Consider the following 59,728-nt stretch of genomic DNA (forward strand, 5'->3'; position numbering starts at 1 on the left):
ATCTGCAGAGCAATAAAAAAGGGTGATACCAGGAGAAAGAGCATCCTATTTGCAGGTCTTGATTCAAATGATGGCGATATGGTTACTTCGGGGGTACATATGCAGAGCAAGTGAACCTGCAAAAAACAACTGCACAGAGGAATGGGACTTTTTGCCTCCGCCAGTTGGATGAAGCTCTTTCCTTCGCAGCAGCTGATCGGCCACTGCTTGGATTTTTGTGGCCAAAGGGCTGGGGCCAAGAGCTAGGGGCCTTTGGGCGAGGGAGTGAAGGCAGCGGCTGATCAGCTGCTGCGGAGGAAAGAGCTTCATCCAACTGGCAGAGGCTAAATGTCCTAAACCCACTGCACAGATAATAGTGCATGTCATTTCCACCACCACCACCTACTGCCCTGTGATGGTTACCATCAGGATGGTAGATGGGAATGGAAGTCCAACACATCTGGAAGATACCAGAGTGGTAAGGCTGATATAATGAAATGTACTTATGATCTAAAAGCACAAACTGCTAAAAACGTGCATTTTACACATGTTCCTTACTAGATTAGGAGAAAATCCTAAAATCTGTAAGCAAATCCAAAAATAAAAGCAGAAGCCTTTTATTTAAACTGCTTGAAGCAAAGAGGCAGGGTATAAATTGTCCCCGAAAACCAGATATTTTGCAATTGCCCCACAGAACCTGTTCAGCCTTCATGCACATTTTCTCCATATTCCTTTCATGTCATTTCTGGCTAATACAAGTAAGGAGACTGATCAAACACATTCTGCTCATTCCATCCAGCCCACAGACTCGGCATCCCAGCTGTATTGCTAACCTCACAAATTCACAGTGAAACCATCTCCACTCGTTCAAAAGCATTGCTACTTTTATGGGGAAGACAAAGGAGGGCTCCTCAATTAACTTATTTCTACATTTAAACAAAAAATTACTGGACACGTCTCGCTCCTTTGTTAACCGTCTGGAGTCAACAGTTGAGTCGCAATCCCTTTCCCATGCAGCAGATTATTCTGAATTGCTTATTTTTCCTGTCAACTGCTGAAACCAAGAGGAGGGAACTTGATTTATGAAAAGTTCATCAGAGGTGCATTTAGAATCTCTCTCTTTCTAGGAGACCAAGGTAGCACACGTAGGAGTCACCTCTTCTGTCATGCAAGGTAGGTTAGCCTGGGAGAATTGCTGGCTTAAAATTCAAACCAGCAGTGTCTGTGAGAATGTGTCAAAAAGTCAAGAGGACAGTCACAACAGGGTTGAATCCACGTCCACTTACAAAGGGCAGTATGATCAAATTCACACTTACAAAAAAAGCAGAATTTTGATCACATTGCAGCATACATTCAAATGTATTTTCTTATTAGAGGCTTTCCATCTGTTGGTTGCTAGGTCATGAAGAAAGAAAGAAAGAAAGAAAGAAAGAAAGAAAGAAAGAAAGAAAGAAAGAAAGAAGAAAGAAAGAAAAAAAGAAAGGAAGGAAGGAAGGAAAGAGGGAGGGAGGGAAGGAGGGAAGGAAGGAAGGAAAGAGGGAGGGAGGGAAGGAGGGAAGGAAGGAAGGAAAGAGGGAGGGAAGGAGGGAAGGAAGCAAGGAAGGAAGGAAGGAAGGAAAGAAAGAAAGAAAGGAAGGAAGGAAGGAAGGAAAGAGGGAGGGAGGGAAGGAGGGAAGGAAGGAAGGAAGGAAAGAGGGAGGGAGGGAGGGAAGGAGGGAAGGAAGGAAGGAAAGAGGGAAGGAGGGAAGGAAGCAAGGAAGGAAGGAAAGAAAGAAAGGAAGGAAGGAAAGAGGGAGGGAGGGAGGGAAGGAGGGAAGGAAGCAAGGAAGGAAGGAAAGAATGAAAGAAAGGAAGGAAGGAAGGAAGAGGGAGGGAGGGAAGGAGGGAAGGAAGGAAGGAAAAAGGGAGGGAGGGAAGGAGGGAAGGAAGGAAGGAACGAAGAAAAGAAAGAAGCAGAAAAAAAGATAATGATTATTTAAATCAGCATTGTCCAATGGTAGAATGCATTTTCAAGACCAAGGAAGCATTGCACAATGCTCAGCTAATTTTGCCTTTTCAAAATAACGAGCCTTATGAGGGGGAAATCTATGTACCTTGCCTTGGATAGTTAGACTGCTTGGATCAAAAGTTGTTTATTTAAATAGGAAATAATTTATTATATAAGGCAAAACTACTGAATTTCCAATGATTCTTTCCCACTTTACTGGACATGTAAATTACAACATGTAAATAAACAAAAAAATTATTTGCATGTACATCTATATGTAAATAAACAAAAAATTACTGGACACGTCTTGCTCCTTTGTTAACAGTCTGGAGCCAACAGTTGAGTAGCAATCCTTTTCCTATGCAGTGAAAATGCGGCATATTATTCTGAATTGCTTATTTCCCCAAATCAACACATGATTCCAGAAGGACCCTTGATCGCAGGAAGTTTGTATTACTATTAGTCTTCTCATCATTCCTATCACCGATCTCCCACTTATGACTATGACTATAATTTGTTGCTTTTATCCTTATGATTTATATTGTTTCTTGATTGCTAATTTGACCCCTATGACAATCATTAAATGTTGTACCACATGATTCTTGACAAATGTATCTTTTTCTTTTATGTACACTGAGAACATATGCACCAATGACAAATTCCTTGTGTGTCCAATCACACGTGGCCAATAAAGAATTCTATTCTATTCTATTCTAGTTCTTAGAAACTGAGCAGTACAATATTGCAACATGCTGTCTTTAAGGATGAGTGAGGATACCTCCTCCCTGCATAAATGTGAGGCCTATAGCAGGAAGACAGCCTTCATGTTGAATTTGCTTGAATTAACCGGTATCTCAGCCAACATGCTTTGGTTTTTTTACATCTTTAATTCTAAGTGATATGCAATTCATGTGGCTTGGATTGCAGAGAGATTTGTTGTGATGGAAGTCGCATGAATCAAAGGAAAATTCCAAGGGATTATCTATGCAGTAAAGTTTAGACCATAATTTACTTCTTAGGGGATTCTGCTGCTTGTGATAATTTTTCTTGGACCTAAGCCTACTTCTCAATCATCCTCTTGAATACAGATCATAGATTTTACTCATGGAAAATGGCTGATTCAAGTGTCTCTGTGTTTATGTTTACTTTTTCTCCTTATTCGTTTGCACGATGACATATATCATTATGGTATCATGGCAAGGGGGGGAGGGCACATTAATGCATTTTTATTTTAGAATAACATTTGTTCCTCGATATTAGAAAAATACACCAGTTTTCAATTTTTGATATGTGTAAATACATGAATATGCATACAGTGGAACCCCGACATAAGAGCTGCTCTACTTAAGAGCAACTCGAGATAAGAGCTGGGAGGGGAGAGATATTTTTGTTCTACTTACAAGCCCAAATTCGAGATACAAGCGCCAAGGAGCTGTCTCCTGAAGCCAAACGCTAACTTCCGCGTTCGGCTTCAGGAGACAGCTGCGAAGCGGCGCGCATGTTTTAAAAGGTTGCAGCCGGCCTGGGGGGCTCGGGGGGGTGCTTGCAGCTTTCTTTCTTTCTCTTTTTCTTTCTCTCTTTTACCTTCCCTTCCTCTATTTCTTCTTTTCTTTCTCCTTCCCACCTTCTTCCCTCCCTCCCTTCACTCATTCCTCTCTTACTCTCCCCTTTCATAAGTTTCCTTGCTTCCTTCCTCTGTTCCTGTCCCTTCCCTCTTTCCTTCCTTCCTTCCCACCCTCCGTCCATTCATTCACCCATTCCTCTCTTGATCGCTTAAAGCCGGTCCCTGGTGCAAAAAGGGTTGGGGACCTCTGTCCTACAGGATTGGGTGGCAGAGAAGTTGAACATATGTAAATTTAAAAGTTTAAGAAAGTTTACAAGTTAAGTGAAAGAAACTTCATTATTCATTTATATGTACATGTACATTTCTTCATTAAAAACATGTCTTTCTGCATAATTTAGACTAACTTTGTGAGTTTTTTGAGGGCTGGAACCAATTAAAATTATTTACATTAATTCCTATGGGGAAAAATCGTTCGAGATAAGAGCTGCTCGACTTAAGAGCCCAGGTCCGGAACGAATTAAACTCGTATCTTGAGGTACCACTGTATTCCTTCCTTTTATCATTTTTCATTCGACTGCCTTCTGCTGCACGAATCCCAGCGACCAGTTAGGTCCCACAGAGTGGGCCTTCTCAGAGTGGGCCTTCTCAGAGTCCCGTCAACTAAACAATGTCGTTTGGCGGGACCCAGGGGAAGAGCCTTCTCTGTGGCGGCCCCGGCCCTGTGGAATCAACTCCCCCCAGAGATTAGAACTGCCCCCAACCTCCTTGCCTTTCGTAAGCTCCTTAAAACCCACCTCTGCCGTCAGGCATGGGGGAACTGAGATATTCTTTCTCCCTAGGCCTCTAAAATTTATGCATGGTACGTTTGTATGTATGTTTGGTTTTATAAATAAGGGTTTTTTAGTTGTTTTAGTATTGGATTGTTACATGCTGTTTTTATCACTGTTGTTAGCCGCCCCGAGTCCACGGAGAAGGGGCGGCATACAAATCCAATAAATAAATAGATAGATAGATAGATAGATAGATAGATAGATAGATAGATAGATAGATAGATAGATAGATACTAATGTGTTATACTATGATGTTTTAAAACATATTATTCTAATTTTACATGTGATTTTGATCGCATTATAACTTTAAGATGCTAGTAGTATGGTCTAGCTTTTGGCATTATTCAATTTAATTTTTGTGACACAGTGAAGACTCATTGATACCGTCAACTGTTCATCTTTTATAACGTGTCATTTCCCAGTTATTTGCAGGTGTGCTGCTCTAAAACATTTTCTCTCTCCCCAGTTATAATCAATTTGCCTGGTAATATATACTGAGACTGTGATTGGAGAGAGAACCAGTGGTGGGCTGCTGCCTTTTGGGGGGTGGGGACGCAGTGGGGTAGCGAAAATGGAGCTCCACCCCAGAGCACCCAATTTGCACTGAAAGATGTCGAAAGAAAATGCAGGGCCTCCTGCATAAGCCACACCCACAGTGTGGTAGTAACAATTTTGTACCTTAAACGTACCCATGCCTGGTTTTTGGAACCAACATGATGTTATGACTAAAGTAAACTGGTAGAGCAAGGCTCCCAACCTGACTATGCTGCTTATTGACCAGGTGATCATTGATCAGATCCCTGTGTCTGTTTGTCTTGTCCCAGAGAGTTTGCAGACAAGTTAAAATTGTTCCCAAAGAAAAGATTCAATTTAAAGAGGACTTAGAATTCTTAATGACATCATTAATTTCCTGTATAATTAGGCTCTAAAGAGATTCAACATGTGTTTTACAATTGAAATTGTGAGCTCTTTCACTGTGCCACAAAGAAGCTTCCTTTGGAAGCTAATTGGATTCCTAGTTTCTCCATGTTTCAGTTAATTCTCTTCTGCCCTGAGTGACCTGTAACACTAAATCATTGTGGGAACATTTTTTCTTTTTCTTCTCTGCTCAAATCTTTGCAAAGTGTAGGATAAAACTTGCATATAAAGATAGTTTCATGTAAGTAAGCAGTGAAGGGCTACCAAAATTTTTACCACCACACTGTGGGTGTGGCTTATGCATTTTCTTTCAACATCTTTCAGTGCAAATTGAGTGCTCTGGGGTGGAGCTCCATTTTCACTACCCCACTGCGTTCCCCCCCCCCCAATCCGGGCAGTAGCCCACCTTTGTATGTAAATAACCTTACCTGAACTCTTTTGTTCTCTCTTTGGCCTAGACATTTATTCTGTATACTTCCATTTTGCCTTTAGAGGGTAAGAAGTAGGAATCACTTATTCTTTATCACATTGATGACTAAAACAAAGTCACAAAACCTTACAAGAAGTCTACTTTCCAGATATCCAAACAAGCATCTAAACATAGAATTGGGTATTTTCATCCACACTACAGGAAGTAGGTTTTGTTTTTATTTTCTGTGACTGCCTTCAGTCCTAAGCAAATTATGAACTTCAGTGAATCTTATGAATAAGCATTGCCCAATCAGGTTTTTTTTAGTTTTTTTTTTTCTTCCACCACATTCTGAAACCATTGAATTCCTTTGTATGTCCCTTTGCTACATTATTCTTAAAATATTTTATTTATCTAGCTGAAGATATTCACTTTGCTTAGTCATCCTTTTATTCTCTTTTCTTTCACTTTTCCTAGCATTTGAGCATTTTCCAGAGAGACGTTTTTTCATAATGTCTCTGAAGAAGGATAATTTAAGCTGGATCATTTGTGTTTCAAGTAAGAACTCCAGTTTGATTCATTTGATGTTCAGGTTGCTTGTTTACTTGTTAGGAATTTTCTCATAATACAATAATATTTATGGAACTCTTTTCGGGGACGGGTCTTAGTGTTTTCCAAGAGGGCCTACACATAAAGAAATTAACATTTAAAAAATTCTTGGAACTGTTTCTCATGGAGAAATAGTCACTAAATACTGTCAGATACTCTCCTTGCTATACTATATAGTCATGAACAAATCTTTTAATCTTTTTTTGGAAGGGCATTAAAGTAGTTTGTAAAATCCACAAAATTATCATTATTATTATTATTTTGCTGCTCCAGCTACTCCGTTGAATGTATTCACTGCTACTTTTTAAAGAGTTTCTCTTACCATCAGCACAGAACGGCTAGTGTTAAAAGTACAAGAAGCTACTGTAAACTGTTCCTCTCACTCTCAGGGTGACAAAATCAAAAGAGCTTTGTCTAATGCTTGGAATCCACCTATCAAGAAAACAAAATTGCCACTGATTGCATTTGAAAAAAAATAATAAAACACAAGCATGAACCTGTGACTAAGAATGACTAAGAAGCACTTCAGTAAAATGTCAGATCCTGAATCTGGCATCCTGCAATACCTCTGCAAATATAGCATGACTGATTGTACACACAAAAAAAGAGGTTATTCTGAGGTGAAGGGTCAATTGGAAGATATTCATGACCTCATTTAGTAATACAACTGGAAAATTTTGAGAGTACAGTATCAGAGAAACCCTATCTAAGACTGGACAATTAGGTATGTGAGCGAGTCTAAGTTACAAGCCAAATACTATTTCTGTATTCCATGCAATTATGGAAAACTCTCAGAATTGAATTCGATAATTTGTGCTTTACTTAAAAAGTAGTTATTACCGCTGTTAGATCTAATATTGAAAGTATCTGATAATCAAAACCTCATAGCTCCTTTCTAAAATGAGAAAAAGTAAACATTCTGCCCAGTCTGTACTTACAGTCTGACTAGAAAATATAGATTGATGCGGATTTGGGGGGGAAAGAAAGGAAAAGATAACTTTAGATTTTATTGGATTTATAGGCCGCCCAACTCCAAGTGGACTCTGGATGGCATACAATAATTAAAAAAGAATACAACAATTAAAATCACAATAAAACAATCAATAAAAACAATAATCACTTCTGGGCTGGAATAGAGTTCAATGGTCCCAGGTCTGCTGGCAAAGCCATATTTTTAAGGCTTTCCAGAAGGCCAGGCGGGAGGGGGCAGTGTGGATCTCTAGCGGGTAGTTGGTTTCAGAGTGATAATGCATGGTTTTGAAATAAGTGTCAAAAGTTTTTCCACAGCTCTATATTTCAGAAATGGCTTCCCTGTCTGTCATTGATCATATGATTCCTTTAGACCAGAGGTCCCCAACCTTTTTTGCACCAGGGACCGGCTTTAAGCTAGACCAGTTTTCCATGGCCCGGTGGGGGGGGGGGGGGGAGCTAGCTGTCAGCGGCACCGTAAAAGGGGCGATCAAGAGAGGAATGGGTGAATGAATGGACGGAGAGTGGGAAGGAAGGAAGGAAAGAGGGAAGGTACAGGAACAGAAGAAGGGTGCAAAGAAGCAAGGAAAGGTGTGAAAGGGGAGAGTAAGAGAAGAAGGAGTGAAAAAAGGTAATGAGGGAGGAAAGAAGGGAGGAAGGAAAAGGAAAGCAAGAAATGGAGGGAGGAAAGGAAGGAAGGAAAGAAAGAAAGAAAGAAAGAAAGAAAGAAAGAAAGAAAGAAAGAGGGAAGGGACAGGAACAGAGGAAGGAAGCAAGGAAACTTATGAAAGGGGAGAGTAAGAGAGGAAGGACTGAAGGGAGGGAGGGAGGGAAGAAGGTAGGAAGGAGAAAGAAAAGAAGAAATAGAGGAAGGGAAGGTAAAAGAGAGAAAGAAAAAGAGCAAGAAAGAAAGCAAGAAAGAGAAAGAAAGAAAGGCAACTTCAAAGAAAGGCTCACTGAGCATCTCTCACTCTCTCTCTCTTTCTATCCCTTTTCTTTCTTTCTCTTCCTTTCTCTCTCTCCTCTTCCTTTATCTCCTCTCTCTCTCTCCCGCTCTCTTTCTCTCCCCTCTCTCTCCCCCTTTCCCTCTCTCTTTCTCTCTCTCTCCCTCTCTTGCTATCTCTCCCCCCTTTCCCTCTCTCTTTCTCCCTCTCCCTCTCTTTCTCTCTCTCCCCCTCTCTCTTTCTCTCTCTCTCCCCCTCTTTCTCTCTCTTCTTCTCACTTTCTCTCTCTTGTTTTCTTTCTGTCTCTTTTGCTTTCTCTCTCTCTCACTCTTTCTCTCTTGTTTTCTTTCTCACGCTCTTTCTCTCTCTTGTTCTCTCTCTCTTGCTATCTCTTTCTCTCCCCCCCTTTCTCTCACTCTCTCTTTCTCACTTTCTCTCTATCTTGCTGTCTGTTGCTCTCACTCACTCTCGTTCTCTCTCCGTTCTTCTCAGCGGTGACGCGCGCACGCCCTGCCTGTCTCACCTTTCCCGAGAGCACTTTCGTCCCAGGCTCTCAGCAAGGGGGTTGCAGGAGAGGCGGGGCGGGCAGAAGGTGATATTCAATGTCGGGGGCGCACGGGCGGTTGCGCATGCTCCCTATCTCCCTGCTAGCCCACTCGGAATATTCAAAATAAGAAAAGCCTTTGCCGGCGAAGGTTTTTCCTATTTTGAATATTCCGAGTGGGCTAGCAGGGAGATAGGGAGCGCGCGCAACCGCCCGTGCGCCCCCGACATTGAATATCACCTTCGCCGCCCCCGCCTCTCCTGCAACCCCCTTGCTGAGAGCCCGGGACGAAAGTGCTCTCGCAAAGGTGAGACGGGCAGGGCGTGCGTTCCGGGTGCGGGAGGAGCTGCGGTGAAAGGCAGGAGGTGGCGGAGGAGCAGAGGGGGCAGATCGGGCGGGCGGTGGGCAGCGCGGAAAGGCCGAGGGGGCCCTGGCGCCGCGGACCGGCTGAAAAACCCCAACGGCCCGGTCCTGGTCCGCGGACCGGCGGTTGGAGACCTCTGCTTTAGACATCACACAGAGCTAGGCCAAACATTTGAAAAGGATTCCAAAGAGACTGCAGAATGTTAAATAAACTAAACTGAATGCAACCTATCACCAAAGCAAGCATCGATGCTAGAAAGACTTAATAAAACTTGATTTTGCAATTTGTTTAAGCTCAAAGTTGGCTAGATCAAGTTTGTTACAATTGCAATAGTTTAAGTCAGGTAGGCTTAGCTCATTTCAAAAATAAACACGCACATACCCACACAAATATGGACAAGATCAAAATGAAATACAATACCTCCACAAGATTCTGGTCCTCCTCGTTCATGGAATACCAATTCATCGTTGCTCCTCCAACTGCAATTCTTACCTTACCTTAAAAGAAGAAACAAACAATTAGAAATAAAAATGTAGTCCTGAATGATGAGAGTCACTTCATGTAGTGACATAGGCAGCATATCAACTTAATTAATTAATAATAGATTTCCTACTATAGTAGACAATTTATCACATGAAGAAAAATGCCACCAAATATCCCTGAATATCATAAAATATTATATGTCTCTCATGAAATAACACTTGCATTAAAATAATCTACAATGATATACTTGGTATCTTGACAACAATTCAGACAGGAGCATCTTTATCTAATATGGATTACAAGATCCTATCTACTTCTGATCATGTGGTTTACTCATCTTAGAAGGAAGAGTAGGTCTGAATCTGATCGAACACTTGTAAGAGCTTTTATTAAGGCTTACAAAGTGGCGCTCAAGGCGGCAAGATGCGCGTACCATGCCGCCTTGATTGCATCAGCGGAATCCCGCCCGGCCGCTCTGTTTAGGGTGACCCGCTCCCTTCTTAACCAGGGGGGAGTTGGGGAGCCCTTACAGAGCAGTGCCGAGGATTTTAACACGTTTTTCGCTGATAAAGTCACTCAGATCCGGGATGATCTCGACTCCAATTGGAAAACAGAGTCGACTGACAACGAGTCAGTCGAGGTGACTGGGGCACGTACTTGTCCACCTGTCTGGGAAGAGTTTGATCTGGTGACACCTGATGAAGTGGACAAGGCCATTGGAGCTGTGAGTTCCGCCACCTGTTTACTGGATCCGTGTCCCTCCTGGTTGGTTTCGGCCAGCAGGGAGGTGACACGGAGCTGGGTCCAGGAGATTACCAACGCTTCCTTGGGGAGGGGAGTTTTTCCAACACTCTATAAAGAAGCGCTCGTGCGCCCCCTCCTCAAGAAGCCTTCCCTGGACCCAGCCGTACTTAATAACTATCGTCCAGTCTCCAACCTTCCCTTTATGGGGAAGGTTGTTGAGAAGGTGGTGGCACTCCAGCTCCAATGGTCCTTGGAAGAAGCCGATTATCTAGGTCCCCAGCAGTCGGGTTTCAGGCCCGGAAACTGCTTTGGTCGCGTTGATGGATGATCTCTGGAGGGCCCGGGACAGGGGTTTATCCTCTGTCCTGGTGCTCCTTGACCTCTCAGCGGCTTTCGATACCATCGACCATGGTATCCTTCTGCACCGGCTGGAGGGGTTGGGGGTGGGAGGCACTGTTCTTCAGTGGTTCTCCTCCTACCTCTCTGGCCGGTCGCAGTCGGTGTTAGTGGGGGGTCAGAGGTCGGCTCCGAGGTCTCTCCCTTGTGGGGTGCCTCAGGGGTCGGTCCTCTCCCCCCTGCTATTTAATATCTACATGAAACCGCTGGGTGAGATCATCCAAGGACATGGGGTGAGGTATCATCAGTACGCTGATGATACCCAGCTCTACATCTCCACCCCATGTCCAGTCAACGAAGCAGTGGAAGTGATGTGCCGGTGCCTGGAGGCTGTTGGGGCCTGGATGGGTGTCAACAGACTCAAACTCAAACCGGATAAGACGGAGTGGCTGTGGGTTTTGCCTCCCAAGGACAATACCATCTGTCCGTCCATTACCCTGGGGGGGGAATTATTGACCCCCTCGGAGAGGGTCCGCAACTTGGGCGTCCTCCTTGATCCACAGCTCACATTAGAGAACCATCTTTCAGCTGTGGCGAGAGGGGCGTTTGCCCAGGTTCGCCTGGTGCACCAGTTGCGGCCCTATCTGGACCGGGACTCATTGCTCACAGTCACTCATGCCCTCATCACCTTGAGGTTCAACTACTGTAATGCTCTCTACATGGGGCTACCTTTGAAAAGTGTTCGCAAACTTCAGATCGTGCAGAATGCAGCTGCGAGAGAAGTCATGGGCTTACCTAGGTATGCCCATGTTTCACCATCACTCCGCAGTCTGCATTGGCTGCCGATCAATTTCCGGTCACAATTCAAAGTGTCGGTTATGACCTTTAAAACCCTTCATGGCACTGGACCAGAATATCTCCGAGACCGCCTCCTGCCGCAAGAATCCCAGCGACCAATTAGGTCCCACAGAGTGGGCCTTCTCCGGGTCACGTCAACTAAACAATGTCGGTTGGCGGGCCCCAGGGGAAGAGCCTTCTCTGTGGCGGCACCGACTCTCTGGAACCAGCTCCCCCCAGAGATTAGAACTGCCCCTACTCTCCCTGCCTTCCGTAAACTCCTTAAAACCCACCTCTGCCGTCAGGCATGGGGGAATTGAAACACCTCCCACGGGCATGTTTAATTTATACATGGTATGCTTGTGTGTGCGTCTGTTAGTATATGGGGTTCTTTTAAATCTTGTATAAATTTTAAAGTTTTCTGATTACTGTATTTATGATTTGTTCTATCTTGTTGTGAGCCGCCCCGAGTCTTCGGAGAGGGGCGGCATACAAATCTAAATAATAAATAAATAAATAAAAGACCCACAGTGAATTGTAGCTTTCTCAACTAAGCAGGGAAAGAAATTACCGGTATATGATTCATAAATATACTGTGTTTATTTACTGTTATTGTTGGAAAGAACTGAAACGCTGTGTGCTTCTTAAAGATTAAAACAAGAGATAAGCATGAAAGAAATCCAAAGCCAATTAAACTTTAAAAAGGAAAGTGAAATTGGGAAGCAAGGAGTGGTTCTGGGTGGTAGAAGATATGTGAATGAGAAACAATACATGATACAATGCAGGGGTGAATCCAGTTTTTAAAACATAGATTACAACATCAGGACAATGTAGATTAGCATTGGAACTATAATCCACGGATTTTACAGGTGTAGAAGAAAATGACAATATCATTACAACACAGGGTAAAAGAATCAATTTAGTCTGGAGACAGTTCCATTCAAAATGACAATTATTTCCAGAGTGAGACTTAGAACGTGATCTATGATAGGAATATATTTTTGCTTTAAAAAAGTAGCATTTGTTGTCTGAATAAACATACTATCAGAAAGCTGGTTGTGTGAAAAATAACCGTCTTAAAAAAACATAACTCAGATTTTGGTATTAGTGAGGCAAATTTGGAGAAACCAAAAGAAACAAAATGAGATCATTCTGGAAGCAAAATGACTTCTGTTATAATATGGGGAAAGAGCATAAAGTAGAACATAATGTACAGAGAACTACAAAGGCAAACAAATCAGAAGATACTGGAGAGTAAACTGACATAGCGGGAATCAGCCTATAAGAATTATGAGCACTCTACTACCAGGGGGCTGATATGTATACAATACTAAAAAGAGAAGTGTTGAGACAGGAGGTTCGTATTCAATCACATTCCTTCCTGAGTAGCTAGAAGAATGCCTTTGACATATTTTCAGTAAAGATGCATAATTCTTTTTTTTTTTTTGTATATACAAAGACTAAAAATCTCAGTTGTGTCAATCAGTTGGTGCCTACTTGAAATTTATTTTGTGCCATAAATGTGCCTGGTATTTTGGGGGTCAAAATGACAAAAAATGGTAATAAGCTTTTACGGTTCAATGATAGGGAATGCACAGGAAGGATACCTCAACCAAATTACAAGTTCTGATCCCTAACATTCCTCAATTGTCCACCAACTCATACCTTCTTCAGACATCTAACCTTCTCAATACACTATTCAAAGGAGCTATCAGAAAACAGGAGAAAGGGATTTGTATATTTGTGCATATCTATCTAAGCTATCTATCTATCTATCTATCTATCTATCTATCTATCTATCTATCTATCTATCTATCTATCTATCTTCTTCTATACATAAATACATACATGCATATAGACACACACACAAAGATATACCGTAGATCTCACTGCAAGATTTCAAATGTGATCAGAATGCTGGCTATCCCTTTTTAGTATTTGCCTCAAGAGGAGGACAAGTTGTGCCAGTGCTATTATTTGTGATAATTATTCATCATAACTAAACGGCAGGTTTTAAATTGTGTTGCTGAACTAAATGACTGGGCATATCTTGAATCAAAAGTCAAATAAATAACTCAGTATTAGAGAAAGTAAAATCGGATGGCTTACCAGAAGCACTAAGTTAATTCTTAAAATATTTTGGACAGATGTCAGAGCACATAATCTTTGAATCATATCCTGATGCATAAAAAGATTAAATGTAATCAAACAAAGGTTGACAAGAGACAAGTTGTTTTGGTACTCTCACTGATGACACCAATATGAGTTTATGAGTATGAGCTTAAAATTGCTACTGAGACAATGCAGGGTCATGAAGAAACAAATGTTACTTAATGATAACAATATGCTAATTGTAGAGAAAGTAAAGGAAAAGTCTTGAAGAGATTATAAGGTTAAACATTCTAGGAGTCTTCATGACACCGTTTAGCATGAAAATTAAATATTCACTTGTCCTTATATAGCTTTAGTTAGAAGTACACTTTAGATTCGTGGGAAGAAAGTCAAAATTTCTCTACTACAGTACTGCTAATCTCTTCAATTTCAGAGAATCTTGTGTGCTAGTTTTTCCTTATCAATGTGTAGTTTGGCTCTTAAAAGAAATACTAATCTTCAGTCTCTGCCGTCAATCTCCAAAATAGGATTAAATAAGTAATAATGACTAACGTTAATAGATCATGTAAGAATGCTTTGAATTCTTGAAATATACTCTGTAATGTAAAATAGTTACTATTCTTAGTGTTAATGCTGGATTTTCCTGCCTGCATATGTCAACTAATCATTGCATTATGACAATTTAGCCTAGAGCAATTTTTTTTCAGATTTTGCACCTTCCAAATATGGGAGTTGCTTTGCAGTACAACTAAAGGGTGCATGGTTGGGGAACAGCTAGCCCCGAAATTAGATAAAGCAAGCAATACTAGCAACCTAAAGCTGAATATGTAAGTGTTCAATAATAAACTATGAGATCAAATGTAACATGTAAAATATGTTACATTTGTAAAATATTAATATTTATTGCATTAATATTCTTAGTTGATTATTAAACAAATTTAAAGTTAAAAACTATTTGTTGACATCAGTGTAAATATGATGGATGAGGTTAAATATTCAAACAGGAATAAACAGAAAAAAGTGGGTAGAAATAAACTGGGAGATTTTCAGGCTATGCAAATTATCTTACAACATCAAACAACATAAAATATGATAGCCAATTTATAGCAGCATAACGCATGAGTTCTTCAAAACCAATGTATCCATGAAATCTCGTGAAAGACTTGGTAAAAATATATTATATAACTGGAAATTACAAAAGAAAGGTAGAACTGCATCCTAATACAAATGGGATTATTTCCAAAATCAATTGATGAAGACCCCTGAAATTACATTTCCAATAAACATTTCATTTTGGTATAAATCTTAAGATCTTAATTTCTATCTAACTTGCCTAAATTTTGACACCGCTATGACACTTTAACTTCAATGTAATTATTCAACTAATTGTGTATATGCAGCAATAACAGTTTTATATGCCTGGACTAGATGGCAAAATTCTATTCATATTGATAAAAAGCCTATATGTGTATAGATGGTCTGTGTATAGGTTTGAGACTAGCAATTTGAGACTAGCAATCTTATTATTAAGCAGAGCTTAATAAAATGAAACTGCTTATGATCTAATTCCCATTATTATCATAACTGCAAACAGTTGCTGCACCAGGCAATACTTTAAAAAGGACATTTTTTCTCATACTACCCATGCACAATTGGGTTATCATTTTGGAGATATCATTTCAGATATACCTAAATAGAGAAGCAGAACGACTATTATTACTATTATTATTATTATTATTATTATTATTATTATTATTATTATTATTATTATTTATTAGATTTAAATGCCACCCCTCTCCGTAGACTCGGGGTGGCTCACAACAGTGACTATGGGTGGTCAAAGAACAGTAGGAGCAATAGCTATTTCCAACTTCCTACTAGCTTCCCCACTGAGTTTCCTTCCTTGTGAGAAGCTGGCAGAGAAAATCAGAAATATTCCTCCCTCCCACTCCTGCTGGCTCCTCCATTAACTTTGCTTGGGGGTAAGCTTGCAAGGAAAAAATCAGTGGAGATGCCTACGCTGATATAACATTCTTCTGCAGAACCAAAGATTTGTTTTCCATTTCTGTTCTTCTTCTTGTGCCATATCTATCATTGGACATTGGTAACGATGTTGGCAATCCTGTTTTTGTCAACAGCCGCATGAAAAGGGGCTGCTGAGTTTTGTCCACACCAGTCCCTTGGGTTTTTAAGCCATGTTCTTTTCCATTTCTATACTACAATACAAATATTTTATATGAAATAATTTCATTTTGGAATGGTGAAACCACACACGTTTCCATGAGTTTATCTTAAATTCTGACCCACCACTTATAGCAGGTGGATAGATAATGTTTCCAAAATTATACTTACAGAATTTCATCTGTTTTCAAGATGACATTAGCTGCAATCTTATTTAAACTGCAGGTCAACTATGAATATCATATCAGCCCTTACTTCTGTAGCTTTAAATGTCAAGAGTCCACTTCAACCAAAAGGTGATAGGGAGCAGTATCTAGTAGCAGTCTCTCACTTGAAAAACCCCCTTTTCCCCTAGCATTGACAGATGCTCATGAAACTAAATACAGTTAATTCACCGCACTTTTGCCAGGAAGTCTTATGATTCATTTATCCAAATTACATGGGATTTTCACAAGATGCGTACGCATATCTATAGCATGCCATTTATACACTATATTTTATTTTGTATTTTTAATTTTATTATACTGCATTTCCACCCATCCCAACTTTAAATTCTGCTGGGTTGCCTCACTGGTGTTCCTGAGATACATGAGCAAAGAGCATTGATAGTTTATGCCAAAAGTAGATAGTCCCAGCAGGGTCACCCAAGGCATGACTGTCATTCCATATGCCTAGCTAAAGCAAGCAGGCATCTTTATTGGAAATATAAGAATAATAGAAGAAAATATCTGTAACTCCATTTATTTTTATTTTATTTATTCATTTGTCCAATACACAAATACATAGGAAGAAAATAGACATGAAGTAATATATATAAGGGTAAAAGTGAACATAGAGGAGAAGATATATGAAAGGAAGAAAATATATATGATATATATTCAGTATATACTCAGTACTGAACAGAGTTCTTGATGCTCTCTGAGCTTAGCGGTTTCCTTATAGATGTTTCATTACCCAGATAGCATCATCGATGGGAATGTGGGTTTTGCTGCCCGTTTATATATAGCAGCTTGCCCTGCCAATTTTGGTGGTAGTGTGGTTTTCTCCTTGGTGGTTCCTTGATTAGATTATTGTTTTCTTCCTGTTTGTCTGGTGCTGCTCTCTGCTTATCTGAATGTGGGCTGCTGGAGGGAATGTGCGGTAATCTTTTTGTTTCCTTTTTACGTTTTTATTGTCTCTTTTTATTGGTGTGTAACTGTGGTTTATCTCTATGTGTATGTCAATTGATGCTTGATTTGTCTGAATGTAAAGCTTCTAAAAATTCTTAGTATTTTTGGATTTAGTCTGCTCTAGGATGCTTACATATATAGATATTGCATTTCGCATTATAGCATTTAGACTTATATAGTGCTTCATAGTGCTTTTACAGCCCTCTATAAGCAGTTTACAGAATCAGCATATTGCCCCCAACAATCTGAGTCATAATTTTACCCACCTTGGAAGGATAGAAGGCTGAGTCAAACCTTGAGTTGGTGGTGAGATTTGAACTGCTGAACTACAGCTAGCAGTTAGCTAAAGTAGCCTGCAGCGCTGCACTCTAACCACTGCTCCACCCCGTGTGTGTGTGTGTTTGTGTATGTGTGTGTATGTGTGTGTGTAACAAATCCATAAGCAAATTCATGAAATAAATTCAAAGTAAGTTTAAAAAGCAAAATAAAAACTCCCCCAAGAGAAAACACAAAACACAATCAAAACATTAAAAAGGAACATTAAAAAAGACCAACACATACACACATATTATCTCCCCTAGTTGAATACTGATTAATACATTAATGCATTATTTCACACCCCTTGTGAAATTGCCCCTTCCAAATTTTTTAAAATACTAAATCTATTTCCAGTTGAAATTATGATTAAATCTTCCCATGCATTTGTAGGTTATGTTTTTATCAAATGTTATAACTGCTATTTGGTGTTCATGGATATGTTTTCATCCTATATACAATAGAGGCTGTCACAGTCCTTACACTGTATGATGTAGATGACTCCTGTTTTATTACTCTTGGTTACTGAATCTTTTGATTGGCTCAAGATGTTTCAGAGGGCTTTAGCTTGTTTGTTAGTGATACCAAGGAATTTTAGTAATCATTTGGATGCTTTTGAAATGTTTTTGATTTATAGGATTTTACAACCATTTCGGAGGCCTTGCCAGTTGTGCTGTAGCAGATTGCATGGTCAGGCAACTTGGAAGGCTAGAAAGAGGAAACCAACCAAAGAGGAAACCAACCGACAATTCAAAGCTGCAAAAACAGAATTACAGTGGGAACATGTTCATAAGGTACCTGAACATGAAAAAGCTTAACAAGATGAAATAAATCAATTAGACAGTGTCGTATTAGGCACCAACAAATTAAAATGGACTGGGGAATTAAACACTTTCAGTTACAAGATTATTTATTTGTTTGTTTGTTTATTTATTTATTTATTTATTTTATGTATTTATATATTCTGTCAAACAATTGTATTGCAGTTTGTGGTAGTTTGTATAAACGTAACATTAGAAAAAGTAATGATAAAAGACAATAGGACAGTAGGACAGGGACGGTAGGCACAATGGTGTGCTTATGCACGCCCCTTACAGACCTCTTAGAAAGGGGGAGAGGTTTTGGGGTTTGGAGTAGAAACCACAGATTATAGTGTGTACGTCTCAGAACTCATAAAAAAATAAATGGTGTTTCTATCATAACATACAAATCCAATAAACAAACAAACAAACAAATGAATAACAAGGATATTTAAAAAGCACTTGGGTAAAATGCAATTATTGACTGAATATCAGTTTGCTGACAAACTTTAACATGATTATTCAATTATCAAACTTATATTACACTCATTTATGCAGAAGAAAAGGAGGCCAATGCAATTTATAGTCAAAGTAAAACTGTAATTAATAGAACATACAAACAAGATGGACTGTCTGTAGTTGGAGATTGGAATATAAAACTTGATATATTGAGAAGGGAAATTGAAACTATGATCTATAAAAACCAAAATGACATTAGAGATCAAAAACAATTTTCCATCTATCCAATCATTTCTTCACTTCTAAACTAGAAACTGACACCATTACCAAATGGAATATAGTTTGTAGAAATCAAATTGACTATAATGGTAGCACTCGCTTATAACAGCAAATCTCCCATGGAAGTATTAAGCCTTTATCTGAACAGTGGCACACCATAGTGCACATTTTGAAAATGTCTGGGGAGAAATTAACCTTTGTACAAGTACAATACCTATCTAAGCGGAATCCTTTTTGGGGGGGCAGGAGTCCTTCTCCATGAGCATGATATAACAATTTATTTATTTATTTTATTTATTTATTCATTCGTCCAATACACAAATACATAGGAAGAAAAATAGACATGTGAGAATATAAAAGAGGGTGAAAGTGAACTTAGAGGAGAGGATATATGAAAGGAAGAGAATATATAAGATAGGTGAAAGAAAGGAAAGACAATTGGACAGGGGACGAAAGGCACACCAGTGCACTTATGTATGCCCCTTAATGCTGCTGTTTTGTAGAGCCAACTCAATGTGATTCTTAAAGCAGCAGCAGCATCTTTGTTTTCAAGGCTTATGCCCAAAATAAAGGTAGCCTTTATATTGACAGAACAGCCAATACAGTATATGCTATGGTTGCACAAAATCAAAGCACTTCGGAATCATTTTTGAAGCATGCACTCATTTTAAAATTAGGTATCAGACACGAGGGTGCCTTGTTTTTCCTTGATAACAAGATACATTCTCAAACATTCTTTGCATCTACGAACTCCTGGCATTTCAGCTCAGCTTTCCCCTTGCTGCAGAAAATGAGTAAACAATTAAATAAACCAACTTAATATTTTAAAGGCAGCTTCATTCATTCATATAAACTATCCCACAATTGGGGTCTTTCATCATCATGTAGTCACTACCTACATCCACATAGGTTTCACAAAATAGTTTTGAAGTAAGCATAATCAGGGTGTCCAGGGGGGAAGCATTTTGAAATTCCCTGATATTTTCCTGACATTTCCCTGTAACTTGCGATCTAGTTAAGGTGCAGTCGTAGATAATGTCATATCAAATGGCTAAACTGTGGAGAAATATCAGTAGCTGAGGAAGCAAGTTGTTGCCAGAGTTATGCTAATTTTTGCTTGACTCTGCCAGGTAGCACGATCTGGGGGGTTTTTTTTACATGATTTCTCCCTGAATTTTAAACATTTTAATAGTTTGGTTTTTCCCCCTGATTTATTCTATTTTTTTCATGAATTCCCTGATATTTCCCAAACCACTGATTTCTCTGATAATTCCCTAATTTCCCTGTTTTCCAGGTTTGCTGGACACCCTGATAATATTCAGGAATATTTTTAAACTGAATTGATTAATGCAATATAACTTTTTATACATCATAAAGCTTTTCTTTGTTTTAACTGCATAATTTTCATACAGTAAGCTTTTCAGAGATTTTGATGGGCCTAAGTTAAAATCTACAAGTTAAGCATCACTACACAAAAACTGGAACAGAGAAAACATAATAGGTTCTGTTTGAAAGTTAACACGATATATATATTCCTTTGAAATATCTATTTCCCCCATATGCTTACTTCATCTTCCCTCCTGGTTGAATATAAAATGGCTCAAATCCAATTCTTTGGGTCTTTGAATAAAGTCTACAATTAGGCTGTCATTCACAAGCACTCATTTTCCATTAATTTTAGTAGAATTTAAAGCCAAATCTTCACTATACTTATTTGAAAGAAGTTACAATTTATTACAGTTTTCAAGTATATGTGTTTATTCTGTGACATTCTTCTAAATCAGTACTGTAAGCTACATAATTCAATCCTAACCATGTTTTATTTACAAGCAATGTCCATTATTTTAATGCCAAATCAAAGGCGAAGGCATCTGGCCTTGATTTCTAGTCACAAAATGACAATAAATAAAAATGGCAAACAATTTAATTACAATGCATAAAATCTAGTCTTAGAAATATTTTATAGAATTGGTACACTTTAAGCTATTTTAATATAAAGATGCTATTTTGAAAATAAACTAATCAAGGAGATTAAAAAAGAAATAATGTCACAAAATACCCCCTTGGTATTTTCATGATGTGCTCAGAAATTTCTAAAATCCCAAAGATGTGTTAACACTAAACACAGTTGATTTTATGAACTTCGGAATGCAATCATTATTACTAATAATTACTTTCCATTGCAGGCGATATTATTTTACTATTTTTAATTTATTAACCCTCTCTATAATCTTTAACATATAAATATCTCAAGATACTATTCAGGTAAGGAGGTAAAGGTGGCAATTTATTAAAAGAGCAAATTCATGATACGTTAATGTGGCAAAAATGGTATCTAAATCTTAACAACAACACCCATTCCATTTTATGTGCTTGGAGGTCATCATTAAGTAGGTAATATTAAATTTCTAAATAAATTGACCATTAACATATTTTTGAAAAGGAAATCAGGCCACTTGTGCTGCTATTTTAATTTTAATTTTTTTAAGATTCCAAGAGCATAGCTAATTTGAAGAAATACTCAATTTGATTTGAATAAACTTTAAGCAAAATAAAGAGAATTATTATAGCAATCATAATAGAATCTAAGGTGGTGCAACTTTTTATTTCATCTAGTCCAACACTGATACAAAGGCAACATACACACACCTAAGTTTACTTTGCAGTCGCAGTGAATTACTTACTCCAGAGTAAAATCTTTTGGGGGATGTGAACCTTAATAAGCATTTTAAATCTACTGGAATTCAAAAGTTTTTAAAAAAGGAAACTTTTATTATCAGCCTTTGATTTATATTTCAGTCTTTCAATTTATGTTTCAAAAACTGCCATTCTTTCATTATAAATTCTCACCATATGTCCCAGAAAGGGGGAATTAAGGGGGGGGGAGCAATGCTGCAAGAGAGTGTATATATCCAGTTGTTAAATCAGTCCATTGTAGAGGATGTTTTGAAAAAACCCTGAGAACTACCGCTTAGTTTTTGCTAAGGGAGGGGGGTGAATGGGAGAGAGAGCTGCTGCTGCTATTGTTGTGTCTGAGTAGTGGTGCACTTTTTTAGTAACTCTGCAAACATCAGCATGAAAAGGATGTTCCTGTAGAGGCAATGAAGCATGAAATCCCACAGTGCCTTTACACAGTAACAACAGCCACATGAAAGAGCGACATGCAACATGTCACTATATATAATTACACAGCCTGGGGCGTGGATGAAAAAGGAACTTAGCAAGGCTTTCTTTTCTAAACGGCGAGGGCACGCACCCGCACCCCTCAGCCATACGTTCCCCGCTTTGCATTCATTTGCACCACGCGCGCTTTCCCCCCCTCCCCAAAACCTTTTTAATATTTTCGCAAAACGCCACTTCACCTGCACGCGCCACCGCGCGCGTTTTTTCTTTCCTTTTTCTTTTATTCATCCACTCAAATTTCCTCCTGGGAACCGTTGCGCTCCCTTGCTATCGCCCACGTCAGTTTCCAATTTTGGCGCGTTTAGCCTACCAAGACTCTCCTATTCGTTCCTTCAAAAATGATACAATGGGAGTGAGGCAGTAAAAACGATTTTTTAAATTAAAAAAAATAGCAACGCTTAATAGCAATTAAGCGTTGCTATTTTTTTAAAAATCGTTTTCACTGCCTCACTCCCACGCGTCTTAATTTCGATTTTAATCTTTTTCTTTCTTTTTTCTTTTGCCTTGTCTTCGAGAACCTCCAGCGCACTTCATTTCGGATACGTGCGGAATTGCTTTCCGCAGACTTCCCCGCAGGGTTCCACCCAGGCACGCGCTCCCCCGCGCAAACGGGGGGTTGGGGATGTGATCTCTGTGACGCTTTTGAAACCCCGTTGCCTGCCTTGCCGCGCTCGGCCCCACCCTGCGCGGTCCCAGAAGCCGCGGCGGAGGTCTCTTTTTTCCCGCGCGCCCGCTGCCCGAAAGGCGCTGAGGCGCATGTTTCGCCTCGCTGCTCGGTCGTTTCCCCGAAGGAATTCGCCCCTTCGGTTCTTTTGAGCAACTGGAAAAGTCACTCCCAACTGGGGAAACTCACTCTATACAGATTCTTTCTATTGGGTCCTCGTTTTTAGAAGCCCTTTTCATTTCCTTTGAGGGATATTTTAATTGGGGTTCGGTGACAGAATTTGTCATTATATAATTTTTGAACTAGTAGGACGGATTAAAAAAGCTTTATCTATCTATCTATCTATCTATCTATCTATCTATCTATCTATCTATCTATCTATCTATCTTCCCTCCCCCCTCTCTATATCTATAACCACAACCTCAGATGACTAGCGAATGGGAGAATTGTAAGCGGTCTTTGCCGATTGTATTTGCCTTTTCTGATCATCGCCCATAACCCACGAAGGGGGGGGGGAGCGGTAATTATATTTTATATTCTTATCGACTTTATAGGTAAGATGAGAATTAGCTTAAGTGTATCAAAACAACAGGCTTTCTTACCAAATTTGGAAATGTTAAACTTTGTGGTAGGAAAGTTAGGGTGGACAAATACATTTTGATTCTCTCATTGGCACAGTCTGTATTATTTCATTCTTATTAGATTTTTGGGGGGCAAATTCATAGTACAGTATCTGTATGCTACACACACACACAAGCATAAAATGCTCCGAGTCTACGGAGAGGGGCGGCATACAAATCTAAATAATAATAATAATAATAATAATAATAATAATAATAATAATAATAATAATAATAATAATGCGCCCGCATGTGGCACCTTCAATTCCCAGGCGAATTCTTATTCACTGCAAACTTCACACGTGTTTGTGAAATTGGGAAACACACAAGCATATTGTTTGTGTATGTCTGTGAGAGAGAGCTTCCCAATTTCACAAACAAGTTTGAAGTTTGTGGTGAATAAAGAAGAGCAAAGAATTCACCTGGGAATAGAGTTGAAAGTGCCATTTCCCCCGTACCATAGCCTTATATAGCGTTATTATGGGGCAAAAAGCTTGAGCGGAAGACAGATTTTTGTCACACATTCAGCCGCATGGTCGGTATGTTGAGGAATGTTGGCCGAAGCTTACATTCCTGCCACTTCTCCCTCCTAACTTTGAGGCCTTCCAGTTTTCAAATCTGCGGGCTTCTTATCATCTTCATAAAGCCAGCCGCACAACACCTCTGAGAGCATCTAGCATCTCTTCATTGGGTTACGTGTGAAAACCAAGCAACTGACATTGACCGTGCCAAAAGAAAAAAGAAGGTGGTCGAATGGCGTTGAAGGATGTGTTTGCTGGAAGACAGGCAGGCCGCCCGGCGGTAGTTGTTGTGCAGGCTACATTTCCAAAACCAGCCAAGCTGAAATGGGTCGGGTTTCTGTTCACACGGGGAGAGCGTCCTAGCGCCGCCAACAAGGACAGAAAGATCCGCAGCAAGTCCATTGTCTCCCGCTCTTCCCAGCAGGGGCTTTCTCATCACAGTGCCTGCATTTGGGTGAATTTGCCCATCACTCTTCTAACTGTATAACTGTTTTACGCCTGCGTTTAACCAACGCCCGGGACTCTTGACTTTCTTCCCAAAGTGGCAACTTGATCCTCGGCTTCCTGCTTACTCTTTCGGGTCTTTGTTCCTTTCTGCTGTTGTTTCTTTTATCCCCTTTCCTCCATCTCCCTTCCTTCGTTTACTCCCTTACTCCTTTTCAAATACATCTTTAAGCACCCTTGCCCCCCTCGCAGCCTCTCTGAGAAGCTCAAAATGGGCGATGACATCAGTCAATTGACAAGGGAAGGCATGTTTACCCAATGTTAGCGGTGGTGGCAATAACCAGAAGCATGAACCAGAAATAATAGCACCTTGGCTATCTCCTTTGTTCTTTTCCTACAATGCATCCCTAGTTTGCTCCTGTGAAAACTGCTTGGGGGGAGCCCACCTGTCAATGGTACCCATGTATTTCCCAGGGGCGTACATAAGCGCACTAGAGTGCCTTCCATCCCATCCTATAGTCTCTCCTAAATCTCGTACATTTCTTCTCTACTATATCCTCTATAACCTTCATTGTGTATTATTGTGTATTAGACCAAAAAAAATCAGCCCCTTTTTAGGAAATAGTGCTGTTGATCCTAAATGCAATTGGGTTGGTGATTGCTCACCAAACTGGAGTGGAAGTTGTGAGAAAGTATAGGGTGCCTGCAAGGTGGAAAATGCTAAAGAGGTTAATTTTAAAGAAGATGCTGGAGTGAGGTTGAAATAAACAAAAGGAAAAGCAGAATAAGCAAATTGATTGACTTTTCTTAATTTTGATTCTATCTCCATTAAATATTTCTTAAGCACTCCTGCAAATACTATTTCTTTGGAAGAGGCAACTATATTATTTCTAGACATTTTACCTATATTCGGTGGATTCTTTAGTTAGCCATTCCTTCTGCAAGATCCTATAGATTCCCACATTCCAAATCCAAATTAAGTGCTCCCAAAGTAGCCTCACTGTTGCCTTCTAGCTAAACTTTTGTCTGCTTCTGAGAAAGGGTGGCCTTGGGATTTTTGAAGAGACAAGTCCTATTTTGAGATAGATTTAGAATTCTATTTAGAATTCAGTGGGGGATAAGAAACGGTGGATCCAAATCACTATAAAAATTTTAAAAGGGACAAGGATAGGCAAACCAAACCCATGTTAAGCATCTGTCTATAGGTGCTCATGTACACGCAGTGTCTCCAGAAATGTTCAATTTTTGGCTGTATTCTGTGCCTTCTGAATAGAAATAGATACTGTACTGGCATCTGAAAACTTGCTAGGTATTAACCGGTTCCTGGCTTAGTTTTAACGCTTGTCTATATGTGCTTGTGTACATGTAATGTTAATCTTTCTCCAGAAATGTTCCATTAATGTTCTATTATTGTTGTTGTTGTCGTCGTTGTTGTTATTTTGCTTTATTCTGTGCCGCCTATATAGAAATAGATGCTGGCATCCGAAAACTTGCTAAACTTGCTAAGTATTAAGCGGTTCCTTCCTTAGTTTTAATGTCATCCCCCCCCCCGGGGGTTAAAGTTTTTAAAAACTGCAAGCAAGCCAGACGCGCCGTCTGCGGGAGAACGACTTTTTTCCAAAAATCTGTTTGCGTTTTGCAAGCCCGTGTGCAACGCTTCCTCTTTGCGCGCACGGCCTCCGCGAGGCAGTCAGCAGGCACGCATGCTTTTTAGGAGAGAGCGCGGTTCCTGCCCAAGCTAGCTGTCCCCAATCCAGCCGGCCGGGGCTGTGCAGACCTGAAGGTGCCTCCCAGCCACAGCGCCAGCCCGCCGTCCTCCCGCTCCCCCCCCCTTTCCCTCCCTCCCTTCTTCCCTTGTTGCGCGAGAGAGGCGCTCGGGGCTTTCCCACGCTTCCCCAAGACACCCGGGAGAGCTTTGGCGCTGCCGCCGCTTGGCTTCATTCAGCCAATGAAGAAGGGAACAGAAGCACTTGGCAAGGAGGCCTGTCACTCACTCCTCCGCTTTCTCCACCCAGTGGTTCTCCCGGAGAGAAAGGGAGGGACTTCGCCGGCTTGGGCGGGGCCTGGGGCTTGAGGCTGAGCCGCACCGTGGGAAAGAGCTTCAGAAATCCGTTCGATTTCTTGGCGCCGGCTCGGGGTGGGTGGGGGGTGGGGATAGGCGGACTCAATCCGGAGACTGTCCCAAAAAGAAGGGGGGAGGGGGGAAAGAGCCTCTTCACGACCTCAAAGTTCTTGCTACTTACCTCCCGATTTGGAAGCCGGACTGTCTCCTTTGGCTACGATGAAGCGCCCTTGCGAGGACACTACCTCAGATAGCGATATGGACGAGACTATAGACGTAGGGAGCGAAAATAATTATTCCGGGTAAGGAAAAAAAATCCCCACACCCTTTTTTGTCTTTGTTAAATGTTGTGCTTGTTCTTTCTTGCGGCTCAAGGGGAGGGTTGGATATAGGAGTTATAAGTGCCTCTGGCTCAGCGTCATGGAGTCCGGCTGTGCCCTGCGGGATGTTTGGGACAGGGACTAACTCAGAATCCCTTCTTGTCTTCATCCACTGGGCTCTGCGTGTTGCTGTGTTCTGACTTCATGGCTCCTACGTTAAGATAGCCACTTAAAAACATAGAAGATTGACGGCAGAAAAAGACCTCATGGTCCATCTAGTCCAGTGTTTCCCAACCTTGTCAACATGAAGATATTTGGACTTCAACTCCCAGAATTCGCTGGCTGGGGAATTCTGGGAGTTGAAGTCCAAATATCTTCAACTTGACATGGTTGGGAAACACTGATCTAGTCTGCCCTTATACTATTTCCTGTATTTTATCTTAGGATGGATATATGCTTATCCCAGGCATGTTTAAATTCTGATACCAACCACCTCTGCTGGAAGTTTGTTCCAAGCATCTACTACTTTTCCAGTAAAATAATATTTTCTCGCGTTGCTTCTGATCTTTCTGCCAACTAACCTCAGATTGTGCCCCCCTTGTTCTTGGGTTCACTTTCCTATTAAAAACACTTCCCTCCTGAACCTTATTTAACCCTTTAACATACTTAAATGTTTCGGTCATGCCCCCCCCCTTTTCCCTTCTGTCCTCCAGACTATACAGATTGAGTTCATTAAGTCTTTCCTCATAAGTTTTATGCTTACTTCTTTCTTTATACACTGCTCAAAAAAATAGAGGGAACACTTAAACAATATAACAATTTAACTCCAAGTAAATCAAACTTCTGTGAAATCAAGCTGTCCACTTAGGAAGCAACACTGATTGACAATCAATTTCACGTGTTGTTGTGCACATTGAACCTTTGTACAGAACAAAGTATTCCATGAGAATATTTCATCCATTCAGATCTAGGATGTGTTATTTGAGTGTTCCCTTTATTTTTTTGAGCAGGATACTTGGACTAATATTTTCACTTATGGTGCCGTCTTTCCAAATGCAGATGTTCACCGTGACCTGTATAATGAGATTGTTGCTTGGGCAGAGGAAGAAGAAGAAAGGCGGGTAGCAATAGTTTTTAATCGTAGCTGTAGTATTAGAAAAAGAAGAAGCTATGGCTTTTATTTCGGAGCATAGTAAAGAGAAAAAAGCAAATAGAGAGAGTAACACTGGAAGGCAGTGAACATCTTCAGAGATAGCAAGAGAATGAGTAGATGCTATTCTGCAAGGTCCTGTAACAAGGCTGCTCTGTCGTGGGGTTACTAGATGATGTCATAAAATGCCCTTGGATTTGAATTTGTATCTTGTAAACCTTATGTGAGGTGCATTGCTGGAATTTCTACATGTGGACTTGAGAACTGAGAAGGGTGTATTGGAATTTCTACACGTGGACTTGAGAAGTAAGAGGATGTATTAGAAGCCACATTGCCAGAAGGTGCTTTATAAAGCTGACTTCAGGCAGTCCAGATTTTTATATTCTGTTTTTTAGACAATTTGTTTTTCAACTGCCCTTTCCATCTTTCTGTTACGTAGCATCCAGTGGTTTGCTCCACAGTGCCCTTTGACTGACAGTAGTTGGAGCTGTATGGCTGGAAGCATTCTGGGTTTATCTTCTGGAAAGGATGGGTGGTAAGAAATTCAAGAGAAAATGAAGAGATTCAGTTATTAGATGAGCCTCATTATATTTTCAACTCCCCCCTGGAAATTTGCACTGCTTCCACTCTCCTGGCCTTTCGGAAGATGTTAAAGACACATTTTTGTTGGCAGGCTTGGGGCTGTTGAATATAGACACTTTGTTCCAGCCCAAGTTATGACCGAGTCTGGGATGAATTGTGATTGAATGGTTCTAAATGAAATGGGTTTTTAGGTTTGGTAAATTAGCTTTTAGCATGTTTAAAGGATTTAGTTTTAAACTCTTAGTTTTAATTTCCAATTTCTATTGTCTCTTTGTATGTATCCATTTTATGTTGTAAGCTGCCCTGAGACTCCGAAGAAGGGCGGCCTAGAAATCTAATCAATCAATCAATCAATCAATCAATTTTACTTACAATAAGAGGGATACTGTTTAGACAGATGGAACAAGGCACGTTTCAACTCTTTTATCACTGCATGATGTTCTTCTGCTTGTCTAACAGTCCTTAGACTGAGATATCTATGATACAGTGATTGAAGAAAGGCACTTATTAAGACACAGTAAGATGTGCTTACAAGAGTGCTCTCAGTCAACCTTGGAATTTTAGTTGATTTTTCAACTACAGACATTAAAATATCACAAGTTATTATTATTATTTATTAGATTTGTATGCCGCCCCTCTCCAGAGACTCGGAGCAGCTCACAACACAAAAGAAAAAGGGGTCATGTTTCCTTTATTTTGTTTAAAACTAGTAAAAATTTAAAAGTATTGTACTTTATGCCTGTAGCATTGTAGGCCTATACAGTAATAGTAAAATTATATGTAGTTGGTTATGAAATCAGTTTTATTTTTTCTTCAGCTGGTAAGTAGTATTTTTCCTGAGTTTGCTGAGATAATATTGTTTTCCATTTGTAGATCATTGTCTAATACTATGTAGTGAATCTAAATTGACTTTCATAAGGCATTTAAAATGAATCTTTATTGATTCCTTGCTTCAGGGCATCAGGCAATTAATGTTAGCTCGTATAATTACATGTAATACACAGGTTAGTAACTCACACCTGATCACAGCAAATTAGCTAGTGCAGATTAACTGAACAATTAGTTTTAATTAAGTTTCTTTATGAAAATCTTATACCCAGTTTAGAGTAGTCTTAAAAGTCAGAAGGTAAATGAAAGTAGATTAAAGATCTTTGCCTTAGGGAAAATTTAATTCTAGTCAGTATAACTGTTTGAATAAAACCAAAAAAGAAGCTGTGCTAAATGAATAAGAAAAATAATAGAGTGTCCATTAGGATATGATAAATCGAGCATAAGAGTTTATAGTATTCTCTAAATAGATAAATTACAAAAAATTGTGCACTTTACATTTATTGTATCTTTACATTTGCAAACTACCGGTAATTTCACATACTCATTATAATGCAGAATTTATGCCTGGACATGTGTAAATTGAAAAATAAGTTCCATAAATTTTATTGAAATGTTCTGATTTCTACATGGTCCTGTTCCCAACTGTTCCCAACCTTTTATACCTGGATCTAATTTATGTCAAAAAATGCCTTGCTTTTGATTATATATTTTGCTGTGGTTAAAATGTTCTGTAAAATATACAGAACAGGACGCTATTTTTCTGAGGCCATGATTTTTATATACCATACATGTATTTTGTAAATAAACATTTTTATTATTTCTGCCATACATGTGCCATTCGGAGATGAAAGGAGGCACATGGATTTTGGATTCAAGTAACTGTGTCCTAATACAAAACTCATTGTCAGCAGTAACTTGGAATACAGTACTGTATACTCATGTTCAGAATTTTAATACTAGGGGTTTTTTAGGTATATGATCATCAGTTTAATTATTACTTAATGATCTCTCCTAATCACTGCCTGAAACAATTTTTTAAAATATACTTTGTGGCTTGATACTTAAAAAGAAATTGAAGGAGAATTGTTTAAACTTGTATTTATATTGTTTTCAGCTTGGGCTAAAGGATTCATTCGGAAGGTGGGAAGAGATTAACTCTTTGTAAGAAAAAAAATGCACCAATGGGATCCAGTACCTGACATGCATTTTTCATTTTTTCCTTAGGCCTACTGCCAGTTCTGTGATCCGGTCAAATTCTCCTACCACAACATCTCAGATTATGGCCAGGAAAAAAAGAAGAGGGGTAAGGAATTCCTTCCAGTGTATTTGTACTGTAACATTTGCAGTTATGTAAATATTTGATCTTCGTTTAGTTTTAATGCTTAAGTACGCATATGCTTTTTGTTTTTATTGGAATAGATTATAGAGAAAAGGCGCCGTGATCGTATAAATAACAGTTTATCCGAACTGAGGCGACTTGTACCAACTGCCTTTGAAAAACAAGTAAGCATAACAAATAAACAATACAATAAACCTGTATGTCATTTTGTTGTGTCTTTCATAGAGCTCATGAAAGACTGGATGTGCCCAATCTGGCAGAGCAGACATTTCAATAAAATGTCCTGTTGTGGCAAATTCTCCGCAAAGCTGAAAAATATTTTCATTCTATTATTCACTACTCCTTTGAGCAAGAATGCCTATTCTGTTTTCTGGGGGGGGGGGGGGTGTTTCTGGGTGGATGGGTGGTGATTTTCTGTAACTCTTCCTATTATTTTAACTGGTAAAGTTTTAAACATTTGACAAGATGTCTTCTGTATAAATTCTGCAGTAACATTGTATTTTTCCCATTAATTTGTCTAGCCCAGTTGGTATTTTTAGAGTCATTATATTTGGCTGGATTTTTAAAAGGGTATATGAAAAAATTCTGATGTAATGTGTGTTACTCATGGTACAGTATATTTGAAATGACCCAAAACCAATATGTTAAATGGAAATTTTCCCAAAAGGTTCACATGAAAGCGGACTAATATTCTACTTTCAGAATTGTCCCAGCAATAAAACAAAGTAAATATTTTTCCCTATTATGTGAACATACTGATTTGAAAGATACATGATGGCAGGATGGTAAATAAAATGTTTAACTTTGTTTTGCACAGTTTTATCTTTACCTTAAAAAAAAACCCTTAAAAATAATTAGTTCAGGGCATTTTACAAAAACTGAGGCAATCTGTAGGAACACATTTCAGCCTTTAATTTTTAAATACCATGTACCTTTCTTCAAAAATATAAGTACCAATTAAAAATTATAATTGTTCATGATGAAGATTTTTTTCTGAAGTCCTAATTATTGTAAGGAATGAAATAACTTTGGATTTGAGAGACAAATTTTATTCATCCCTCTGCCATCCGCTCTATTCCCCAAATAATTGACAATTAGCCAAAAACTGTACAAGTTGAAGAGATGAGAAGAGGTGAAACATTCACTCCAGATCTAGGGTTGGATCCTGAATCAGCTTAGACAGCAGGAATAATTTATACTACATGTTAGAAAATAAAATAAATATAAGTTTGTGAAGTAAAGAAAATAATTATTTCTTAAGTATTGTAATTTTCAATAATAGGTTAAGAAGTTTTGGGTACATAGTCCAATTCTGGTTATGTCTGGAATCTCAAAAATAGAGGATTCAATAAATCAGCAGCTTCAACTATTTAGAAATCTATCACTAGATAATTTACAGCATAAAGGTCTGTGAAAGTTTTGTAATACATGTTTAATGATAGATTTCAAATCTGTTTCATTTGTTATGCTAGGCAGAGATTGTAGACTCGTATTCTGAGATATTTAGAAGGTAGTAGGTTAGGGACAGATATTTTAAGAAATGTATACCTTACACTTTAAAGCTGCAAGGGTATCTAGGAAAATATAAACTACTGTTAGGAATATTTTTGTTTCAGTTCAGAACACTTACCAGAGATTATTAGTGAGCAAGCATGAATTTTACATTGTAAGTAACTTAGTATCAGTAAGAACTTGCATCCTGCTTTTAGGGCTTTCAGTTCAACCAGGTATTCAATACTGTATACTCCACTCAATTTCATTTGCTACAACTTTTCTGTAGCAAATAGCTTTTAACATTTTTGTATCCAATGAGCATCCTTTGTATTCATTGTTCCAGGGCATTTACATTTTCTTTTATATCAATGTTTATATCTAATTCTTCAGAGTCCTTGGAGAGGGGCGGCATACAAATCTAATAAATAATAAATAATTTTGATATACTTCTGGAAAAGTCACAACCATGGTGGGCTCTTCCGATTATTTTTCCAGTTGATCCCATTTTAGTTCAGTTACTGTTGGCATTTTAGTTCAATTACCGTTGGCTTTTACCACCTCACTTTGTAAGGGAAGTGATGCCCCATTAAGAAAGCTGTACCAGTAAAAATACAATAAATATTGTGGCTTAGGCCTCAGATCACTTCCTCTCTGTGTTCTTTGACTCAAGTAGAAAGTGATGGCTTATTCTAGGGTTAGAGAACAGATTGTAAACAGAATATAGATATGAGATAATAAATTAATTATAGCATAATGTAAAAAAATTAACAACAAATAAGTAAAGGCCATGCTTTATCTTGAGCAATTTGCAAAGGGGTCTATTTTGGAGGTGTTTTTGGCCATTCAAAGAAGCCAGGACAAGAGCCAACAGTTATTAATTACAATAAATTATTTACTTTTAGAAAATCACAACCATTGTAACACAAGGCTTTCAGAGACCTAGGAAACTACTCTGAAACAAGTAATTATAATTCTGCACTATAATGAAAAAGATTAATATCGGGAAGAGGACAAAATGCAATTTGAGGACTATAGAGTGAATTAAATTTTAGAAAACAATTTTAATACCAGCACGCATGTGTACATGTGGACACCCTTCATAACAGTAAAAATCAGTGTAAATAAGACCAGTTTGAAATCAATTTTTAAATGACTATTATAGTTGGTCATTATAGTTGCTTTATCTTATAGTCAGATCATTATAGTTGCTTTATCTTAATCTAAAATGGCTGTTATTTATTATTTTAATGGTATTGCTGTGGAAAGTTGGTGTAATCTCAACCGAAGAAATGTTGCATGTCTATTATGTATTGGTGGTATTACTTGACTATTCATTTTCAAGCTTGTATTATTTCCATTTGCATTTAAAAGAGAAAGTTACTAGTTTAACTCAAACTTTATGGAATTATGCAATAAAATGAGACAGCAAAAGATACTGGATAGTTAATAAAAAGAAGGAATTTTAAATGGCATTAGCACTAACGAGAATGAGTTATTTAGAACCAGTTTCTTAACTAATGTTATACTAAGTTGTTATTTATATTTAAAACATATTAGGGGGGTATTCAGTTATTTGTATGTTTAAGCAGGGAGAAAATGATTAAAGGTTTTTCTAACTTGTACATGATCAGCAGAAAAATATGCCAAGACATTACCTTTTCTTGCTTATGTTACCAAGATGTCCCATCATTTTATGCTATGAATGAGACATGCTTAATTGGGTCCTGGTGCTTCAAGTGTGTTTCTCCCGTTTGGGTCCTGGTGCTTCAAGTGTGTTTCTCCAATAAGAGCCCGTGTGGTATATAAAACCGGACTTGTGATTTGTTATTCATGATTACTGAAAAAATTGTTTGGAAATGGGTATTGCAATTTGCTGGCTCAGGGATGCTGGATAACACTTAATATCAGCAGTAGGAAAAAGGCCAAATATTATTTCTAAGAGACCAATTTATTTAAACCTGAATATATATGAAAAGATAATTAATTATAGATTAAACACTATTGGGTGTTAGGGATTGTTAAACTTATCCTCATGTCTATATTCATCTGCAGCTGGGGGAGGATATAAAAATGAATGGTAGGCCACAACCATGCCATAAGAGACCCTCCTCTTTTTTGTGTCTATTGTAAGTAAAAACAAAATGCTGGGCGCCTGTCACACATGCCCCTGATTGTGACAACTGTTAATCTGCCATCACTCTCAGGGACAGTTGGCTAATATGGAAACAGATTCATCAGAACTTTGAACTGATTCTCTGCCCAAACAGAAAACAAGGTTAGGCTAGACCTAAAAACAAGGCATTTCACCATACTATAGATTCAAATGACCAGCGTTCCGATATTTGCACATTTTTTTTTAAAATGACAGTGAATCAATAAAACTAGCTTTGGTTTTGCTGTTCATGGAGCTGAAAATCATCAGAACTGATAATTGGGCCCTATTCGGTGTGAAGTTTTCCTGCACCTGGGAAGATTGCCATAGTTTAGGCAGTTTCCATTTGTTTCATACCTTATAAATCAGTGGTTCTCAACCTTTCTAATGCCGTGACCCCTTAATACAGTTCCTCATGTTGTTGTGACCCCCAACCAAACATCTAGCACCAATTCTCCCGGCAGAACTTTAAGCTCATTGGCAGGGACACCTCCACTGTAAACGCCTGATTGGTCAGATTGTAAAAATATGTTCCAAGGTGCCAGAATAGAAGCTTTAGTTCCTAACACTATGGGAAGTTTGTCTTTTCCATGGACTTAGATGACGCCTGTGAAACAGTCGTTCGACCCCCAAAGGGGTCCCGACCCCCAGGTTGAGAACCACTGTGACAAAGAATCCATAGAGTATTTTGCAAATGTTTTCAGTAGTGTTATACGCTTATTCTGCTGAGTTTGATATTGAGCTATGTAGTTCTATACTCTTGATTACCATTGCATATGCTTTTCCACGTTCCATAGAAGCACATGTATTATATATGTCACATTATGCAGCGTGATCTATAGTGCTTGTGTGTAACAGTAAAGTCTGGACTACAGATGCTCAGTAGAAGAATTAAACTGAGAATGCTCTAATGGTTGGGAAAATTGAAACCATAAGATGGAGCTCAAAAGGGAGGATAGCAAATCAAAGCACACAGTACTTTTAAGCCTTTATTGTTTGTGCCTCTTATCTCAAAGGGATCTGCCAAATTAGAAAAAGCAGAAATCCTGCAAATGACGGTGGATCATTTGAAGATGCTCCAGGCGACAGGCGGGAAAGGTAAGGAACTGATTTTCTAATGTGAGCAGGGGAAACCTTTGCAAACCCCCCCTGGCAGTTCTACATTAAAGGAGTGGAAATTGGTGCTTGAGGCAGGGTTGAACTCGTGGGAAAGAACTACTGGCACAAAAGGAGCCCTTGACCCTGAGCTTGTGTTGGCTTTCATAACACTGTGGGAGAGTAAAGGCTCCATTCAGAGGCAGTCCAGTCAGAGATCTGTTTGGGGTTTCCAAAGAGCACAGCAATCGGCACAAGAGAGACAAAACAAATACCCCAAACATAAACAAAGAGGGCTGCGGCCACTATTGTGAGCCATGAAACAAAACCAAATTTAAGATTCATTATGCAGTTGCTATACCACGGGAAGTGGATCCAGAGGAAACTTTCCGTATTGTTTATGCATTGCCCTTTGTTCTAGAAAGAATGTTTTCCATGAAAAATTAGACTGCGCCATACACAACCAGAACAACATCTAAGTTTGCATCTTCTGGGTGTGGGTTAGCTAAAGAGGAAACTCAATATTAGTGGGAAAAGGTGGGGGGGAGATCCACTCTAGGTGCTGACTTTTTTTGTGGGCTGACACGTTTCTCTTGTGGAATTGGGAATGTAGTACATACAGAATGTGGGTTTGTGTGGATTTAGAGAACTGTTTTGAAACTATTTAAACACTAAAAAAATTAAATACACGAGGTGTTTTGAACACTCCAGATAATATGATGCGATGATGGTGTTGATTCGTGGATCAGGACTTGATCAGATTGATTGCTGCAATTATATCTCTCTATGCCATAATCCTGTCTTGTTTTCCATAAGGGTTAATCAAATCTTATGTAGACTGGGGGCAAAACTAATACACGCAAAGGAGATATGCTTCGGTGATTCTTTTGACAATTTGCATAAAGAATGCATCATCTCTGTGCAATGTTTACCGTGTTTCTAAAACTGGGTATTTTCAAGATAATTATATTTTCTTATGTAGCTTGTCTGTGAAGAAGGGGGATTTATGAATTACATCAGACTAAGCAAAAATCATTTTATCAGGAATTAATTTCTAGAAAACATGGCTATTCATCAGGCCGTTCATGTGATTTCTATCCTTGCTAACATAAATGGCTGCAAAGAATTGTACTGCTAGTTTCCATTTACCATTTATGATCTTATTGGGCTCTTTTTCCCACGGATAGCACGTGGTATATGTATTTGAAATTCCATTAGTCTAACTTCCGAGCATGTTTAAGATATAAAAACAGGAGGGTTTGAAAGAAATTGTTTTTTTAAATTTATTTCTTTAGTATTTCTAGGGAGAGAAGTACCGTGTTTCCCCGAAAATAAGACGTACCCCGAAAGTAAGGCATGTCAGAGGTTTTGCAGAATTTGCTAATATAAGGCACCCCCTGAAAATAAAGCATAGTCAAGTTTACATACGGTACAGTGGAAAAACCTACGGTACCATTCAAAGCTGTTCATAGCGGTACCGTAATAATGTGGCGTCCCCTGCTGGCCCCTTCCGTCACTTTGTACCGTCCAGTATAGCAGACACAGTCTGCTGCTGTCTCACCGCCATTACAGTCTCCACTACAGTGCGTAGACTGTAGTTCCTCTGGTGGCCGGAAGCTGCAATAGCAGGAGTATACTGTTGTACCATATAAGTGCTGGCGTTTGTGTGTGTGTGTGCCATACTGACAGGTACCGTACCATAATCAGTGTACCATACAGTACACTTTCTTTGGGGGTGTCAGCTTTTCTGCCTGTGAATTTGTCTTATTTGAGAAATATAAGGCAACCCCCGAAAATAAGACGTAGCACAACGTTTGGAGCAAAAATTAATATAAGACAGTGTCTTATTTTCGGGGAAACACGGTATGATTCTGTAGGGAGGGATCTATGATCCTGTACGCCAGTGATGGTGAATCTTTTTGTCACTGTATGCCAAAAGTATGTGCTCGTGCGCGCCCCAGCACTCCTACATACCAGAACCCATAATGCAATATGTGCCGCATATGCACGCGCACACACCCAGATGCACCCACACACATGCATACCACACTGCACGCATTCCACGCTGTACATGTGCATGTCCACTGCGCATGCGCCCCACACCCCATTTTGGATCAAACTTTTGCTGGCACGAATGGTCTGCCTTCCCACCCTGCTGCCCCATGCAGCCAACCCGGACCATCACTCTTGGCCGTCCCCGTTCAGCTGCTGCTGCTCTTCTAGTGCCTCACTTTCCTTGTCCCAATGGACCACTTTAGGCTCATGCCAAATTAGGATGCACGAGGATTCCCAATTCTTCTTTTTCTCCTTTGGTATTGAACCTGGATGACTTGCTTGCCCCCAATTACGCTTGGTTACTGTGTTTCTTTTCATTTAGTGCCACTTGAATTCCTAGAAGTCCAATGTGGCTAGGGGAAGGATTCTCAGTGGAGGGAAGGGGAAGGATTTTTCCTCCAGCATCCCGGGCATAAACGAGAAATCCCACCCCTTCCAGCCACCAAGAACCAGCAATCCTGCCCTGTTGCTCTCCTGGAGCTGTGTAGTGGTTATTGCCCTGCTGCTTGGGCCTGAGATGCTGCAGGAGAAACCCGCTCCCTTCTAGCCACCAAGAACAAACCAGCGCAGCCTCCGCTCTCACCCTTTCTCCCAAGGGAGTGCACCCACTTCCCGATCATCACGTTTCACAGACATTCCTTTGGCATGGACTCCACTCCTTCAGTAGTGTTGCTTGTTCTCAGTGGCTGGAAGGGGGTGGCATTTCTCCTGTAGCATTCCGGGCACAAGCAGCAGGGTGAGAACCACTGTGCAGCCTCAGGAGAACAGCAGGGCAGTGGCTGGAATGGGGGAGGATTTCTCACTTGTGCCTGGGATGCTGGAGGAGAACCGCCCCCCTAGCCACCGAGAACAAGCCAGTGCCAGCCCCCTCTCCCACCCCTTGTCCTAAGGAAGCATACCCACTTCCCGGCTGTCACATCTTACAGACATTCCTTTGGCACAGATTCCACTCCTTCGGCAGCATTGCTTGTTCTCAGTGGCTGAAAGGGGGGGTTCTCGCTTTTGCCCAGGATGCTGGAGGAGAAATCCTTCCCCTTCCAGCCACTGAGAACAAGCCAGCGCCAGCCCCCCACCTTGTCCTAAGGGAGTGCACCCACTTCACGGCTGGCACATCTTACAGATGTTTCTTTGGCACAGACTCTGCTGCTTTGGCAGTGTTGCTTTTTCTCAGTGGCTGGAGTGGGGGGTTTCTCGCTTATGCCCAGGATGCTGGAGAAGAAATCCCCCCTGGGGTGGTGGTTCTCACTTAGGCCTAGGATGCTGGAAGAGAAATCCCCATGGTTCCAGCCACCGAGAACAGCCGGGATCCTGTCTCTGGGTCTTCAGGCATGAGCTGTTCTTTGCACGCATGCGCACCAGATACCAGGCCAAGTGGCCAGTGCGCATGCTCACACCGGAAACAGAAGGATCCTCTTTCTGGTGAGTGCATGTGCAATGGGTGACTGTTCTTTTGGTTTCTGGTGCTCCGGCATGAGTGAAGACCAGCTGGCTAGTGCTCTGGAACCTGGAAGAGCAATGGATGGTGGCTCCATGTGCCTGGATAGATGGCTCGGTGTGCCACTTCCGGCACATATGCAATAGGTTTCCCATCATGGTAATATAACATATGAATGCCTTTTAGATGACAGTAATAATGATTGCAAAAATTGCATTATTTAATAGTAATATACAGTGGTACCTCAAGATACGAACCCCTCGTCTTACGGACAACCCGAAATACGAACCCGGGGTTCAGAAAATTTTTGCCTCTTCTTACGAACTTTTTTCGTCTTACGAACGCCAAACCCGAACTTCTGGGTTTGGCGTTCAGGAGGCTGCTGGGAAGCCCCCAGGCTGTTTTAAAAGGTGACAGCCGGGTGGTGGGGCTTCCCAGCGGCCTCCCGAACGCCGAACCCGGAAGTTTGGCAAAAGTTCGGGTTCGGGAGGCCGCTGGGAAGCCCCGCCGCTCGGATGTCACCTTTTAAAACAGCCGGGGGGCTTCCCAGCAGCCTCCCGAAGCCGAACGCCAAACCCGAACTTCCGGGTTCGGCGTTCGGGAGGCCACTGGGAAGCCCCGCAGCCCGGCTGTCACCTTCTAAAACAGCCGGGGGGCTTCTCGGAGGCCTCCCGAACGCTGAACCCGGGAGTTCGGGTTTGGCGTTCGGCTTCGAGAGGCTGCTGGGAAGCCCCCCCTGCTGTTTTAAAAGGTGACAGCCGGGCGGGGTGGCTTCCCAGCGGTCTCCCGAACCCAAACTTTTGCCGAACTTCCGGGTCCAGCGTTCGGGAGGCCGCTGGGAAGCCCTGCAGCCCGGCTGTCACCTTTTAAAACAGCTGGGGTGCTTCTCGGAGGCCTCCCGAACGCCGAACCCGGAAGTTCGGGTTTGGCGTTCGGCTTCAGGAGGCTGCTGGGAAGCCCCCCGGCTGTTTTAAAAGGTGACAGCTGGGCGGCGGCATTTTTTTGCGGGGTTTTTTTCCCCCCTGCACGGATTAATGGATTTTACATTGTTTCCTATGGGAAACAATGTTTCGTCTTACGAACTTTTTGTCTTACGAACCTCCCCCTGGAACCAATTAGGTTCGTAAGACGAGGTATTACTGTAATTTGTTTCAGTGTACAGTGATTACAAGCCCAGCTAAAATGAGTAAAACATAAGGTATTTTTTAGAAAAACTGGTTATTATGCTTTTCTAGAGGAATGTTCACTAAGGAAGAAGCAGGACTTCTAAATTTATCAGACCTGGCTATTTAGGTCTAGAATTATGAAGAAACAATCACTACAGAGGAAAGCTCCTTGTCAGTAAATAATCTATTACCTCTAGTAGTGGTGGTGTTTGCTGTGTATTTGTTGCTGCTACTGTTGTTATTAATTATGGCTGACATAATCAGCCAATATTTTAGATTGGATTTGGCATTTTTATCTACCTATTGAGTCCTTCCCAAGGATCTGGGATAGGCAGGCGTTTGGAAGTGTTAAAGATATTGTTGAAGGATGCTAGCTGTTCCAAGTGAGGTTGCCTTTTCTGGTTGACTGACGGTGATGTCATCAGTGCTGATGACATCAGCTCAATCAACTACAAAAGGCAGCTTCCCTTGGAACAGCTAACATCCTTCAAGTGGTGCTCCAGTTGCATTGGAATCACACCCTTTACTCTTGGCACCATCTTTGCTTTCTTTTGCCACAGTTGTTCTACTGCTATTCACAAGTCTTCATATTTTGTGATGAACTCTAGTTCTTTCTGTTCCATTCTGCTGTCTCTAGGTATTGCCTAGAGACAGCGATCATTATTATGATCGTTATTAATGTTATTATAGGTGGTCCTCGAGTTATGAGCATAATTGAGTGCAAAATTTCTGTGGTTAAATGAGACCTTTGTTAAGTGAATTTTGCCCCATTTTACAATCTTTCTTGCTATAGTTGTTAAGTGAACCACTGAAGTCTTTAAAGTTAGTGATCATACAAACCAGTTGCCAAGTGTCTGAATTTCAATCATGTGACCATGGGGATATTGCAATGGCTATAAGTGTGAAAAATGGTCATAAATTACTTTTTTCAGTGCCATTTTAACTTTGAATGGTCACTAAATGAACTATTGTAAGTTGACTTGATTCTTACATTCCAATGTTCCTTCAAGAGCACAAGCTACCATGTATTTTATTTTATTTATTTTATTTTGTCAAGTACATATTGATAGTATACATAGATATAACACTGTTTATATACCTGAGATGGGTACTAATAAGAGGGAAACATTAGGACAGGGACGGTAGGCATGCTAATGCACTTATGCACACCCCTTACTGACCTGTTAGGAATTGTGTGAGGTCAACAATGGATAGTCTAAGGGTAAAGTGTTGGGGGTTAGGTGATGAAACTACAGAGTCAGGTAGTGAGTTCCTGGCATTAACTACTTGGTTGCTGAAGTTGTTGTTGTTGTTATTATTATTATTTATTAGATTTGTATGTCACCCCTCTCCAAAGACTCGGGGCGGCTCACAACAATAAAAAAACAGCACAAATCCAATAGTTAAAAGAATTTAAAACCCTTAATATAAAAGCAATCATACATCTCATACAAACAATGCATAAAACGGAACGGTCCAGGGGAATCAATTTCCCCATGCCTGACGACAGAGATGTGTTTTAAAGAGTTTGCATTTAAGTTGTATTTTCTATAGTCATGTTTGGGTTTGTATCGGTTGTGTACTCGTGTGCTTGAAGCTGAAGTACTTGTTGACAGGAAGGACATTATAGCAGACAATTTTATGGGCTATGCGTAGGTCCTGTTGAAGGCAATGTAGTTCTAAGCTTGCTAAGCCTAGAATTTCAAGTCTGGTTGTGTAAGATATTCTGTTGCGAGTAGAGGAGTGGAGGGCTCTTCTCATAAAGTATCAGTGCATACTTTCTAATGTATTTATGTCTGAAATGCAGTGTGGGTTCCAGACAGATGAGCTGTATTCAAGGATTGGTCTGGCAAAAGTTTTGTATGCTGTGGTCAGTAGTGCGATATTATCGGAGAAGAAGCTACATAAGATTAGGTTAACAACTCTTGAAGCCTTTTTGGTGATGTTGTTGCAGTGGGCTTTGGCACTTAGGTCATTTGATATGAGTGAGGGTTGTCTGCAAGGTCTTGTCTATTCAGCTTGTATTTGGTGTTCTGATTCTTTTTGCCAAATGTGTAGGACAGAGCATTTGTTGGTTGACATTTGGAGTTGCCAGATGTTTGACCATTCTGACACAAAGTCAAGGTCTTTTTGGAAGGTGGCAGTGTTATCAGTGGTGTTGAAGAATTTTACATTATTGGTGAAAGGAACGCAGTTGCTTTTAATGTGATCGCAAAGGTCATTTACATAGAGTATGAAGAGTGTTGATCCTAGTACGCTGCCTTGGGGTACACTTCTGTTAACAAGAACAGGATTAGATAGGGTGCTCCTTATTTTGACCACTTGTCTGTTTGATAAGACTGCAGCTATCCAGTCATGTAAGGGTTCAGAGATGCTGTAGGATTTTAGTGTTAGAAGTAGTTTATCGTGAACCACTGAGTCAAAGGATTTAAAGAAATCAATGTAAATTGCATCTATTGATTTGCCCTGATCAAGATGTGGAGCCCATATGTTTTTGCAGTGTAGGAGTTGCAGGTTACAGGATATTTTTTTCTGAAACCAAATTGCTTGTTAGAGGGTAGGTTGTTAATTTCTAGGTGGAAGGTAATGGATTGGTTTATGATTGACTCCATAACTTTGCATGTGACACAGCATAGAGAGATTGGTCTATAGTTTTCTACTAGACTGGAATCTTTTTTGAAGATGGGGGTGACCATGGCTAGTAACCATAGGTGTGGTAGAGAACTGGTCCTGAAGGATTTTTCAAAGATTATGCTTAGTGGTCCAGCTATGGCTGTGGAGAGTTTTTTTAGGAAGTATGAACATAGTCCATCAGGCCCAATTGATAGATAAGGTTTTAGGCAGCATAGTGCTTTTTCAATGTTGTCTTCAGTGAAGTCTATTTCTGTTAAATCGTTGGGAGTATCTGTGGTAAGACTAGGAAATTTGGGGCATGAGCCGTTGTTTTTTACAAAGACTGAGCCAAAGAATCTGTTGAAGAGGTTAGCCTTGACTGTTAGCTTTGACTGTTTCATTGCAGCATTCTTTGTTGTTGAGTCCTTTTAGTGGTGGGGTGGGTCTCGAGTCCTTGAGTTTGTTATTTACAAAGTTGTAGAAGGCGTGGTTGGATTTGGTGCACAGAAGGTTTTTCTCTTGTTTGCTGTGATAGTTGAAGCATTCCGTCTTTATTTGGTGGCATATATTTTCGTAGTGGTTTTTAAAGTTGGTTACATAGCCTTTTTTGTTTTTTTGCCAGAGGGATATTTTTTTATTTTAGCTTCTTATTGATATGGGTATTTTGTTTTTCTTGGTTATAGTGCACTCCACTACTTTTCCTAACAGGAACCATCCTGTAATTCATCCAGTAAACTTCCAGGACTATGATTGAACCTGCATCTGTGTCATCTTAATCTTGGTCCAGCACCTTAACCAATACAACTCAATGCCTTTTAAATAGCCCAGTGACATGAGTACTTCTGTAAACTGTATCTGAACTACAGCTGAATAAGTGTGGAGGCTTTGTATTTATTGCCTTTGCACTTGTTTTATTTATTGATTAGATTTATACTCTGCCCATTTCACTGTCCAGCAACATGGGATGTTCCACCTTTTGTCTGAGTACCCAAGGCACTGGTGATCTCCCGTCGTTTTATCTTGTTGTCACTTTGAATGTACACTGATAACCATACATTAAAATGAAATTTCATTGCATACAGCTCTCAAAAGGTCACCACCTCCAATATATATTACATAAATACAACAAAATACATACGTACCTATGTACATACATACATACATACATACATACATACATACGCATATACCCACATGTATCTTTTCAATAGCCCTGTGAATATAAGGAGCAGGATTTTACAGCCCAGCTTTTCCATATAGGTAGTTACTCCAACACTCCGCAGTCTGCATTGGTTGCCGATCAATTTTCGGTCACAATTCAAAGTGTTGGTTATGACCTTTAAAGCCCTTCATGGCATTGGACCAGAATATCTCCGAGACCGCCTCCTGCCGCATGAATCCCAGCGACCGATTAGGTCCCACAGAGTGGGCCTTCTCCGGGTCCCGGCAACTAAAAAATGTCGGTTGGCGGGCCCCAGGGGAAGAGCCTTTTCTGTGGCGGCCCCGACTCTCTGGAACCAGCTCCCCCCAGAGATTAGAACTGCCCCTACCCTCCTTGCCTTTCGTAAACTCCTTAAAACCCACCTCTGTCGTCAGGCATGGGGGAACTGAAATATCTCCCCTGGGCCTATACAATTTATGTATGATATGCTTGTATGTATGTCTGTTTAATAACGGTTTTTTAAAAATATCTTAAATTGTACATTATTAGATTTGTTATAAACTGTTTTTATTGTGTTGTGAGCCGCCCCGAGTCTACGGAGAGGGGTGGCATACAAATCTAATAAACATAAACATAGTTCTTGACTTACACCAGTTCATTTAGTGACTGTTCAGAGTTACAACAGCATTGAAAAAAGTGACTTATGACCATTGCAGAATCTCCATCGTTATGTAATCAAATTTTGGGTGCTTTGCAACTGGCTCATATTTACAACGGTTGCAGTGCCCCTGGGTCATGTGATCACCTTTTCCCACGTTCTGATAAGCAAAGTCAATGAGAAACGAGATTCCCATAACAATCTTATTATTAATTTAATAACTGCAGCGATTCATTTAAAAAATGTGGCAGTGAGAAATTAGCAAATGAGCAATATGAATTGTCGTTATAAGTCAAAGACTACTTGTCAATTACTTGTAAGGTTTTCATGGAGACATGGGCTTTTATAAGTCACAGGTGAAAAGCATCATAATAGAAGTTCCAGTCTAGATTTTAAAAGGGTTTTTTTTTTTAAATTATCCCTGAGATGACAACTTTACCAAGTTAATTTACGGGCCATCTTCTCTAGCATATTTCAGAATTATCATATGTATTCCAGGCTGTGCTTTACAAGAAAGACCAAAGGAAGCATCTGATCGTTAAGTGCATTTTTCTTCTGTGTTCCAGGTTATTTTGATGCTCATGCTCTGGCCATGGATTTCATTAGCATTGGGTTTCGAGAATGTTTAACCGAAGTGGCAAGATACCTGAGTTCTGTGGAAGGTCTGGACACGGCAGACCCTCTACGAGTCCGGCTAGTCTCCCATCTCAGCTCGTGTGCTTCTCAGAGGGAAGCGGCTGCCATGACCTCGTCCATGGCCCACCATCACCATCCTCTGCACCCTCACCATTGGGCGGCTGCTTTCCATCATCTCCCTACGGCTTTATTGCAGCAGAATGGATTACATCCCTCTGACGTCTCCCCTTGCAGACTCGCCACAGCCTCAGAGGTGCCTTCCCATGGCTCGGCTCTTCTCACCGCCACTTTCGCCCATGCCGATTCTACCCTCCGAGTGCCCTCGGCGGGCAGCGTTGCTCCTTGCGTCCCACCACTTTCTACCTCTCTCCTCTCGCTTTCTGCCACTGTGCATGCTGCGGCAGCGGCTGCGGCTCAGAGTTTCCCTCTATCTTTCGCTGGAGCATTCCCAATGCTTCCCCCCAGCGCAGCGGCGGCAGTGGCAGCTGCCGCAGCCATCAGCCCTCCTTTGTCTGTTTCGGCAACTGCTAACTCTCAGCAACCCAGCAGTAATAGAAACACTAAACCCTACCGACCTTGGGGTACTGAAGTTGGAGCTTTCTAGATTCCTTCCCAAGGCCTTCTGCAGTTTTAACAGAAAGCCCTTGCACAAAGCTTAGGTGATGAACAGCTCTAGGAGCCAGACGGATGCTCAAGACACAGAAGAGAGTGAGAGCAACTCTGCCATACAAATCATCAGAATGGAGTTGTTTTTCTACTTTGTTTGAATCAGACCTCAATCCTGGATGACAGTGGTCTTCAAATGATATCCTGTATCGGCCTTAATGTTCTTGCTATGCATTGTTTATTTGCCAGGGAAGTGGTGGATTATAGCTCACAAAATCTTCCTGAAAAACAAACGCTTTCCTAAACGCTTAAGTGCCTGTTCTGTTCTGAATAGGTAATGTGTTTATATGTGTTTCTTTTGCATTTTTTTTCTCTTAAGGCTAAACCACCAGGCAAGCATGAAAATGATGCTGGAGAGGAAACAATAGAATTTGGATTCGGATAATAAGATCCAGAATAGGGATACAATTTCTGAGTAAATACTTCTGCAAGGTGGCAGCCCTTTAGCATCAGTGGGACCCCGCCAAACTAACTTGAGTTGAATTTTAAGAACAACAAGATTGCTGAGATGGCATATACTTAATCTCATCTAGTTTACCTTCGTTGTGCAGATCTATCAAATGTCTGCAGTGTAATCCTGATAAAAGCACTAAACTTTTAGCGTTGTTAAAGAAATTACAAGCTTCCTGGCACTTTCTGTAAAACCATTGGTGTCAAATTATACTTAAGTGTGCATACGTTGACCACCAGTTCTAGACTGATGCATTTTGATAAAGTCACAGCTGATACGTCTGGTTCATTTTTGCAAGCTGGGAAACTGCTTCCTTTAGATTAGAGTCCTTTATTTGTCACAGAAAGCGGTATGATTAAATAGCTACAATACTTTACCCTTCGACCATTTTTTCCCCATTCAATCATATCTGGTTGAAAACTGGCTTTCATTAGAGCTCAGTTTGGCTCTCTGGCTGTAACCATACCTGAAAAATTAGGACAATTTTATTCTAAGAGATCTGGAAGGAACTAGACTGCCAAAGGCTGAGTTGTAGGTAGCAGCAAATGTGAGTCTTTGGGTTAATTTCTGTTGCTGCCATTTAGTTTCCTTTTTTCCCCCTTTTCTTTTTTTGTACGGGTTCAGTTCCCAATCCAGAAAATGTAAGTTATATATTTTTTAACTACCCATACAAGCAGTACTATAAAAATGTTTTGCTTTGTATTATTATTACAGAAACGTGAAATAACACAAGTATTTTTATTCGTTGACTCAAGAGCTAGAGTTAATGATGGGGGAGGAGGGCAAGTTAAATGAAAGCACAGCATGTATTATGCACTTCATTTCTCTGCTGTGTGGAGAAAGCAATAAACAGAATGTTAAACATTATACAAATGTACTTTTAAAATATTTGTTTTAAAAATACTGTTCCTAGTTGGAGGAGGGGCAGATTGTTCATTATTTTGGTAACCCTTTTTTCTATGCAAACGTTTTATGTATCACTTATTAAATGAAGTCTTTTTTTGACTGACTTCCAGATATTGTCTTGATGTGATCAGTGAAAGGGAAGAAATTGAATGTGTTAAAAGTCAATGCAAGTCCAGATGGTGGTGGCTTCCTGGAAAGGTTGCATTGTGTTACACAACTAAAAGTGCACATAGTCTCACTTAAGGTTCTATTCAGTTTAGTTTCTTACTCGTGATTCCCCGAAAATATGACCCTGCCTTATATTTTTTTGAAGCCTGAAATTAACTCTTGGCTTTATTGCCATGCACTCAAAAGCCTGATTGGACTTATTAACAGGGGATGTCTTATTTTGCTGAAAACAGGGTATATGTGTGGTGAAATTATGTTAAACATAATTCAGTATCCAAATCAATACTAACTTGGGGCTAAATAAGTGATAAGCACGCAATCGGCCATTGCATTGCATGTTTGCTAAGTTGTTGATGCAAGTGGAAACTACAGTGATCATAACCTGGAATGGGAAAGTTATAATGTTAGGCTGCAACTTTTGTTCCTATATTAGTTTACCTTAAAACTATTTTTCCTCTTCTGAAAAAAGCTGCTACCATTAATAACAGTAGTTTTCTTCTTGGGGGAAATAGCTGAATGGAGCTTGATCTGAATTAAGGAGGATTTGATCCTGTTTCCCTCTGTTACATCGTCCCATGTCCTTATCTTCATTCCAGGGCTGCCCCATGAGGAGCACTTGGTTTAGAACTGCTTTTTAGTCTAGCTTCCACTTGTCTTTATACTGATTGAAATTTTGACATAGCCTAATGTGCTGAGTGGCAGCTCTTATTTATTTTTTATTTTATTAATTAGATTTCTATGCCACCCTTCTCTACGGGCTCAGGGTGGCTCACAACAAGCTCTTGAGAATGTCTACATTGAAAAAATTACATCTGTGTGCAAAGGAGTAGCCATGCCAAGCAAAACAATATAATATATAATATAATATATAAAATATTATAATTTGCTTTATAATTATAATATTATAACATTGGATTAGCCAATCAAAAAAGAAAACAAATATATTTCAAGAACCCAGGTCAGGGTTCCCAAGTGCTAGAAAGTTATAGAAATGTTTCCTGCAGCCTATGGGTATAAAATAGAGTAGCTCCAACATTAAAGGTTTTCACATGAAATAATAATCTGTAATTCTGCTTTTTAAGCCCATTTAAGGCAGTGCTTCTCAAATAGTGGGGTAGCCCCCTCTGAGGGGGGGGGCACAGAGTGATGCTAGAGGGGCATGTGACCCCGGGGAATGCAGGGAGTAGAGATTTTTTGCACCGAACAATAGCACACAGCACAGAGCAGGAGATATGAAGTGCATATAACAAGCCTTTAAGAGACACCATGGAAAAATATTTAAGAGGGATGAAAAGAAAGGAGGAGAGAGACGGAGATAATGAGACAAACGTAAATCTCCCGAAAGCTAAAAGGAGGAAATATAGCGCTTGGCTTCACTGTAACTACGGTGGGAGACAAGGAAAGACCGGTATGTTTACTGTGACTAAAAATGTTGGCAGTGGATAGCATGAAGTCAAATAAATTAAGGTGTCACTTAATTACACCCTAATCATGGTGATAAGCTGCTTGAGTTTTTTCAGCAAAAACCTGCCGAATATTGCAAACAATCGTCTTGGCGGAGAATTGGGGGCGTGCAAAATATTTACTTCTTCCTGAGGGGCGGGTGTAACAGAGAATAATTGAGAAGCACTGATTTATGGAATTCTGGGAGGGATTAGAAAAGAAAATGGTCTATGTTTCATCGTTTGTCTTTGCTTTTTTATCTCATCTCATTATAATCTCAGTACATGACTGGTCAGTGACAGAAATAAAGATTACCTTTCTATACTTTCACTGGCTGTAATTTTACTTGCAGTTCATCTTAACCCAAAATAGACAACTTCACAAGAGCATGTGAGGAACTGATTCTCGAGATGCCTATGGAGATTCTCAGTCATCCAGGGAATAGTTGCCTCAAAGATGCTTTTTTTTCCCAAAAGGAAACTTGATTTGTTTTACCTGAGGAAGATTAAAATGTTTCGCTTCTCATATAAGAAGCTTCATCAGTTGTGACCAGATGATGCATGAGTGTGTGTGTGTAAGGATATGTTTTGACAGTATAGTGAGGAGAGGCTGGAAGGATTGTTTCTTTGCAGAATTTTTCAATTTCCTTTGATTCTCCAGATGTTGCTGAATTTTAGATTCCAGAATAGTTTATGATTGCGGATACAGGGTACAGCTGTTTGGAATTGTTCTGGAACCTATGAGGGGGTTGTTGTTGTTGTTGTTGCTATTATTATTATTATTATTATTATTATTATTATTATTATTATTATTTATTAGATTTGTATGCCGCCCCTCTCTGAAGACTCGGGGCGGCTCACAAAATGATGATAATACAATGCATTACAAATCCAATAATAAAAATTAAAACCAATATAAAACATTTATAGCATACCCAATATTATAATAAAATCCCCAACTACACAAGCATACACATTCAACCCAATCCATCATACACTAGAGGTCGAAATCATAACAAGGGGGGGTGATTATCCCCACGCCTGGCGACAGAGGTGAGTCTTCAGTATTTTACGGAAGGCGAGGAGGGTGGGGTGAGGTGAATTTGGGGTGGGGTGAATTTCTGGAGGGAGTTGATTCCAGAGGGCCGGGGCCACCACAGAGAAGGTTCTTTCCCTGGGCCCTGGCAACTGACATTGTTTAGTCGACGGGACCCAGAGAAGGCCAACTCTGGGACCTAATCGGCCGCTGGGATTCGTTACAATTTTCTACTCTAGATAAAGAAAATAATTTATCTAATAGGAAGAATATACTGCCTAGAAAGAGACAGGCATTTTTAAACATTGGGAATGGGAGAAGAATATGGCTTATGGATCCCTTCCACCCCTACATCTTCCCCCACAATTAGCAGAAGCAGCCTGTATTTTGTTCTGTGTAACAAAATATTAAAAACAGTTTTTATTTTGCAAAAGTCAAGTAGACTGATTTCAGCAAAGTTTAGTTGGTGTGTGTGTGGGGGGAGGATGATAGATTCTGACAGGAGAGGTGGGATGGAAAGATTGTGTTTTGCATGCAGTCTTCACACTCTGACAGCCGTTGTAGTGACTTGGGATTTTATCCATGATGGATAGGAACCAAAATGTCTTCTCAAGAATATCAACCGAAGTGCCTTTTCAAAAATAAAAAAATACTTTTGATATAACTGTGACCTGGATGACTGAGAATCTTCATAGACATTTATGTAACAAAAATGATTTCTGTGTGCACACATATATGTACACCTTCTCCCCAAGGACTATTGGAGGAGAATGGATGTGTGTGGCATCTGTGTTTGAATCCCTGTTCTGGGAAGTGCAGAGAAAACTGCCTGTGCTCTGACCAGCAAGGAAGAGGGAAAATGACTTAGAATGGAGGAATTGGTAATATTCTTAGCAGCTGCCCAATTCACTCTTCCGTAGGGAAGAACTGGAATTCAATCTTGCTTTTATTGTCTTTTCCCACCGAATTTGGTTCTTGTTTACCTTAGTAGTTATCCTGCTGATGAATGGATGGACAGAGTCCAAACCCTAAACACAATCGCTTTCCAATAAATCATTTTCTAACATTCTTTCAATGTTAGGAAAGGCATGTAAAACATGGTTTCTGGAATTCTTTCAGATAAGGTCCTATGGTTCAGATATGGTCATATCTGATGGATATGGTCCATCAGATATGACCATAGGAGAAGTCTATATTTTCTCCTGTGAAATGCAGTAGTGTCTTTGCACATTGGGAAACACACAGCTACATATGTTCCATTCTGAATCAGAACAATTTTAAGATTGCCTGCCCATCAGAATGCAATTTCTGAACTGCTTTGGATCATTTTCAAACTTAATTCTCCTCCAAATACTGGTAGCTTCTTCAGTTAAACCAAATTCTGCTCCTATTCTGTTCAATTTTCAAAGTTTAGAAACATAGAAACATAGAAACATAGAAGTCTGACGGCAGAAAAAGACCTCCTGGTCCATCTAGTCTGCCCTTATACTATTTTCTGTATTTTATCTTAGGATGGATATGTGTTTATCCCAGGCATGTTTAAATTCAGTCAATATCTTTTTGTAGGTGAGGTCTCCAGAACTGAACACAGTATTCCAAATGTGGTCTCACCAGCATTCTATATAGCGGGATCATAATCTCCCTCTTCCTGCTTGTTATACCTCTAGCTAAGCAGCCAAGCATCCTACTTGCTTTCCCTACCGCCTGACTGTTTGATCTTACTAATAACAGGTAAACAATTCTGGGACGCTTACGTAGTTTTCTTCCTGATAGCCTGCTTACATAGTTTTCTTCCTCATACTTGACAAATGTATATTTTCTTTTATGTACACTGAGAGCAGGGGTGGGCTGCTGCCCAGACAGGGGGGAAAGGCAGTGGGGTAGCAGAAATGGAGCTCCACTCCAGAGCACCCGATTTGCACTGAAAGGTGTTGAAAGAAAATGCAGGGCGTCTTGCATAAACCATGCCCACAGTGTGGTAGTAAAAATTTTGGTAGCCCTTCACTGACTAAGAGTACAGTATATGCACCAAAGATAAATTCCTTGTGAAACCAATCAAACTTGGACAATAAAGAACTATATTCTATTCTATATTTCCTGGGTTGGAACAAATGAAAATGCAGTGATAACCAATATGAGCAATTATTCTTAGGACTTGCAGATAAGTTGCCATCAAGAATTCAGTGTGTGTGTATATTGTTAAGAAAATAATGAAGTTTGGCGTGCATGATTCATGCATTTTCCTAAGCACTCCCAAATTAAGCAAGCAACAACAAATCTATTCCTCTTCCACAAAACAATATTTGGTTGGGTCTGCTGTTCTTTTAGTTCTTTTATTTCTCCTAAACAGCCCAAAAATCAGATCATGAAGTTTTGGATCAGAGATGGCCAAGGTAACTAGGAATTTGCAAAGTTGCCCAGCACTCAAAGCCATTAGACTAGAGAAGGTGAATTGATCACCACAACATTGCACTAATCAACTGTAAAATAAAATATTTTTGTTTTTGTTCCTTCTGCTCAGTAAATGTTACATAGAAATCAGAAGCTAAAGATATGTGCAAGCTTGTTAGAGCCATATATTTTAATTGATTTTACAACAGTTGTTCAATTGCTTGAGGGATAAGTGTGAAAACAAATTTTTAAACATCTGTTGAAAAAAGCACAAAATGATATGAATAAGATACCCTTCTTTAAAAAAATAAAATTCAAAAAAATATAGCTGCAGGCTGCAGCAGACATGAAGGAAAAATGTATTTGTCTACTCCAATTAACATGACCTTTAAATATTTCTGTATTGCTTGCCAAGGTCTGGTCAACCATACATGGATGACTCGCCCTAGTAAATCACTATTCACCCACAATGTGCTTTTCTGAAAAATATAAGGATTATGACACTCATTGCTTGCTGGCCACTGACAATTATATGAAGCAACCTTAGCAATAAACCTAAGCATTAGCTTGCTCAACATTGACCAATTCTCACACTATGTTGAAATCCAAGGATACCCAAAAACACAAGTAGGAACTAAGTTTTTTTTTTTAAAGTAATACTTGAACAGAACAATGGAAAGCTTGTTTCCCAAGCAGTGCCCTTTTATAGTGCAAACCATTTTACGGTGTATAAAAATGTACAGACTTAATCAGAGAAATATCAGTGTTACCTAAGACTTGAACAAGTATTAAATAATGTAAAGCCTTCTTAGCAAGAGTAAGATTTAAGCTCATGCTTAACTCGAACTTTGCTGGGCAGTGGGAGAAGGGAAACAACACGCTTAATGGTCTCTTTAGAAAAATACACAATGAAACTTGAAGAAGTTTGAATCAACTGGACATTACCCAACATTCATCTGTAATATAAACAGACAACAGCTTTGTTGATTTTGCATCTCCACTTTTCATGCCTACGCACAGTTAAAGACAAATGTGTGTTCATTTCTCATGCGCCTCTACAGTTGAGCTTGTCACAAAAGAATTTTTTTTAAAAAAAATCCTCGCAATGGGATTTTCAAACTGCTTCCAAGTTAGATGATCTGGATTTGTAGATATCTAAGCAAGTGGGCACCAGGATTCTCCCAGGTAGTTAGACTTTTCTGTAGAATTTTCATGCAACAAGAGTGCACAGTAGAGAGCTGTTCAGAAGGAATTATGGAAAACGTAGTAGAATTATCTGTGGGGTTGCCACAAAGAAGAGGGGGTCAACCTACTCCCCAAAGCACCTGTAGGCAGGATAAGAAATGAATGGAAACGGATCAAGGAAAGAACCAACCGAGAAGTTAAGAACAAATTTCCTGACAGAAAAATTAACTTGTTTCCAGAAGCTGTTGGTGCTCCCGCAAGAGGTTTTAAAGAAGATATTAGACAGCTATTTGTATCAAATGGTATATAGCAGGGGTGGGCAATTAATTTTGCCATGGGGCCGCATGAAAAATTGGGATGGTTTTAGAGGGCCGGATTAATATAATTAATTCAGTTCTACCCTAACCTAAACACCCAGACCCACTCTACAGACCCCTAATTGTTTGCTTTACGGCAACACGGTGCACCACAGTCACTGCACTGGAGTGTTCGCGTGGTTTCTGTGCTCGGGCACTCTCGGTAAGAGGTCGGGGTCCACTGCAGTGCGAGGATGAAAGAGCTCACCGCATCTGCCGGGACTCCTCCGGTTCCTGCTTTCCTCGTGATTCATCAGGAAATCAGGAACCAGAGGAGTCCCGGCAGACGCAATGAGCTCTTTCATCCTCGCACTGCAGTGGACCCCGACCTCCATGGACCGGTCACAGATAGCGGGTGGGCCGGATGCGGCCCCTGGGCCGCCCCTGGCCCAGATCTGGTATATAGTCTCCTGTTTGAGCATGGGATTGAACTAGAAGACCTCCAAAAACCCTACCCTGTACAATATTGTTTTATCGCTTGTTGTGAGCCGCCCTGAGTCTTCGGAGAGGGGCGGCATACAAATCTAATAAATTATTATTATTATTATTATTATTATTATTATTATTATTATTATTATTCCAACTCTGTTATTGTGTTCTGTTGTCATTAAATTTGAATGTGCTATAAGTGTGTGCCCTGGCCTCTTGTGGATGTGCCTACATCAAGAAGGGAATGTTACAAATATACAGATGTATATACATCTAGTACCTGAAGGGACTTCATAGTAATGCTGAACATTTGGCTAGAAGTAAGAGCCTATCTTCCTTCACACATATTGTGAGCATGACAGAATATTAATAATAATGGTTTTCACATCTTTGCTGTATAAAAGTGTAGATTTTTAATAAAACGCTAAATTAAAAACTTGGCAGACATTTTATAGCTAAGCAATATATTCTAAAATCAGCACTAATGCAATGACTTGTGAGTCCTCTCTGATCCCTTTGGTGATGATTGTAGCAATTGGATTTGGAATGTGGCTGGAAAAAGTAAATTAAAATCTACATAGATTTGCAAGCATGAGATATCCTATGATTGGATCGGAGCAGTAAAAGCAGTAATACTTGATCACTTGAGGAAAAGTGATTATATTTTTTAGGATAGCTTCATAAACTTGCTCCTAGATAATCAAACCCCACAAAGAGACCATGTCTACGTTCTTAATTGTTTGCAAAGGAGTAAATTCTGAAAGTGAAGTGCATCAAGATACAACAGTAAGCAGAAACAGGTTGATGGGACAAAAGCCATCTCTGAAATCTATCTCAAAAAGTTGCAAAGCACTTGATAAAAATATATAAAATTCTAACATTATGCAGTTATTAAAACTATCAAAAGATACACTTTAATTACAAGTGTATGTATTTATAAAATATAAGGGCTTCACTAAAAACTATAGGTAGGTAGGTAGGTGTGTGTGTGTGTATGTGTGTGTGAGAGAGAGAGGGTATCCTGCTCTAGGTAGAATCCTCCACTAAAAACCTGTAAGTGTATTTTGGGGACATCAAAGCAGTAAACTGTACTGAAATAGCAATGAAGATAGGTTTGCATTACTTTGACAATAAGACATGATCTTGCCTTAATCCAGTGTTGCTTATTCCAGCTGATGCCACAGTCCACAACACTTTATCACTGTCAGCCAATTCACTCTTTAATTCAAAATGTCATGGATCAAGCATCTGACATATTGCAACAAAATGTGGCCAATAGCTATGAGCTTTGTTTTTTAAAGTTTCAAAGCAGTAATTGCCAAAAGTTCTTTTTTCAGAAACAAAATCAAACATCGATATTGCCTAAACCTCCAAAATACTGACTAAAAAGCCAATCTGACACTTACCAAGATGCTCTTTCTAGATTGCCAGTTGTATTTTTGAATCCTTTCAGTTTTCCAAAATCTAAACTTCTCTTATTCTGAGAATAAGAATACCCCCATTATTAATGTGAAAATCTGCAGCTGTGTTTCATTTGTAAAATGAAAGGTTCTGTAGCACAAATCTTTCTTAAAGTTGTGTTATTTTTTAAAAAAAATTCCCCTCCTCTGATTTTGGATATACAAAAACCAGTTGAGACGTTTTCTCATGTTAAAATGTGCTGCCTATTATTAATTAATAAGTTCCAGATTTGGATTTGTGCCACATGTAGCTTGAAATGCACCATTAGTGCTTTGAATGGTCTTCTGAAATGGACTGGTAGCTAGTTAAGTTGTCAAGCAGTGGCATATGTTCAAGATTATCCATCACTGTAATGTAAAGTACCAGTTTTCATCAGAAAACTGGTACTTTATATTGTTCAAAATGGCCATTGTGGTAGTCTTTTATAACAAAAACAAAACAAAACAAGAAACCTAAAGCGGCACCTTAAAGACTACATGTTGTTACAAATCTCTTTGTAGTTTTTGAATAGTCCTCAAAGGGGGGGCCCTTATGAATCAAGCCAATCTTTACAGGGCTTAGAATTAGATAACTAAGAGACATGGTGGGCACCAGAGTGCCTTCCCTCCCCTGTCCTAATATTTCTCTTTTGTTAGTATCATGTATATAAATATTGTTATATCTTTCTATACCACCAATACGTACTTGACAAGCAAACAAACAAACAAATAAAATAAATAAGATGTTGGGCTTACCAACTGGAAGATTGGCATATTGGCAGATCGATACTCAAGTACCACATGATAGAGTGAGCTCCCATTCCTGCCTCAGGTACTGGCCAACCCAGCAGGTCAGAAGCATGCAAATAGAAGCAGATAAATAGATACCACTTCAGTGGGAAAGTAACAGCCTTTTGTGTGCCTTGGTTTATGGTCAACGTTGACTACAAGTGTCTTTGGACAACGCTGACTCTCTCTGCTAGGAATGAGCACCTTCCTCTAGAATCAGACCCGACTGGACAGGGGAAGCCTTGACTATTATGTATAGATAACTAACCAGTGAAGATATGATCTGCTTATTTCTAGCCAAAAGACCTTTCTTTCTTTCTTTCTTTCTTTCTTTCTTTCTTTCTTTCTTTCTTTATTTATTTATTTATTTATTTATTTATTTATTTATTTATTTATCAGATTTGTATGATGCCCCTCTCCGTAGACTCAGGCCGGCTAACAACAATAATAAGACAATGTAAACAAATCTAATATTTAAGTTAATTTAAAAACCCCAATTTAAGAAACCAATCATACATACAGACATACCATGCATAAATTTTATAAGCCTAGGGGGAAGGGAAAGTCTCAATTCCCCCATGCCTGACAACAGAGGTGGGTTTTAAGGAGTTTACGAAAGGCAAGGAGGGTGGGGGCAACTCTGATATCTGGGGGGAGTTGGTTCCAAAGGGTCAGGGCCGCCACAGAGAAGGCTCTTCCCCTGGGTCCCGCCAAACGACATTGTTTAGTTGACGGGACCCAGAGAAGGCCAACTCTGTGAGACCTAACTGGGCACTGAGATCTCCAAGAACTTAGAACAGTGATAGTGAACCTTTTCCCCCCTCAGGTGCCGAAAGAGCATGCGCACCCATAAATCAATGCTTGGGGACGGCGGAAATAGCTTTCCCTATCTCCCCCGGAAGCCCTCAGGAGGCCAGAAACAGCATGTTTCCCAACTTCTGATGGGCCCAGTAGGCTTGTGTTTTGCCTTCCCTGGGCTCCAAAGGCTTCCCTGGAACTGAGGGATGGTAAAAACACCCTCCTCCATCCCCATGGAGGCTCTCTGGAAACCAAAAGTGCCATCCCAGAGCCTCTGTGTGAGCCAAAAAGAAGCTAGCCACCACACACATGCGCGTTGGAGCTAAACTAGAGTAATGGCTCATGTGCCAGCAGATATGGCTCCAACGTGCCACCTGTGGCACCCATGCCATAGGTTCAGCATCACTGACTTAGAATAACACAGTCCTATAATTTAGTATAATTGTAATAACCACGGATTATGTACTGTTAATAAAATAGAGAGATTCCCTGTTCTTCACTGGAGGAATGGAAAGAAAATATATATTAGGGCTGGTATAGCCAACCAACATTTCCTTTACACTGTATTTCCAAAAATACATTCATTAATCACAAATATGCCTTATTATTTTTATGCAATATTTATTTTATGAATTATTTTAAATCTGAAGCCTGATTCCTCCACAGTTCCAAAATGAAACCTTCATTACTATGCCATATCCATGTGATTTGAAAGAAAAAAAATGCACAGGTTTTCCAAGGAGGCAGCAAATCAGAAGCTTGCATTATAGGACTAGTGTGCCCCCTTCTGGAATATTCCAATATTTTTTATTAGAAATCCAGCAAATGGCTCTCAGGATACTTACTGCGTTTTTTGCTATCAAAAAAGAGAACACCTACCTTAGGCTTTAAAAATCACTACTAAATAAAATTATTATTGGTATAATAATAGCCATCATTGTTCATAATACTAGGAATATACATACATGTATATACATGTATGTATTCATATTATTATTCCAACCAAAGAATTAAAAATCTAGCCTTTGCTAATCTAACCTACCTTAAAAGTTTCTAAACTTCTCAAAAAGCCTTAAAAACTTGTGAGATTATTTTAATGGACTTTGCAATGCGTATTTTTGAAAACAGTTTAAACACTTCAGCTGGAGGAAGAGTGGCCCTAATATGGTTATGACTAAGTTTACTTACTCCTGCTACAGCTCCCAAACCTTATGGGCAACATAGTGGGGATTGTGCATTTTGAAAAGGCTGCTTCCCTATATTGCATTATTATGATACACACAAGTGAAAGCTTTTTATAATCTGGTTTATTGGTGTTTTGCTACTATAAACTGTGTATCTAGTTTTTATCTTGCTTACATAAAGTTTTAAAATTGCATATAACTTTTTTTAATTTTTTTATCAGTTTGTTGGTATTCACAGTTCTTATAATTGCTTCCAGATTTTTATTGTATTTTTGTGTGCTTTAAAATATATATACTATAATACTATACACATACACACATATATATATACCCATGCACACACACACACACACACACACACACACAGAATTTTTTATTGGCCAAGTGTGATTGGACACAGAAGGTACACTGAGAGCATATGGACCAAAGAAAAATTCCTTGTGTGTCCAATCACACTTGGCCAATAAAGAATTATATGTATATATATATACAGTATGTTTTAAAGCACAAAAAAATACAATAAAAATCTGGAAGCAATTATAAGAACTGTGGATATCCAGGAACTAAAAGGCAGTGTGCAATTAGTACAATTTAACACAAAAAATTAAAATGGGAAAGCATTAAAAAGCAGTTTAAATTTTTTAAAAGTGTTATTTCTATTTCCCAATTAACTCCATGCATATTTGACTCTAATCACCATCCATCACTGGCTTTTCCTGGGTTTCAGGCAGTGATGGGCTACCCAAATTTTTACTACCACACTGTGGCTGTGACTTATGCATTTTGTTTCAACATCTTTCAGTGCAAATTGGGTGCTCTGGGGTGGAGCTCCAAATTTTGCTACCGGAAATGCATTCCTGACCGTTCCCGTAGGAGCCCATCACTGGTTTCAGGTATAACATTGCAGTATGTACAAAAGCTGTATCCATTTACAAAGATATTCTTATAAAAAGATGAAATAAAATATAAATATGGTCCCAACCACCACAATGAAGGTTCCAGTGAATCCATGCTTCTCATTCCCAATTTTTGACACCTGGAGTCATTAAAAAAATTTGAAATTTCCTGATTAACCTCATGGAGAATCTCTTCAACTAGGATTTGATCATGGCTTTTCTTGGGTCTCATGAAAAACACATGCAACATCAACACAATGGTAATTTCATAGAAAAGACTTCCTGCCTTTCAGGATACTGTTGTATTATGAAGGCTTCTTTTTAAATGAAGTAATGGAGAAACAGTTGCAACTATAGAGCACTTAATTGCAGTGCAGTGCATTGCATTCATTTATCCTTTATTTCTGCCTTAGTACACATGCTTACAAGAAAATATTGAATACCCTTTTTTCCTGGGATGATTCTAGCACAAAAAGCAGAAATTTTGGTTGCAACATTTTTGCTTGCCATGGCTATTATTGAATAGGGAGACTTAAAACTTTGGATAAGGTTTAATTATGCAGAGTTGTAAGATGCTG

The 59,728-nt window shown here is 39.7% G+C and overlaps 1 protein-coding gene across 1 annotated transcript; it reads left to right on the forward strand.

The window, feature by feature from the left end:
• Positions 1–25,977: 25,977 nt before the first annotated feature.
• Positions 25,978–47,146, forward strand: HEY2 (hes related family bHLH transcription factor with YRPW motif 2). The gene is made up of 5 exons (XM_070739674.1): positions 25,978–26,628; positions 30,434–30,512; positions 30,629–30,712; positions 35,211–35,292; positions 44,945–47,146. The coding sequence occupies exons 1-5, from the start codon at positions 26,546–26,548 to the stop codon at positions 45,616–45,618; spliced, it is 1,002 nt and encodes a 333-aa protein (XP_070595775.1). The 5' UTR covers positions 25,978–26,545; the 3' UTR covers positions 45,619–47,146.
• The last annotated feature ends 12,582 nt before the right edge of the window (positions 47,147–59,728 follow it).

This window comes from Erythrolamprus reginae, chromosome 1 (assembly GCF_031021105.1).
Source record: "Erythrolamprus reginae isolate rEryReg1 chromosome 1, rEryReg1.hap1, whole genome shotgun sequence".
Taxonomy (NCBI): Eukaryota; Metazoa; Chordata; class Lepidosauria; order Squamata; family Dipsadidae; genus Erythrolamprus; species Erythrolamprus reginae.

Coding starts and splice junctions, on each gene's coding strand:
- HEY2 (XM_070739674.1), top strand. CDS start 26,546: ATGAAGCGCCCTTGCGAGGACACTACCTCAGATAGCGATATGGACGAG. Junction 30,713..35,210: donor CAACTGCCTTTGAAAAACAA/GTAAGCATAACA, acceptor CTTATCTCAAAG/GGATCTGCCAAATTAGAAAA. Junction 35,293..44,944: donor CCAGGCGACAGGCGGGAAAG/GTAAGGAACTGA, acceptor TCTGTGTTCCAG/GTTATTTTGATGCTCATGCT.